The sequence below is a fragment of the Zingiber officinale genome, chromosome 3B (genome assembly GCF_018446385.1).
Source record: "Zingiber officinale cultivar Zhangliang chromosome 3B, Zo_v1.1, whole genome shotgun sequence".
Taxonomy (NCBI): Eukaryota; Viridiplantae; Streptophyta; class Magnoliopsida; order Zingiberales; family Zingiberaceae; genus Zingiber; species Zingiber officinale.
The window spans coordinates 113,531,188-113,603,276 of record NC_055991.1 but is presented as its reverse complement, the minus strand read 5'-3'; the positions used below and the strand labels follow the sequence as shown (position 1 = coordinate 113,603,276).

General features: G+C 39.7%; 1 protein-coding gene and 1 non-coding gene across 2 annotated transcripts; one reads left to right on the top strand and one right to left on the bottom strand.

Moving 5' to 3' along the window:
• Positions 1-35,101: 35,101 nt before the first annotated feature.
• On the top strand, positions 35,102-37,863 carry LOC122055128 (beta-glucosidase 26-like). The gene is made up of 11 exons (XM_042616514.1): positions 35,102-35,345; positions 35,450-35,508; positions 35,824-35,899; positions 35,992-36,063; positions 36,144-36,231; positions 36,364-36,607; positions 36,760-36,875; positions 36,957-37,174; positions 37,260-37,291; positions 37,401-37,503; positions 37,592-37,863. Exons 1-11 carry the CDS (start codon positions 35,102-35,104, stop codon positions 37,861-37,863), a joined length of 1,524 nt encoding a protein of 507 aa, XP_042472448.1.
• A 4,101-nt stretch (positions 37,864-41,964) lies between these two features.
• Positions 41,965-42,070, bottom strand: LOC121968947. The gene has a single exon (XR_006108455.1). It is a non-coding gene; the product is annotated as a small nucleolar RNA R71 (small nucleolar RNA).
• Between the last annotated feature and the right edge of the window lie 30,019 nt (positions 42,071-72,089).

Here is a 72,089-nt window from a genome sequence, read left to right as displayed (position 1 = left end):
AATAAAAGACATGTTTAATCTAGTACCAATTGTACAAGATGAGATACCACAAGGAAACTACAACACGTATCACAAATGATACACAATTACAGAAAGTGTCTTGTCATAGTGGGAGGGTTGTTAGGCAACCTAAAAAGATTCATGTTTTGGGAGAGTTTTTGGACTCGATCCCTGGAGGACATGAACCTGATCTCCGGACATATGACAAAGCACTCCAAGATAAAGATGCAATATCTTGGCAAAGAGTAATGAATAACAGAATTAGAATATATGTATTCTAATAAAATCTGGAAGCTTGTAGAACCACCAAATGGTGTAAAAGCCTTTGTGTATAAAAAGGTCTATAATAGGAAAAGAGGGATAGACAGGAAGGTAGAAACTTTCAAAGCAAGGCTAGATGAAAAAGGAAACTTTTTCACTGGTAGTCATGCTTAAGTCTATCCGGATACTTTTATCTATTTGGTAAGTGGATGACAAGACAACATTCCTTAATGGAAGTCTTGAAGAAAGCATCCATATAAAGCAACCAGAAGGGTTCATTGCAAAGGGCTAAGAGCATCATGTGTGCAAGCTCAATCAGTCTATGGACTGATGCAAAGCTTCAAGGTCTTGGAACATCCAGTTTATCAAAGTAATCCAGACCTATGGATTTATTGAGTAAACGGATAAGTCTTGTGTATACAAAAGGTGTGATGGAAACGTGGTGGTATTTCTTGTACTATACGTAGATAAAATTTTTGGTAGTTGGAAACAATATCAAAATGTTGTCAGAAGTAAGGGTATGGTTGTCCAAATAATTCGATATAAAGGACTTGGGAGAATGTATATATTTTTGAGATCAAAGTAATAAGGGATCGCAAAAAAAATATATTTTACTTATCCCAAGTTTGATACATCAGAAAAATCCTTGCTCGTTTTAAGCATGCAAAACTCCTAGAAAGGTTTCTTACTTTTTAAGTATGGAGTGTCTTTATCTAAAGAGATGTCTCCGATGACATCAAAGGAGATTGAGGACATATAGGCAGTTCTTTATGCTTCGGCAGTTAGACAACCTAATGTATGTTATGCACGAGATCAGAAATCTGTTTTGCCAAGGGCATAGTTAGCAGATATCAAAGTAATCCTAGACAAGGACATTGGACTGCAGTAAAGCATATATTAAAGTACCTTAGAGGAACTAGAAATTATATGCTGGCTTACAAGGCAGTTAATTTGGTCCCTGTGGGTTGCATGGATTTTGACTTCCAATCGGATAGGGACAATAATAAGTCAACCTCGGGGTTTTGTGTTTACTTTAGGAGGTAAAGTCATAACTATGGAAGAGTGATAAACATAGGTGTTTTTCTGGACTCCACCATAGAAGCTTAGTATATGGCAAGCCTCTGAGGTAGCCATAAAAGGTGAATAACTCAATAACCTCAAGATAGACTTAGATATGATTTCTGGTTTGTCCAAAGATTATTACAATTTATTGTAATAACATTGGTGCAGTAGCAAACTTGAAGAAACCATAAGTCTATAAGGCAAGAAAATACAATAGAGTGCAAGTACCACCCAATACGAGAAATCGTATAAACGAGGAGAAGTTGTTGCCGCCAAGATTACATCAGATGATAACCTAAGGTACTTAAGGCAAGAGCTTTTTGAAAGGCATGGGAATTAGATGTATGGCAGCAGATATGACAGCTTAGTCTTTTAGTATAAGTGGGAGATTGTTAGAGTGTATACTAAAAGCCTAGCTTTTGGTATAAACATTTATCTAGAAATAAGAATCACATTAGTCAAATGACTACATTTATGATAAATGTAGTTGTTCAATTAATTTATATTGTAGATAACATGGTGTGTGGTGTCACACACAGAGGATCATGTTATCAGTACCTTATAAATTATAAACAGTAGCTCACGACCATAATGAAAAGGAATAAACCATTGGAAGGTCGTAGTGTAATTAGGTATTAGTTTATTTTAACTATATAATTACACAAGTACACTTAGAGTGTATTGAGTAGGACCATTAGAGGTCGTTTCTTTTATACTGACTTTATAAAGAAACAAAGACCTCAGTTATTATGGAAGTGTGTGCTCTTAATCCTAATATAATAACAAGCACATAAATTTGATATTTATTTCTTTAATTTATCAATGGGTGAGATTTAGTTCGATGAATCAATAAGCCCGATAAGTTGGGAAATGATATCACTTATAGTGTGTATTGTTGATTATAGAAGGAAACAGTGTCCTAGTGATCTAGGTTGAGAATGTCCTCAAGAGGAGCTCATAAGGATTGTCATGTTAAACCCTACAGGTGGACTTAGTCCGACATGACGATGAAGTTGAGTGGTACTACTCTTGGAGCTAGATATTAATTAAGTGAGTTGTCAGTAACTTACTTAATTAGTGGACATTTGTTATCTTAAACACAGGGAGACTAACACACTCATAATAAAAAGGAGCCCAAAATGTAATTTGGGATTGGTGCGGTAGTTCAATAATAGTTCTTTAGTGGAATGAATTATTATTGATGAAATTAAGTTGTGTGTTCGGGGCGAACACGGGATGCTTAATTTCATCAGGAGACCAAAACCAATTCCTCCTCTCGGTCCCTATCGTAGCCTCTAGTATATAGAGATTTATACCCACCGCATACCCACCTTCTTACCCATCTAATGGGTCGGCCAAGCTAGCTTGGAACCCAAGCTAGGCCGGCCAAGACCCAATGGATGAGCCAAGTTGGCGGCCAAAGCATGGGTCCCAAGCTTAGGTGGCCGGCCACTAGAATATTAAAAAGGATTTTTATTAAAATTATTCCTTATGTGGATATCATGATTTTAAAAGAGAGTTTAAAAATTAAAAATTTCTTTTTATAGTTTTCTACAAAAAATTAAGAGAAGAGATTAATCTCTTTCCTTATTTGTAGTTTAAAAGGATGTTTTTAATTTTTGGTAAAAACTTTCCTCATTTGTAAATCATCTACATGTTTAAAAGAAAGTTTAAAATTTGAAATCTTTCCTTATTTGTTGATTAAAGGAGGATTTTAAATTTTAAGAAAAACTTTCCTTTTTAACCATGTTCATGATTTAAAAGAAAGTTTAAAAATTAAATATTCTCTTTTATAAGTTTCTACTAGAGATTAAGAAAAGATTTGATATCTTTCCTTATTTGTAGATTAAAAGAGATTTTAATTTTTAGAGATAATTTTTTTTTTATCCACATGTTTAAAAGAAAGATTTTAATTTATAAAATTTCCTTTTTATTAACCAATCATGAAGGGATTAAATTATTGGAGAAATTTTTATAAATTTCCAGAAACAAATTAGGAAGTTTTAATTCTTGTTTTAATTAAAACTTTCCTTGATTTGGGGCTTGAGGTGTCCGACCATTGTATTTGAAAAAGAAAATTATTTTTAATTAAATAATTTTTCCTTTTCAATGGAAAAAGAATTAAGGAAATTTTTATTAAATTTTCCTTATTTGCCAAGACCAAGGATTATAAAAGAGGGGATAGAGAAGGCTCTATAGTTAATGATCTCTATTCTTTTCCTTCACCTCCTCTTGGTTTTGGTGGCCGGCCCTATTACTCTCCTCTCCTCTTGTTGGCTGAAACTTACCTCTTGGTGGAGTTTTTGTTTGTGGCCGGATCAAGGAAGGAGAAGAAGGAGAGAAAGCAAGCCTCGTTTCTAGTATCTCTTGGAGCATGGTGGTGGTGGCCGAACCTCTTCATCCTAGAAGAAGTTTTGATGGCCAAAACTTGCAAGGAAGAAGAAGGTGCTTGGTGGTTCTCATCTCGGAAGATCGTTGCCCACACAATGTCCGAGGTTAGAAGAGGAATACGGTAGAAGATCAAGAGGTTTTTCTAAAAGGTATAACTAGTAATTTTTGTTTCCGCATCATACTAGTTATTTTTGGAACTAATACTAAATACAAGAGGCATACGATTCTAGAGTTTCGAATTTGTTTTCGATATAGTGTTCTTTTTTTTTTTCTTTCCCTTGTGATTTGATTGTTCTTTTCGGTTAACCTAAAGTTATTTTAGGAAATTAAATATTATCTTTCCATAAAAGGTTTTGTCTAGTCGGTGGTGGTTTCTCCCATATCCAAGAAGGTCGTGTGCCTCGCCACGTCAGTACTAGGAACCAATTATGGAAATTAATATTTAATGGAATTAATAACTTAAGGTGATTTGGGTCGAACGTGTTAAGTTCCGTAGGAGACCCAAGTCAAAACCTAAAAGAATGAATAGATTAAGTTTTGGATCAAACGTGTTAAGTTACGCAGGCGATCCAAAATTTAATTTAAAAGAACACATGGTAGCTAGGGAAAGGTTCAGACCTTTGTACAAAATTTTTGTACAGTGGAACCTCTAGGTTTTCCGAGTAGCAACCATCACCCAAATCATAAATGGGGGAGCGCAATGCTCTCATCTCCCGGTACACAAAGACGGGGAGGGGTCCCTAACGTGCTACACGTTGCTTCACACTACCTATGAGCGGACCAACGGAGCATCGGAAGAGCAAACTGACGTGCTACCACGCTACGTCACGCTATCCATAAGCGTCACAACGGAGCACCGAACAGTGATGAAACTGGCGATGTGCTCGACAATAATGGAGCAATCTATCACACAGCATGCAATCATGCGAATGGTGCATGACACTAAGCATGGTAATATATTGAACCAAATCTATATACATACATGATGTGCACCATAATCAATAAATCAAATCAAGAGTTCACAGATCAGATAGGATATCACACCTAGGTCCTGAACATGGTGAAACATGGTTATATCACTACCCCTAAGCATGTGTAATCAGGTAAGTAATAACATGAGATGCAAAACAAACAAACAACCAAACATGTAACAGGTATCGGGTAGTGACTAACCGAAACAATTAAGAAACATAATTGTTGCTATTTGTTAAATTCACTACTATGCATATCAAAGACATAAAGTCAAAAGTACCCGCCCCCAATGTAGATCGAGCCAATCAACCTCTAACTCGGAGTGCTCGTCCCAAATCAACGTCCTGTAATAAATCATACGGTTTAGCCAAGTTTTATTTGTAAATAAAATAGCTAAACCCAAAATCCTTATTTACCATAAACCCTAACTATTCCAAATTTCCATTTTATGTGTAACAATAGCAAGGATAAATTCATCCTATAAACAAACACAATTAATCATCAATTAAATCTGATTTATCCCTCTATTAAATCTGTTTCTTAGTAACTCTAGCACCTCAAATCAACACAACCATTTCCTCCAATCCACACTCATATTTAGAAATTATTTTCCACCACCAAACATAACACATTCATCAATTAACAAACCAACTCCAAGGTACAATTGAAATCACTTCTAAAACTTACCTAATTTGCCTTCCTCTGTTGAATCACAGCCGGAGAAGTTGCTACCAAAATGATGCCCGGAGTTAGGTGGAGCTGTGGATTCCCAAAGCAATTACCCTAATAAAATCATTACATCCACTGCTAAGCATTAGACTAAATTACTAATGTATAATCTGCTAAACCAACTTCTTACCCCCCAAATTGATACTCTTCTTCTAGCCGGAATCAAGCTTGTTTGGCCGGTACAAGCTGTCTGGAAACTTCTGGCCTACACAAAGGAAGAGAAACCTAGGGCACGCGGCTGGAGTTGCCCAAACCAGGGGTCGGCAGCGGCGCAGAGGGAAGGGAGAGCGGTAATGACGAAGAGGAGACGGGCTGGTGGCGCTGTTTCGTGCGGCAGTGAGGGACAAATCTAGGGCACAGTCTTTCCCCCTTTTGGCCGTCACCTAGGGCAGAGGTGCGGCGGCGGTGGAGAACTAGAGCACAGGGGAGGTAGCCGGCAACACGGCATAGGCGACGGTGGCGACGCTGTGCAGAGGTGCGGCAGCGGTGATGTCGGCAGTGTTGCGCAGACGCCGATCTAGGGCACGGTGAGGTGTAGCCGGCGATCAACGCCGTCACTCGGCGAGGAGGAAGAGAAGGGGTCTCGGCTTATGCACGCGGGAGGAGAAGCAAACCGCCGCGGGCGGTGGTTTGGGCAGATCAGTGTCGCAGGGGAAATAAGGAGAGGAGGCGCGGGGAGGTAAAGAAAACGACAGAAATAAAATAAATAAAAACAACAAAAAAACAAAAAGGAAAAGAAATCAAACTTTTCCTCGCTTAAATGGGTAACCAAAATTGGCTTCCCCGGAGCCCCGTTTTTATCCCCGTAAACTCGTCCATATGAACTCCGAAAAATTTCGAAAAATTTCCCAGAAATTCCAGAAAATTCCCTTATCATTATTCATCATTTTTTAGGTATTTTACATTCTCCCCCACTAATAAAAATTTGGTCCCGAAATTTCGTTATCTACCATCAGCAAACACTAACAACAGGTAAAGAGTATAAATGCTGAACGGTAAATTAAATCACCTACCTCAAGTGAAAAGATGGGGGTATCGAGCTCGGATCGTATCCTCGAGCTCGGATCGTATTCTCGAGCTCCCAAGTAGCCTCATCGTATATATGATGCTGCCATCCGACTTTAACTAGCCGGATAGTCTTGTTCCGCAACTGACGCTCTTTCCGATCCAGAATCCGAACCGGAACCTCCTCATAAATGACGTCAGGCTGAACGGAAACTGAGATATCTGTTAGTACATGTGTCGGGTCGGGTATTTATCTCCTCAGTATAGACACATGGTATACGTCATGAACTCCTGCCAGCAACGGTGGTGGTGCCAACCGGTAAGCTACCGCTCCAATCCTTTCTGAGATCTGGAAAGGTCCAATGTATCGCGGAGCTAGCTTACCTCTGAAGTCAAATCTCTTCACTCCTTTCGTGGGTGAAACTCGCAGAAATACATAGTCGCCAATAGAGAACTCTAGGGGTCTCCATCTCCGATCTCTTCTGGCGGTCCTACGCCTCTGACATCCGCCATCTGATACTACGGACAAACTCTGCCTCATGCTGAGTTCTATGAGGTCCCAACAACTGGGCCTCCTCATCCTCATTCTAGAGGGTGGGTGTCCGACAAGCCTACCATACAACGCTTCAACCGGTGCCATCTGGATAGCCGAATGAAAGCTATTGTTGTCGGCGAACCCTATCAAATGGTAAATGGTCCTCCCAACTGTCTCAAACATCCAATACACATGACCTCAGCAAGTCCTCTAGACTCTGAATAGTCCGCTCCGACTGTCCATCTGTCTGCGGATGGAAAGCTGTACTAAATCGAAGCTGAGAGCTCAAGGCCTGCTGTAGACTCTGTCAGAATCGAGACGTGAACCGAGGGTCTCTTTCCGAAATGATACTTAAAGGAACATCATGTAATCTGATGATATCCCGGCAATACAGATCTGCCAATCGATCCAGGGAATCAGTCTTTCGGATCGCTAAGAAGTGTGTGGAGTTAGTTAATCTAACAACGATTACCCAAATTGCATCATGGCCTCGTCGTGTCTTAGGCAAACCCACCATAAAGTCCATGGTGATGTGCTCCTATTTCCACTTAGGAATAGGAATCCTCTGTAGAAATCCGACAGGTCTCTGGTGCTCAGCCCTCTCCTGCTGACATACAAGACATCTAGCTACAAAATCCGTGACGTCTTCTTTCATGTCGTTCCACCAATAGGAACACCTCAACTCTTGGTGCATACGGGTACCGCCTGGGTGGACAGCAAATCATGAGCGATGAGCCTCCGGAAGTAACTCCTATAAGACCGGATGAGACTGAAGTACGCATAATCTACCTCGGAAGAGTATAACACCCTCTTCGTCTCGTGTGAACTCGGTCTGCTGCCCGGAAGCTATCTGGCTACAAATAAACTGCAAATACTGATCAGCAGCCTAGGGCTCTCGGATCCTCGTCCTAATTGACGACTGAGCAACCATGGTAACCAGAGTACCCTGCTCTGTCTGTCCTTATCCCTCAAGGCCCAAATCGGAGAAACCTTGAATCAAGTCTGTGACCACAACTCGGTGGCAAGCCAAAATCCCTCTAGACTTCCGGCTAAGTGCATCGGTAACCACATTAGCTTTTCCCGGGTGATAGCTAATGGTACAATCATAATCTTTCAGGAACTTCATCCATCTCCTCTGTCGGAGATTAAGTTCCTTCTAAGTAAACAGATATTTGAGACTCTTATGGTCAGTGAGAATCTCAAAAGCAATACCGTACAGGCGATGCCGCTAAATCTTCAAGGCAAAAATAATGGCGGCCAGCCACAAGTCATGTACTGGTTAGTTCTCCTCATGCTCCTTCAACTGCCGAGAAGCATAGGAGACTACTCTATCGTACTGCATCAGAACAGCGCTCAAACACTGAATAGATGCGTCGGTGCAGAGGACATATCTGTCATCTCCATAAGGTAAAACCAAAATCGAAGCCGACACTAATCTCCGCTTTAGCTCCTGGAAACTGATCGCGTAGTCCTCGGACCACATGAACTTCACACCTTTCCTGGTCAGGCGTGTAAGTAGCATAGCAATCCGTGAGAAACAAAAGAAGTTGCGAGCCTCTTCTATAGACTCCGTCTACTCCCAACGGTAACAACCTCGATCTCCTGTAGAACCACAGTATACTCCTACTGGTCACCATGTGTCCCAAAAATCTCATAGAAAACAATCCCAAAACGCACTACTGAACTTCGCATATAGATGTTCCCAACAAAACATCTCTAGAACTATGCAAAATGGTGTGCATGACTCACCGCGAATTCGAAATAGATCACAACATCGTCAACAAAGACAATGGAAACCAATCCAAACATTCTGGGAATACCAAAATCATCAAGTCCCTGAAAACCCCTAAGGCTCTGCAAGCCCTAATAGTAAAACCAAGACACATAATGTCTGTATCATAGGCATTCCTAACCATAAGATCCTCGACAACAAGTTAGGAATCTGATCACCAACGACATAAATCACCAAAGAATAGATCCTCCAGTGTGAGAGCAACGCTCCATCACACGAAATACCATATATATGGGAGCAACGCTCTACCACAATAAATCCTCAATATGTGTCTACAATATATATAAGGGAGCAATTCTCCACTACAAGAAATCCACAATATATGGGAGCAACGCTCCACCAAAAACAGTCCATAATATGTGGGAGCAACGCTCCACCAAAAACAGTCCATAATATGTGGGAGCTACGCTCCACCACAACCATCTAAAATATGTGGTAGAGCAAACATAAGTGCCCAAAGCACCCTACTATCTAGCCAGAGACTGCATGAGGTCGCTCTACCACAGACAATCCATAAGTGACCAAGACATCTAACTATCCAACTAGAGTCTGTACAAGATCACTTTACTACATATCACTGTGGTCAGCCAAAGGTGTAACAACCTAGTAAGTAAATCAAATCCATTGTCAACTCTCTCTCAACATCGTAGTGGGTCACTCACTAGTAGAAGAAATAGTTGACAAGGTGTATAACCAAAGACATAAAGATAAACACTCAACCTAGGTAGAATCATCATGAGACTACCAATAATGCACCTGACACACGTGCACACACAACATATGTATGATCAACATAATCCTCCAATTATTATACACCAAACACACACACAAATCAGGTATATTCAGTATGATACCTCCAACAACACATACCGAACACGTGTGCAAAATCAACATAGGTAAAATCAACAATACACCTCAAACAACACTCACATGACATATATACACCTATGCCAAGAGTATAACCAACATATACTTCCAATAGAGCATATTAAACCCAGGTGCACTCAAAATCAAACATAATCAAAAAATACCTCAGATACCACACCAAACCCATATGTACATATCACAACACCGATATAATCGACAAAATACTTCCAATTAAGGCACTCAAACACATGCGCACATACTACGACATAGATTAAATCGACAAGATACATCAATAAAAATACCTAAACTCATGTGCACATCCCACAACATAAATTAGATCGACAAGATAGTTTCAATAATACAATCAAATACATACACCGAACTATATAGCTATGATCCACAAGGAACTTACAACCCATAACAGAACATGTATACCTATACTACTTGCAAATGGAAAGTCTACCACAGGACTCCTACAACACATAACAATCATAATATACATGCAACATAGACATGCATAATCAGCATACTAGCTCAATCAAAGAGACCAACCTTATGCTACCAACACTCATAGGTTACGGGTATACCTAAACAAAATCATGCATAGGTATCAAGCAGGAATACATCAATCATAGACACCCCAAAATAAAGCAGCTTAATCATCCAGTAACAACCCTGCTCTAGTTCAAAGGAAATCACCAAATTGTCAAATAACTAAATTAGTTCATGGGTCAATTCAACACTAAATACATCAACTCAAACTAGAAAATGCCAACCCACATAATATCATATGTATTAATGTGTACGACCCAAAAGAAAAAGTCAGAATTCAAGAACATCATACACTCTCAATTTTATCCTCAAAAATATCAGCCCACATACTATCAGATGAATAAATCTCTACTCCCCATGAGAGCTAGTTAGCATTCAAAATATCAAATCATTATTTATCCACATAGTTCAATATCAGAGGAAGCAAATATCAATTTTTATCATCCTGTTAACTAACCACAACTAACCAGATTTTATTAAAATCTCATAGGCACACTCAATCGTAAACTCTTTAGCACCCGATTATAATCTGATCACCGACTATAATCATCCAACCTGTGAATATCATACATAACACTCACTATGTCACTATCAACGACAACCCAAATAATAGATCATCAAAATAGTTATCCACTAATAGATCATCAAAACAAATATCTAGTAATAGATCATCAGACAACCATATAACATTTACTCTCATAAATCATTAGAAATCAACATATCACAATATTTGATCTCACAATATCCCGCAACCTCAAACCATTCTCAACCATGATCAAACATGATAACTCCCCAATGACCAATTTTCATTGTATCGGGTACCCTAATATCCAAAAGATATGAGTATAAAAACTCTACTGGCTAAGTCAACAGGAATATGCAGGTATCATCCACTACCCAGCTAACAATAGCAGAGGCTGGTATGTGCCTCCATCTCCTACTAGTAGTAACAGAAGCTAAAACTACTGATGGTATGATATGAAAAATCACCCGAGACCTATAATCCTTGATCTCTATTAAGGTCGACCAAGATCAGTGACTAACCCATCACATGTAATATGGGCTACAACAACCAGACAGGTACTAAAGATAAAGTGCTAATACATGTCATAACTATCATAAAATAAACATCATACCTATATGCCGTCTGGAGATGTTCCGTCGCTGTCCAGTCCCCAAATTAACCTCAAAATTTCAAATGAGAAAATCACCAGAAATCCATATAAATTCGAAACGGAAGTCCGAAACATAACCATAACGGAAATCCGTACAAACCGAAATATATATCCAAAAATCTAGAACACCAAAAGCAGGTATCATAACCCACTCTGATACCAATAAATTGGTATCAGATAAATCTCAAAAATCCAACACATGGAAATCAAACAAGTATCACCAAACTTTGGCGCTCTGATACCATATCAATTGGTATCAGGTTATACCAACTATCCAAAATACGAAAACAAAGATCGTAAAACTTAAGCTCTGATACCAAATAAATTGTCACGCCCCGGAGGAGTCCCTGTCCGAAGAAATTTCGGCAGCATCTCCCCTATACAGCGGACAATCTGAAACTTTCTACATCTCATATACCTCAGCCACATGCGGCTGGAATAATAACAGAAATAAAATATAACACACAGACATTCCACGCAGTTTAATAGATAACAAACTGAAACAGAAATAGGACTCAAAAACAACCCTACTCAACTACACTCGTAAAGCTCAAATTCGACAATAAGATCAACTTACCTCTTCTGCCGTCCAGGCAAGCATGTAGTAAAACATATCCAAACACCAAAACCATCGACACATACATTCATACCAGATCCATAGTATCAAAAATCCATAGTATCAAAACCAGAATAAGTCGGACATAGTCAAAACAATAAAACTAAAAGATCATCCAGCATTTTCATGGTCTGCAGGGGACTAGCAACTGGAACTCTCTCCTAACAGCATCAACCTGAAAAATATCAACAATGGAGGCGGGGTGAGTCCAACGCTCAGCAGGTACAACTGATATACATAGTAAGGAATTAACATCTAGCACTAATCATGCGTACAGTCTCCTGATATAAGAAGGATAAAATGCAACTGAAGTAAACAGGAGAAAACCATACTAACCAGAACCTGGGTATAAGGACAAACAGTCTGAGTGGTATAGAAATCTTGTATGCATGTCAAACATAGGTATCCAAACAATATGCAGCATATAAATGCAACAAGCACAAACACAAGCAATAAATGCATGATGCATATGATGCCAATGTTATGGTCACCCCTGATGCCAGTCAGCCATCTCACACCCAATGGTGGGACCGAGTAGGTAGGGCTGTGACAACCGTGCACTCTGCATCACTACTCCTGATGAGTGACCGAGTGGACAGGATGTTGTCGGAGTACACACATACTCCTACCCCAAATCATAAATGGGGGAGCGCAATGCTCTCATCTCCCGGTACACAATGACGGGGAGGGGTCCCTAACGTGCTACACGCTGCGTCACACTACCCATGAGCGAACCAACCGAGCATCGGAAGAGCAAACTGACGTGCTACCACGCTGCGTCACGCTATCCATAAGCGTCACAACGGAGCACCGAACAGTGATGAAACCGGCGATGTGCTCGACAATAATGGAGCAATCTATCACACAGCATGTAATCATGCGAATGGTGCAGACACTAAGCATGGTAATATACTGAACCAAATCTATATACATACATGATGTGCACCATAATCAATAAATCATATCAAGAGTTCACAGATCAGATAGGATATCACACCTTGGTCTTGAACATGGTGAAACATGGTTATATCACTACCCCTAAGCATGTGTAATCAGGTAAGTAATAACAAGAGATGCAAAACAAACAAACAACCAAACATGTAACAGGTATCGGGTAGTGACTAACTGAAACAATTAAGAAACATAATTGTTGCTATTTGTTAAATTCACTACTATGCATATCAAAGACATAAAGTCAAAAGTACCCGCCTCCAATGTAGATCGAGCCAATCAACCTCTAACTCGGAGTGCTCGTCCCGAATCAACGTCCTGTAATAAATCGTACGGTTTAGCCAAGTTTTATTTGTAAATAAAATAGCTAAACCCAAAATCCTTATTTACCAGAAACCCTAACTATTCCAAATTTCCATTTTATGTGTAACTACAGCAAGGATAAATTCATCCTATAAACAAACACAATTAATCATCAATTAAATATTATTTATCCCTCTATTAAATCTGTTTCTTAGTAACTCTAGCACCTCAAATCAACACAACCATTTCCTCCAATCCACACTCATATTTAGAAATTATTTTCTACCACCAAACATAACACATTCATCAATTAACAAACCAACTCCAAGGTACAATTGAAATCACTTCTAAAACTTACCTAATTTGCCCTCCTCTGTTGAATCACAGCCGGAGAAGTTGCTACCAAAATGATGCCCGGAGTTAGATGGAGCTGTGGATTCCCAAAGAAATTACCCTAATAAAATCATTACATCCACTGCTAAGCATTAGACTAAATTACTAATGTATAATCTGCTAAACCAACTTCTTACCCCCCAAATCGATACTCTTCTTCTAGCCGGAATCAAGCTTGTTTGGCCTGTACAAGCTGTCTGGAAACTTTTGGCCGACACAAAGGAAGAGAAACCTAGGGCACGCGGCTGGAGTTGCCCAAACCAGGGGTCGGCAGCGGCGCAGCGGGAAGGGAGAGCGGTAGTGACGAAGAGGAGACCGGCTGGTGGCGCTGTTTCGTGCGGCGGTGAGGGACAAATCTAGGGCACGGTCTTTCCCCCTTTTTGCCATCACCTAGGGCAGAGGTGCGGTGGCGGTGGAGAACTAGAGCACAGGGGAGGTAGCCGGCAACACGGCATAGGCGACGGTGGCGACGCTGTGCAGAGGTGCGGCAGCGGTGATGTCGGCAGTGTTGCACAGAAGCCGATCTAGGGCACGGTGAGGTGTGGTCGGCGATCAGTGCCGTCGCTCGGCGAGGAGGAAGAGAAGGGGTCTCGGCTTATGCACGCGGGAGGAGAAGCAAACCGCCGCGGGCGGCAGTTTGGGCAGATCAGTGTCGCAGGGGAAATAAGGAGAGGAGGCGCGGGGGAGGTAAAGAAAACGGCAGAAATAAAATAAATAAAAACAACAAAAAAAATAAAAAGGAAAAGAAATCAAACTTTTCCTCGCTTAAATGGGTAACCAAAATAGGCTTCCCTGGAGCCCCGTTTTTATCCCCGTAAATTCGTCCATACGAACTCTGAAAAATTTCGGAAAATTTTCCAGAAATTCCAGAAAATTCCCTTATCATTATTCATCATTTTTTCGGTATTTTACAACATGCTTCATGGCCTGGTGATGTGGTTCTTGATGATGAGGCTGAGGACCTGCCCGGGGTCCTCTATGTGGCAAAGTAGGTAATGCTTAGCGCTTGGGCGCTGGAATAGCAGCTGGTGCGGTGACTTCCTTCTTCCTGGCGGCCTGCACCTCCTTGACATTAATGAACTATAGTCAACTAGATGGTAGAAGTTCCTTAGAGGTCTTATGTTCAAGGAGTGGAAGAAATCATTATCAGTGAGGCCTTAGGAGAAGGCGCTCACCAGAATTTCGATGGTGGCTGAAGGGGCATTCATAGCCACTTGATTGAATTTTTAGTTAGGCCCTGAGTGCCTCTTTGGGCCCTTATTTGAGTGAGAAAAGACTCAAGTGGGTCTTCTGGTAACACCGACTACTGGAAAAATGATGAAGGAAAACCTTGTAGAAATCCTTAAAATAATGAATGGATTCTTGTTGGTGCAGTTTACACTAACGGTGTAACCCAGGTCTTGATGAATGACAAGTAAGTTAAGTTAGGTTATGTCGTGATCTAACCACTTTATTAATGTGCAGGAAATCTAGCTAGGTCAATAAGCCGACAGGATAGCTGGTACGAAATCCTACTAGGTCGATGAGCCGACCAAATAGCTAGTATGAAATCTAGCTAGGTCGACAGGCTGACCGGATTGCTGGTATGAAATCAAGCTAGGTTGATGAGCCGACTGGATAGCTGGTACGAAGTCCAGATAGGTCGACAGGCTGATCAAATATCTAGCATGAAGTCCAGCTAGGTCAATGGGTCGACCGGATAGCTGGCATGAAGTTCAGATAGGTCGACGGGCTGTCCGGATGTCTAGCAAACTAGTATGTTAAGGTAAGTTACTGGAGGAGAGTGGCCAAGTGAGGATGCATCCTGGTTGAAGGGATAGTAGGCGTCGGTCCAGTTTAGGTCCATTTGGGATCCCTAAGCTGAGACCTTTACTAGTTCCTGGTCTTGAGAGGACATGAACTAATTAATACTGCTCATTATCACTGTACTAACATTTGTCTTGCAGGTTATTATTTTGTTTATTGGACTAATGTTATTTTGTAAGACAAATGAGCACATTTTCCTTCGGATGAATAATATCCGAAGGCGCCTTCAAGCTTGATAGAAGGTGCATTGGTACTATGCATAGAAGGCGCCTTCCATGGCCATAGAAGGCGCCTTCTGCAAGATAAATTTTGGTCGATGTCGTGGATAAGCATCGGGCTGTTCTTGTTCAAATCTGCCTTATTGGAGGTGCCTTCCATGCCTTTTATAAGGTTGTCTCGAGGAGGCATTCAACAACAACGCATATTCGAGCTACTACTCATTCTTTTGAGGTTCTGATTGCTCCTGGCTCCTGCTACAAGTCTACTATAAAGCTCATGCACTCGATGACTGCTCCAAGGATTTCCGATCACGGCCAGTAGACCAACATCGACACAAGTGCTCCTACTTTAATCTCTTAGTGTCGGTAATTTACTTTTGTAATTAATTACTACAAAAGGATAAGTGCAATGTATTGCACTTGTTCAACTTACTTTATGCTTGATTTCCTCTTCCGGAGGTATCGGAAGAGGCCTTTAGTGGATTACCTGTTGATAGGTATACGGGACCTGGGTCTTGGAGTAGAAGTCGCCAAATGCTTCGAACCAAGTAAACTGTTCGTGTCTTCTTGTGTTCTCTTTTTTTTTTTAGTTTATCCACTACATTCGTATACTTTGATTTCAAAATGAGAAAACGAGTTATTGAAAACCACGTGATTCACCCTCCTCTCATGTGCGATCGATTCAACAAGTGGTATTAGAGCAGGTTCTGCTCTGAATTAGTGCAACCACCAATCAAGCCGAGGGAATCATTTTTAGATTTCTTTGTGTTTCACATTCTATTTGAATTGGTAAAACTTTACCTATTTAGATAATTTCTTTTGTTCAGTTTTAATTTAAGATTGGTGCAACACCTCTCAAATTTTTCTACATTTTTAAATATATCTCAAATACAACTAATCCAAGACCAAGTCGTGGTACCTCATTTTAGTTTTTTTTTACAGATGTGAAATGGCACAACTTGAAGGGTATAGCACCGTTCATCCTCCCCTATTCAATGGTGACGACTTCTCATACTAGAAGAAGCTAATGGAGGTGTACCTAAAGACCGATTTTAACTAGTGGTTCAACATCACTAGAGGCTACAAAGCTCCCGTCGACAACGCCAGAATTCCAATGGATCTAGAACATTGGAATCCGTAAATAAAGAAAAAGCCACAGATTGATTTCAAAGCTCTCAACACAATTCAGTGCAGGCTAACAAAAGAAGAGTTGAACCACGTCGGCCCACACGAAAACGCAAAGGAACTTTGGGACAAAATCATAGAACTACACGAGGGAACCAACAATGCTAAGGTAACAAAGAGAGACTTATTTTTAAATAAATTATTTAATGTCAAAATGCAGGAAGGTGAGACTGACAGTCAGCTGCACGCGAGGATAAAAGACATCCTCAACAGACTCCACACAATCGGCCACCAATTAGAGAATCAGAATCTGATAAGGTATGCCTTAAATGCATTTCCTCGAAATGCACTGTGGGCATCCATCGTGGATGCCTATAAGATTTTGAGGAACTTATCAAAGTTAAAACTAGATGAATTATTCTGTGAACTAGAACTACACGAACAGACTAACGCCAAATCCTAAAAAGGTCTTGCTCTTATTGTAGGGTCATCAAAAGACAAGTCCAAATCCAAACCGGAACCTGAAATCAAGTTTGACCCAAACTCAGATGATGAAGAACACCTGGTGAACCTGGTAAGAAAAATGTTCACCAGGAGAAAGAAGTACTTCACCAACAAGGACTTGCAGAAGATCAACTCCACCTCCAACTCTAATAACAAGAATGTGAACTGTTTTGGATGCAACAAGAAGGGGCACTACAAGCTCGACTGCCCGAATCTGAAAAAGAAGAAGGCTCTTAAAGCAACGTGGGATAAATCGTCAGGGGAAGATTCAGACAGCGAAGAAACGAAGCACTCCAACTACCTCGCACTGATGGCGTACAGACTACAATTGGAAAGTGAATCGGAAAACGGGTCCGAACTCGAATCAAGCCATGAGTCCGCACTCATTTCCGAAGGTTCCGATGAGGTATATTATAGTTTAAATAAAAAGTTCTTTAAAATCATTGCATGCTTAAATAGGAAACTAACTACTTATGAAAATCAAATAAATGAACTAACAAAAGAAAATGATGAACTTAATGAACAATTAAAATTGAACTCAATAACTGAACAAGTTCAAACTAAAATCCCAACTCAAGTTGCAAAACTTGAGGAGGATAATTTCATATTGAAAAATGAAATAGTTAAACTAAAGGAATTACTTGAAAAATTCACAACTAGATCCAAGTACCTTGACATGATACTTGGATCACAAAGAGTTGTGTATAACAAGTCCGGACTCAGAAATAAGCTCAGCTCAACCAACAAATCCTTTATCTCTTTAGTTAACCAAAATAAAAATCAAAGTAAAGCTTGGGCTACAAAGCGTGTCTAACCACACAAGTAGGACTCAATCAATATTATATGCCTAAAGATAAAATTTATTATATAAATCAAAAGACTCTCACTTAAACACTAAAATTAAACCTTAAAAAATGAATACAAAAAAAAATAAAACCCCTAAGTTATTTAAACCTAACTTAAATAAAAATAATATAAACAAAAACTATAACCAAGTAGACTACAACTATAAAACTAATCGACATAAAACCAAAAGATTCAATAATTCAGGGGGAGGCTCTAAATTAGTTGGCACCTCCAAAATAATAACTTACCCGATAGGGCAATTAGGACTAGCTAAAATAGGGACAACAGTTTAACTTGACAAAAGTACTGGTACAGTTTTGGATGATAGTAGGTTAAGGGAAACTCTGTTTGTGCATATCTAGGAAGATATGACTTCAACCTAGTGCATTTGGCTTAATGGAACTAACTAAAGTTATCCCTTACGGATCTCAACTAGTTAGACCAAGGTTTTATACTAAGTTCAGTGAATATGACTATTTGGAAAACCTCAAAGGCATGGTTACTCTAATGATATCCAGTTGACTCATTATAGCCCAGAAGTTTATCCAAAGAATACATATTTGTTGAACCCAAAGCTAAACCTGAATCAAACACAAAGTTAAACCAAACCTTGAAATTGAACTTAACTTATCTCACAAAATTATAGGATTCCCTGATTGAAAACATAAACCGGGTGAGATGACTAAGGATTTAACAAAAATTTAAATAAGAGTAATTAAATATCAATAATTAAACTCTGAAATCAAATTTATTCAAATATACTAATTAATGTATAATTTATTTTCAAAATGATTTTAAATTATTTTCTAAATTATTTAAAAATTATATTAAAAATTTATTTTCAAAAGATAAACTCAAACTTATTTTATTCACCCTAATAGAAGTTCAAAATCAAAACTTAGTCTAATTTGGTTTTAAACTCCTACCTATTGTAGAAAACAATATGGATATTAGATAGTGGTTGCTCCAAACACATGATTGAGAATCACACTAAATTCACTCAATTAACATATAAAAGCTTTTGAGCAGTTGCCTTTGGATACAACCGCAAACTCAAGGTAATTGAAATAGGTAATATTGAACTCAGAACTAATTTTATTATTAAGAAAGTATTACTTGTTGAAAATCTCAAATACAATCTCCTTAGCTTAAGTCAATTGTGTGATTTTGGATATAAGGTTAGGTTCTTATCCTCAGAATGCTTAATTAAGCCCATAGATAATCCTACTATAAAACTAAAAGGGTTTAGAAAGGATAATATCTATGCAATTAACCTGATTCCTCACTTAAGTGTCACTTGACACAAAATAAGAATCCTGTCTATGGCATAGAAGAATGTCACACACAAACTTTAGAAATCTAAGTAAATAAATGGATTAGTTAGAGGCTTACCAAAATTACCCAACTTACACTCAACAATTTGTAATGTCTGTCAACAAGGAAAATAAACAAAGTCAACTCACAAATCAACTAATCAACTTCAAAAAAATTCTATATTAGAACAATTACACTTGGACCTATTTGACTCCCATGGAATCAAATCAATAAATGGGAGCCTTTACTGCCTAGTAATAATAGATGATTACTCTAAATTCACCTGGATAAAATTCTTAAAAAGTAAGGATGAAACATTTGAGGTATTTAGTAATTTTTGCAAACAAATTAAAAATAAAAAAGATAAAAAAATTAAAAGAATCAGAAGTGATAACAAAAGTAAATTTAAAAATCATAACTTTAATCAATTCTGCCTTGAAAATGGATATCATCACATTCTTGTCCTAGGACACCCCAACAAAATGGAAAAGTAGAAAGAAAGAATATAACTCTACTTGAAGCCTCTATGACAATGTTAAATGAATATAAATTATCAAAATATTTTTGGGCATAAGCTGTTAGCACAACATGCTATGTACAAAATAGAATCACAATATATAAAACTTATAATAAAACTTCATTTGAACTCTATTTTAATAAACAACCTAATATTAAATACTTTAAAGTATTTGGATGTCCAGCCTAAATACTAAATACAAGAGAACACTTAGGAAAATTTACCTCAAAAGTAGACAATGGAATCTTTATTGGCTACTCATTAAATAGTAGAGGTTACAGAGCATATAACAAAGTCACACTAAAATTGAAGTGTAACACCCGCCCTTCTAACCCTCACCTTATAAGGGTAGACGTTACTCTTTCATATCTAAATTTTGACATTCTTACTTATTATATACTACTTAGTCCAGATATCTACTCTAAACTTGTTCTGACTGATAGGACGTGACTTGGAGCCAAGTAGAGCTGGAAGGGAGTCTAGAGCTTCTAGTGGGTCTGGGTCGTGTGGCCCTGACCGGCCGTGTAGCCTTGCTCGAGAAGGAGCAAGACTTGGTCGTGTGGCGATGAATGGTCGTGTCACCTTGGTAGTGCACGGTCGTGTGAGAGTCACATGGTCGTGCCACCTTGGCCAAGAGGAAGAGGTGCATGGCCGTGTGAATCCACATGGTCGTGCCACCTTGGCCAAGAGGAAGAGGTGCATGGTCGTGTGAATCCACATGGTCGTGTCACCTTGGCCAAGAGGAAGAGGTGCACGGTCGTATGAATCCACACGACCGTGTCACCTTGGCCAAGAGGGAGAGATGCACGGCCGTGTGAATCCACACGACAGTGTCACCTTGGCCGAGAGAGAGGGGTCTGAGGCCGTGTGAATCCACACGGTCGTGTCACAGACCGTGTGGGGGTCACAACCTGCTCTACAAAATGGGTTGTTCTCCCCTTTGTACTTATCTTTGTCACTCTAATTACTGCCAAACTGATAAATTCATCCTAAGCAACTAGTGATAGTATTTCATGTAGAGCGGAGAGAATAAAATACTTTAGCATCAAGTTCTAACATATTCCAAACAATAACAAGTTCCCAGATCTCCTTCCACTATTCCGTCACACACACACAAAACATCGCTACTGCTGCCTCCACCTACTCAAGCTATCATTTACCTAGTATAAGGAAATGCAAATCTATAAGCGAATGCTTAGTAAGCACCATCTACTCACAAAACAAGCATAAAAAGAAGGAACATGCTTTCAAAACCGCTTGGGGAAAACACAAAACTCGAACTTGACAGTAATTCACGCTAAAACACATAATTCGGAAATCTATACATGACATGCATTTTTAAATAGGTTTATCATACAAAACATCAACTTAAAATCATGCTAACAATGTAAACATGCAATGGAAACATAAATCTTGCCATACTATAGAGTTCATCCATGCTACACTTCATAACTCAAGTTCTCAAATTTTAGAAGGCTTCTACTAAGATAAACAACAAAGTTTGAAAACTTTATATTACATAACTAGTGAAAATAATAATAAACTTGCTTAGGCCCGACATTGTACCACTTTGCACGCATCCTTAATAAGATCCGAGGTAGCTAATCCCGGACCTATTAAGGTACTACTAGGCGATCTAGGCGCCTAGGGGCGATCTAGGAGCCCACCCATGGACCTTATGTCCAGTACATGCCACTTTAAAGTAAAATACTTTCTTTTACATATTGGTTTCTTATACTTGCACTTGCTTGTCATTTAAAAAAACACCTTATGTGCACTTAATCCCCCACACTTATAGGGAAGCACTTTAGGGCACTTTGAATATGCTTCTTAGCCCCAAAACTATATGGGAGGCAATTCAAGATACTCTAAACATGCTCTTAATCCCAAAATTTCAGAAGGCAACTTACATATCATAACATGTATCTTCTTTAACATGCATAAAACATAACACAACATGTATCTTCTTTAACATGCATAAAACATATCATAACATGTATCATCGAAACAAATTATACTGCAGGTGAGTAGTACTTACATCCTTTCGCTAGATCTTACTATTATAGGGTGTAGGGAAGTCAATCCTCTGTTGTACGCCTTAATCTCTGAGTCACCCTACACGTGCGTACTAATCCTTGTGAAAACTCTCCTCCTAGATTCTCCTCTTGAAGAACTTAGAAACTTGGAACCCTAGGGTTCTTGGCCGAAAACTAACAAGAGAGAAGAGGAATTTCGGCTAGGGAGGAGAAGAGGAAATGACAAATTAGGTTTTTGATCTCTTCCTTTCCCTTTTATACTAAGTGGAAGTTGAAGCATCTCTTCATACATAATCTACATATAATGAATAGTTTCATATTTCCAATGTGATGCATTACCACCACCTAATGGCTACTTAAATCACTCTTAAATCAAGGGTGTAGGGTTCAAATCCCAACTCGGGTTATTTATATTTATATTTATATTTCTTTTCTTTTCTTTTCTTTTCTTCTATTTCTTTTTGCTCTTTTGGAAGGGAGGAAATTTGCAGGAGTTACAATTCCCCATACCTTATAAAAAGTTTATCCTCGAACTTAGAACAATTATGGATACTTCTGTCTCATATCATCCTCACGTTCTCATGTTGTCTCTTCATTTTGTTGACTTTGCCACAATATTTTTACTAATGGTATCTCTTTGTTCCTTAGCTTCTTAACTTCTTGATCTATTATCTGAATAGGTCGACTTTCATAACTGAGATTCTCTTGAACTTGTATCATATGTGACTCAATCACTTGGTTTACATCGGGAGCATGCTTCTTCAACATTGAGACATGGAATACATTATGGATGGCTGACATCTCTTAAGGTAGTTCCAGCTCATAAGCTATCTTGCCAACCCTTCCAGTGATCAGGTATGGCCCCACATAACATGGACGCAACTTTCCTTTCTTTCCAAACTGCATCACTCCTTTCATACGAGCTACTTTGAGGAACACTGAATCCACAACCTCAAATTCCAGCGATCTACGACGCACATCCGCATAGCTCTTCTGCCGGCTCTGAGCAGTTTCTATTCTCTAGAGAATGTCCTGAATGGCTTTGGTGGTGTCCTCGATAAGATCTGTCTGGAGTCTCATTTCTTTCTTTTCACCCCCTTCATACCAACAGATAGGAGACCTACATCTCCTTCCATATAGAGCCTCGTAGGGTGTCATTCCGATAGTAGCTTGGTAGTTATTGTTGTATGCGAATTCTTCTAAGCATAGGTATCAGCACCAGCTCCCTTTGAAGTCTAAGGCATAAGCCCATAGCATATCCTCCAGAACTTGATTTACTCGTTCTGCTTGCCCGTCAATTTAAGGATGAAATGTTGTGCTAAATCACAGCTTAGTACCAAGGGCTCTTTGAACACACTCCCAGAAGTGTGAAGTAAAGCGACCATCTCTATCTGAAATTATGGTTTTGGGAACTCCATGCAATCTGATAACCTCTTTAACATACATTTGCGCTAGCTGTTTGATAAAGTAAGATATTCTAATAGCTAGAAAATGAGAAGACTTGGTCAATCTGTCCACTATTACCCAGATAGCATCGTAACCATTCATGGTTCTGGGTAATCCTACTATGAAGTCCATAGATATATCCTCCCACTTCCACTCTGGAATCTGAATAGGCTGCAGAACTTCGCCCGGTCTTTGATGTTCTGCTTTAACCCGTTGACATGTCAGATAGGTTCTGACATATCTTGTTATTTCTCTTTTCATTTCAGACCACCAGAATCATTCCTTTACATCTTGGTACATCTTGGTGGAACCAGGATGCATAGCGTATGGTGTTCCATGGGTTTCATCTAAAATTTTCTGTCGTAGTTTTGCTTGATTAGGGACACAGAGGCGATCACCATAATATAGTATCCCACGGTATGATACTCAGAACTCTCCATTTTCTCCTTCTTGTATTCCCTGCTTGATCTTCTGAATATTAGGATCTTCATCTTGCCCTTTCTGTATATCTTCAAGCAGGGTTGACACTAATGTCAAGGTAGAGAGCTGCCCAGTAACAATTTCAAGCCCAAAATTTACTATTTCTTTCTGTAGGGGATGGGACATAGTAGATAAGGACAATAAAGCTGCGCAAGATTTCCTACTTAGTGCATCTGCCACTTTGTTTGCCTTCCCTGGATGGTAGAGGATTTCACAATCATAGTCTTTGACCAGTTCAAGCCATCTCCGTTGTCTCATGTTCAAGTCTTTCTGAGTGAAGAAATACCTAAGACTCTGGTGATCTGTGTAAATCTTGCACTGAGCTCCGTATAAGTAATGCCTCCAAATTTTGAGAGCAAAGACTACCACTGCTAACTCAAGGTCATGAGTAGGATAGTTCTTCTCATAATCCTTGAGTTGTCTCAAGGCATAGGCAATGACTTTGCCATTCTGCATCAGTATAACCCTGAGTCCTAATTTAGAAGCATCACTGTAAATATCGAAGCTTTCGCTATTCTCTGGAAGAGTCAGGATTGGAGCACTGGTCAGTCTCCTTTTCAGTTTAGTGAAACTCTTCTCACAATCCTCTATCCACTCAAATTTTCTGTTCTTTCTGGTAAGTACTGTCAATGGAGAGGCGATACTTGAGAAGTTCTCTACAAATTTCCCATAGTAGCCTGCTAACCCAAGGAAACTCCTGATTTCACTAGCATTCTTAGATCTATTCTAGTTACTCACAGCTACTATTTTCGTCGGGTTCACCATAACCCCATCCTTGGAAATAATGTGACCTAGGAAGGACACTTGATCGAGCCAGAACTCGCACTTGAAGAACTTTGTGTACAACTGGCTCTGTTGAAGAATCTGTAATATTGTCCTCAGATATTCAACATGTTCTTCCTGAGTTCTGAGTATATAAGGATATCGTCTATGAAGACGATTACAAACTTATCCAAATATGCTTTGAATATTCTGTTCATCAGATCCATAAATGTAGCAGGAGCATTCATCACCCCAAAAGGCATGACTACAGACTCGTAATGCCCATACCTCGTTCGAAATGTCGTCTTCGGTACATCATCCGCTTTCACTTTCACTTGATGATATCCGGACCGCAAGTCTATCTTGGAAAAGACTATGGCTCCCTTTAATTGATCAAATAGATCATCAATTCTCGGCAGGGGATACCTATTCTTGATTGTTACTTTGTTTGGTGCTCGGTAGTCCACACATATTCACATGGACCCGCCCTTCTTCTTTATGAACAACACCGGAGCTCCCCATGGTGAGTGACTAGGGCAAATAAAACCCTTGTTGAGTAGCTCCTGTAGCTATCCCTGAAGTTCTTTCAATTCTACTGGAGTCATGCGGTAGGGTGCCTTTTAGATTGGATGGGTACCAGGGATGAGTTCAATCTCAAATTCAATTTCCCTATCCGAGGCTAAGCCAGACAACTCATCCGGAAACACTTCTGGGTAGTCACATACGACTCTAACTTCGTCTAACTTTTGGTCTCTTTCTTGTTGGGTATTAACCACATGAGCTAGAAACCCAGCACATCCATCGGCTAACATTTTATAAGCTTTTATAGCTGATAAAAATCTCTAGGTTCTTTTCTTTGATTCTTCGATGAACTCAAACTTAGGTTTTGCCTCGAGTTAGAATAGGACTCTTCACTTACGGCACTCGATGGAAGCACCATACTTGCTCAGAAAGTCCATCCCAAAAATAACATCATAATCAGACATGTTCAGCATTATCAGATCACTATACAGTTCTCTGTCTGAAATTTTGACTAGCACAGCATGTAGCCAATGCGTAGATGTCATTATCTCTCCCGAGGGTAGTGTCATCACGAATTATTCACGTAGGACCTCCGGGGGTATACCTATTCTTTCAGCAAATGCTATGGAGACAAACGAATGGGTTGCCCCAGTATCAAATAGCACAGTTGCATATTGACTAAAAATGTGTATCTGACCGGCCTGTGACAATAGTGGAGGCGTTTGCTACCTCCTCTCTGGTAAGGGAGAAAACTCAAGCATTTTTAGAACTTGGTGGGGCCTCCAGTCTGCCTTGGCTACTATGAGGACCCTCCAACGCGGCCTGCACCTGGTGTAGCTATGCCTGCTTGCCTCCACACTGAACAGGTTGTGCTAGAGGTAGGTTGATCTTGGTTGGGCAATACTTGGTCATATGACCCTCTTGACGACACACATAACAAGCACTAGTGCCCTTGTGACAGATTCCAGGATACATCTTTCCACACGTGGGACACGTAGCATACTTAAGCTGCTTACTTACGGATCCTCCCTTTTTATTACTCCACTGCTTTCTCTTGGAGCTCCCTGGTAAGTTTTCCAAATGTATGTCACGAATACGCTTCCAAATTAATGTTATGATCGAAAACCCATAACTACACAAGGAAATGTTTTAGTTTAAGGCCCGAGTCAAATTTCAAGGATTATGCTAGATACATGCTTGTCTTGGATTGAGAACACTCTTTTTTGGGTTTTCAAGTTATAACATGGGGGTTTAGTATTGAAATGAAATATAAACCAGAAATAATTTGCAACACTTCAACTACCTACTGCAGTGATAAATCCTACTTAACACAAATTGAACTCCACACAAGACACTTGCATTGAATAAAGCTAAACCCATTTGCAATAATCAAAACTTACCAACTCTGAATTAATCTTGAACAAACTTGAGTATTAAACTCAAACTATCAGAAATTAGTATGAAATTAAATCCACTTGGCTAAACTAGGTTACCTAATGAAAAAGACTTGACAAAACTTAACACGACATTCAACTAATCACTCTAAAACTTGACTATCCTATCAATCTACTAACTTACCAACTAATGAAAACTCAAAACTGAAATAGCTGAACACGAACTCAGAAAATAGATTGCTAAACAAAATGCTGCAGAAACCTTGAAACTGAACAGAGCACTAAACAGAAAGAAATCAAAAGTATAGCAAACAAAATTGTGCAGAAGAATGAAATGCCAATAGATCTGCTCTATGAACTAATAAATTCAAAATCAAAACTGCAAAAACAAGTAAATCTATTCTAAAAATTAAACTACAAAAAGCTAAACATCCCTACAATCCAGCTCTTAATCAGTTCATCTTCTCTTTGCTGTCGCACAAAGAATCCGTAGAGAACGCTCCAACAGAATCGGAATGATGCCCATGAGCTTCAAGATGAACTTAGATTCACCTGAATTAGCTCACAAATCTTCACCGAGTTCCAAATTTGAAGTTGTTCACTATCTCACACAGGATTCACTAGCGCTGGAATCGCGAGCTGGATGAAAAGCCACGAAGAATGGAGTGCTGTCGGAAATGGATCAGAAGCACCGAAAAACGCTGCCGATGGTTCTGAAGCGGAATGGAAACTCAACCCGGAGGAACGCCGCTGAACTGAGGAGAAAGCCGCGATCCACGGCTACAGTGTTCCATCCGCCAAATTCACTTGCTGAAGACTAACAGTGATCGAAAACTGATCGCCTAAGCTGAAAACCTCACCACCGATGAGGACAAGCTACTCGCAGATCTGGATGCAGGGAGGAGCTGTGGTCGCGCGTTGAGGAAACGCCACGATGAACAGTAGCACAAGCTCACTATTCACTGTGCCAAATTCCAGCTTTTATACCTAGGGTTAGGTTCAGCTAGGGTCTAATTTGAGTCCAAGCTCAATTGAGGTCAGTTAGGGTTTTGGACTTTATTTGGTTGAGTGAACCACACCCCCACTTGAATATTGAATCCATTAGTACCCTACAAGAACAAATTCACATAATGATGAATAAATCATGTATTAGAAAGAAAAACGTCATAAAGCTCATAAAAACCTTGTTTGGGGAATATGATTAAAATTTGAAATTAAAGTGTGCAAATATATAAAGATCACCACAAATTGACCCAAAAGTAATGTATCAATTCATAGCTTATCAAATCCCCCACACTTATTCTTGCACGCCTCGTGCAAGTGAGCTAACTAAAGTAACAACTAAGATGGTACCTCCTTCTAACTATCCTAGATCATGTTCAAAAGATAGTAAAAGGAAGTTACCTGAAATTATTAAGTTTCATAAACTCAAGCATTCCTGCACTCTATTCTTACCTTGGTTCAACACTTAATAATTTCATCCGTCATGAAAGAAATGAGAATGATAACATTTCTAATTCTCACAATGTCTTTGGAGGATGTCCCGCGTTGCCAGTTTGGCTTCTGAATTACCTTTGTGGAGCTCCAGAAAATTTTCCCTAAAATCTTTAGTGGAGCAGTAGCTTCCAATATGGCTAACCTCCTGGGGCAGAAGAACGCTAAGAAGATGGAACTCTGCTCTTCCATTGGCCACGAAGTCGGCTTGCTCTTTTTTCGTCCATGTGTACTCTTCTTTCTCGGCTTCGTGCTAATCTATAGGTGCTACAAAATCATATTTTAAAAATAAAAGAATTTTGAAGTCAGTCTTAAAGAATACCTCCATGCGCTTCTTCCATGTTGCGAAGTCTCCCTCAAATTTGGCGGGTAGATACTGGATCCGACCATATCTTTTGCTTCGGATGATGGCTAGTCCTTCTGAAGTGAGCTTGCCTGTGATACCACTTGATAAGACTCATGTGGCTGGCAAGAGGAGGTGAATTTACCTTCAAAAAGAAAATTGAACCTTTCTTAATCTTTTGAAATAATAACACACTTGTATAAAAAAAATTGACAAACTAATAAAAGGAAAGAGACTACCAATTTTATTTGGTTACAACGGGGAAAGTTGTTAATCTAAGACTTTGAAGCACTAATCAAATTCTCCTTTCATTATAGGCGGAGAAGCCTCTTACAAGCATTGGAAGTACACAAAGTAGCAGAACACTTAAAGAAACTCGTGTACAAGTGATTGTGAACTACTGGGATCAGGGTTGTATTTATAGCCTTGATCAAGGCGCCTGGAAGAGTTCCAAGCACCTGGACATGGATAAAATTTTATCCAATTTGCATTGGATTGCGACATGTTGAGTTTTGATAAACTTTTAGTTCTGGAAGTCCGGAAGGGCTCCAGGCACCCGGACCGTTGCGATTATAGCACCCACTGGGAGAGGCGTCTCGGGGGCGCCCAGACTAGGTCTGGGCACCCAGACCAGGTCTGAGTGCCCGGACCAAGTCTGAGCGCCCGGACCATCCGGGCACCTAGACTTGGTGCAGGCTCTCGAACCGAAGTCAACTTCTCAGTTAACTTTTGGTCTGGGCTCTTGCTCCCGTTCTGCTAGTTTAGGTGATTTTGGCCATCTGAAATAGGGCCTTCTCGAGCAGTCTTCCGCTCCGATTTCTCGTCTCTCAAAAATGTCGTGCGCCTCCTTCTCGTCCACCAGCGTACTTTTTAACAGCACCTCGTCCCTCGGGCGCATCGAGCTCGTCGACTCTCTCCCGTGCCATCCTTCTCATAACTACGTCTTTCGCTTGACTTCCTATGCTCCTAAGTTCTTACATACTCAGACACAAGACATCAAAACACAACAGGATGTAACTCTAATTCGATTGATCATATCAAAACTACCTCGAGGTACTGACAGTAAAGACTTGCCCAAGTGGACAGTAATTGGGACAATGATCGAAAGGCCGACCGGGTTCATCCTAGACTAGTTTTAACGCCGAACGAAGTTAATATTAGACAAATTTAATCCCAACTGATCTCAAATATTATCACCCTTAACTGAATAAGCATTATCTGTAATAGGCCGTCTGACTTTAGAGTTCGTGTGAACTTGACCCCGAATGATCTCTAAAAATATGTTGCACCTTCCCAAGTAGAGCTCACCTCATTATATCCTATCTAGGCTTTGTCTCAGATAGATGTGCATGGTCCTTAATTTATTACCTCTAGACTTTGACCTGGATGGGTGTATGCTATCCTTAATTATATACACTCAAAGAAAAGGCAACAGTTATTAAACAACCAAACATTTGAGTCAAGACATAAGATAAATGCAATAGAAACTTCACTATGTATATGGAAAATACAAACATTATGTTTAGGTTCATTAACAAAGGATAAAAGAATATTAGGCAAAATTACAACAAATTGGGAAATAGTCCGGGCGGGCGATTCTAAAGTAGTTTCTTGTAGTTAAGAAAATGAATGGGGGGTTTGGAAGCCAGATAGCCTCCCTCCCTTAGCTGTTCCATAGCATCATCCGCCTCAAGATTAAGAGCTTTATTGATGGAGTTGGCGATGAGTGCGTTGAATTCGCGTGATTGAAGGAGGGCCTTTTTCTTTATTTCAAATCTCTCATCCTCCCCCAGCTAGTAAGCCTCCAACTCTGCTCAGAAGACTGTCAATTCATATTCCTTGGTAGACAATGTGGTCTAGGCTATTGATGGGTCCGAGCATAGGGAATCTCGCTCAATGTTTCGAGCTGCCAATGTAGATTATTTGGTGGATAGCTCAGTGTCATATGTCATTTTCAACTCCTTTAGCTGAGTATAAGGGCATTCAACCTCTGTAGATTTCCCATCTAGATCCACTTGCACCTTCACCTAGAGAGTTGTGTCTGATCAGAGTTGGGCTTCAAAAGTTTCAAGGGTGGTCTTTAATTTGGAAACTTTCTCAAGCTCAGCTTTCACCAACTTCTTAGCTTTGTGGAGGTAGGACTCTAACCCGCTCAACCAATCGCAGGAGGGTATGTTGCCAGCCTAAAAAATGCGCTGCCTTAGGGATTCATTTTCCTAAGCTAGGATGGACAATTGTTGTGCAAGGCTCATCCCGATCACCCAATTCTAGAGGACAAATAGTGTTAGTAACATCCGGTATGAGAAACAAGAAATAAAATTATATTACCTTGGTCAATTCATACGAGTATTGGTTAGCCAACTCTTATCGGATTAAGCTTGTTGAGTTGGTTTCCTGCATCCTCCTAGGCATCTTTTAAATGATCCCTCATTAGTACCTGGCTAGTAGGTGGAGGGGCAATCGGTGAAGAAGCTATGGCCTAGGCGGACGGTAAATCGAACTTGGCCAAAAATTGGTAAGGCCTCCTCGGCGTGACAGAAGTAGAAATCGGAAAGGTTCTCCCATGAGGAGCCACATGGAGGGCAGGAGTTGGAGAGCCACCCAGTGGATAAGTGGCATCCTATGATGGAGCAGGTGCGAGCGTTGGATTGGCAGAAGGAAGGGTGGACAAGGTCTGCTCTGGGCAGGAGATAAACAGGCGAGAGATGATGATGATAATTATAATAATAATAAATTGTTATTATTATTATTATTATTATTATTATTAAGATACAGGGTGATGGTAAGATGACTCTGTGCAATAAGAGTTTAAATTTTGTATAAGATATAATGTCCATGGTTTGAACTATTTGTGATGCTAGGTCTTTCGTCAGGACCATCTGTACTTTCTAAATTTATCTTGATGACTAGTAAAAATTTTTTATAGGGTCAAATCAGTCACCAATAAAATTAATCAGTTGGAAAAGTTAGATATTTATATTAAAAAACAAAAGCATATTCTATTTTTTAACCCTCTCTCTCCCCCATCGATTTACTTTATCAACAATAAGCCAGAACTATTATCACGATGGGTTTTATTTTTTTTGGAAGATGTGTCCCTTTGGAACGGGCAGTTGGCTAGTCCATGGAGTGATACTATCATGAGGTTTAGGGGGTCAATTTCTGGCTAGTAGTCATGTTCCTGCCCTCTCCTATGCACTAGTCACTGCTTGATCTAGTAGCCACCTATGATTTATCTCCTTTCATATAATCCATAGATGGAATATAAGAGGCATCTAAAGTAGTAAATAAATTTTAACCAATACAGCCAAACATCACAAAAAGACGAAAAGATGTTCAGTCTTTTTATAAGCTTCGTTCAGTCGACGGAAAATATGTTTGGTCGACTAATCCTTTTGGTCGACCAATCTCCCTATCAATCGACTGATCCACCAGCTTCTCTTCTTCATCGAGATCTGATCATTGCCTCATTATTAGTATTTATTGTTTGGTCAATCAATCCATGGGTTTAGTCGACTGATCATCCCAATTTCCATCTTTGTAGAGATTTGATCTTTTTCATCATTAATACTTTAAATTGTTTGATCGACTAATCCTTGGGTTTAATCAGTCGATCAGCCTGAATTTCAAGTTTGTCGAGACTCGATCTTCCAGGTTGTTTACCGAAATAGGTTCAGTCGATCGATCCTTGTGTTCATTTGATCGATCCGCCTTGAATACAAAATGTGATTTGCTTGATCTAAACTCTATGTCATGTTAGCTTGGTTCGGTCGATTGAATCTCTTGTTCGGTTAACCAATCCTTCAGAATCTGCAAAACAAAGTCAGATGCACAGTATATAAAAGATATCCCTACAACACAAAGTTAGCACAGAGATATGATGAATGAGTAATAATAATAGACAGTAAAATTTGTATTGATCTCAACTTGGAAACATCTTGATTCTTTCAGTTGGATTAGTGACCTAAGGTTTGTCCTTTCCCCGGGCATGACCTCCCTAGTGCTCCTCTCTAGTTTCTTACCTCAATCTACCTACCAAACATTGGGTCCTTCAGACATACTTAGACTTCGGTTTAGCATAAGATTGATTCACTTGGGCTTCCTCTTGATATTATGTCCTCCAGTCCTATCGGCTCCAACTACCAGGTGTCAGGTCCTCCACGCACTTAGACTTCTTGCCTGACTTCCACGATCTGCTAAGACTTTCCTGCCTAGTCGCAACTAGGGCTTTCTCGATTGAGTGATTTAGGAACCTTCTTAACCAGAATGCTTCTTTCACTACCATTAAACAAGACTCATACTCAGCTTCCATTGTTGGCATCACTACACAAGCTTGTTTCTTACTATTCCATTTGATGATGCCATCATTTAGCAAGAAGATATAGTCATATGTGGATTTTCTATCATCAAGGTCCACTGCTCAATCTACATCTATGTAACCTTTCAAACTCATATTAGATCCTTGAAAACATAAATAATAATTTGTTATCCCTTTGAAATATATGAATATCCTCTTCACCACTTTTCAGTGTCTCCATCCTAAGTTTGATTGGAAACGGCTAATTAAGCCAATAACATAGCTGATATTAGGATGTGTACACAACATAATGTATATCAAACTAACAGTGACACTGACATATGATTTTTTTCTACATCTTGACTATTTTCTCAAGAGTCTTAGGACATATATTTTTTTCTCAGAACATTACCTTTTATTATAAGAATTTGTTCAATGTTACAATTTGACATATTAAAGTGTTGTAGAATCTTAGTGATACAAGTCTCTTGAGATAAATCCAAAAGTCTTTTTGATTGACCTCTATTATACAACTTCTTTCATATCTATTATATCAAATTGTGATGAAAGTCATGATTTGACTTCAATCACAAATTTTATGTTACTTCTAACTATTAGTATATCATCAATATATAATGATAAAATGATAAACTTTTCTTTTTTTTCTTTCTTATGTAAACACAATGATCCTCATTGAACATTTCGAAAACATAAAAATAAAATGACTTCATTAAATCTTATATTCCATTGTCTTGACACTTGCTTTAGACCATATATAGACTTTCTAAGTTTACATATTTATTCTCATGGCATGTTTCATTTGTTGTTTGGATACAATACCATAGTGGTTGGTGAAAGGGGTAAAATCGAAAACAAGCGTATTGTTTGAGAAATTTAAAAGTTAGATGTACCTTTTGATAATTTCACAACCATAAGTATGCTTTTTGTTCGATTACCATAAGTCTATTCTTTGAATATGGTACCAAAGTGATTGATGAGAGAGTTAAAATAAAAAAAAATACATCTTTTAAGAAATCTGAAAGTTAGAAGTGTTTTTTTAGAACACCACAACTTTAAGTGTGTTTTTTTGGTCATTTGCCCTCCTAATCTCTGCTTCCATGAACATAATATTCTCATCTTCAATAAACATAACAACGTCAACAAAATATTGGTGCAACAACCTCGATTAGAGTAGTTACTTTCATATTATTTAGTTTGAGCTTGTATAAACAATGTAGTTCCATGAATTGACACGATGAAATTTTTTATGATTTTGAAGGTTTTTGATATAATATATATTCATAGAAATAAAAGAATATCCTTAATTAATTATTTATAATATTATTTTTTAAAACAAAAATTATCAAAATAGTACCCATGCTCATCCTAGTTCAGATCCTCTCCCCATTTCTCTCTGTCCCCGTGTCCCACTGTCGATCGGACGGATCAGATTAAATCTGAAGGATGATTTACATCTTTAAAATATGTACAGTATCCTCGTGATATGTAAATCATCTTTAAAATTTAATCTAATCCGTTCGAATACAGGGACAGAGAGAAATGGGGACAGAGGATCTGAACTAATGCTCATCCTGATACTTAAAATATATCTGCGTTTCCATTTAAAGCAAATTCGAACAAAATTACATCACTTTAGAATAATTTTTGCTTGAATTATACCATTTTAGAATACTTTTAATTAAAATTGCATCATCTTGAACAAAACTGCTTTAAGATAAAGATATATTATTTTAAAGGTAGCTATTCTAAAATCGAGTATGTTGAGATATTTTTTATATCAAATTATGTTTAGAATATTATTTTAATAATTTTTAAAAAACGATGCCTTTTGATGATATAGATAATTAAAAACATTTTTTAAAATAATTTTACTATATATATATATATATATTTAATATATTAGGTAAAATAACCTATTATTTAGATCAAATTATTATTATTATTATTATTATTATTATTATTATTATTATTATTATTATTTTCTATCCTGAGACACAATGCGATTGTAAGAGGACTCGGTGCAATAAGGGTTTCAATAATGCTAGAAAATAGTATTTTTCTTTTTTTTTTAAATGTGATATATGCTAGAAAATAGAGAGTAATATTTTTTGATTTTAAAATTCCAAATAAATGATATAAAAGTTAGTCTCAAGAAAATTAAAGAGATATTTTAAATTGAAAATCAATTCATTGAATTCTTGAATTTTTATCATTAGCTTGAAATTTTTATCCTTAAGAATTGGTCCAAACTTTCTTTTATACTCATCCATTTAACTCTTACCATGTTTATCTAGTAATTGTACCCCTATATATAGGTATCACTTGCTTTTTATTTTCTTCACTAATCATAGTGCATCTCCATCTCTTCCACAATGAACCTTAAAGGGTCCTCCTCCACATTTTTCTTTTTATTTATTTTACTTCTCGTAGCCGAATGTATATATGGTTATAAAACAAACAATGCGAAACTAGTTTCAAAAGTGCACAAGCTAAGTCGTGATGCCTTCCCTCATGACTTTGTATTTGGCACCGCTGCATCTGCTTATCAAGTTGAGGGAGAGGCACTCAAGGGTGGTCGAGGACCTAGCATTTGGGATGCATTTGTAAAAATTCCAGGTAACGTACTAAACATTTAAATTTTATAGTTTTACATATGTCTTTCTCGAATTAAAGTTATATAATGGAGTAAATTTGAATTTGCTTTATTTATTGTGGTGTAGGTCTCATTCCAAATAACGCAACGGGTGATGTAACAGATGATGAGTATCATCATTATAAGGTCAAATGTATATTTTCTTTTGTTATCATTGACTATTTAATAATTTTAAATTTAATAACAAAAAGCAAAAAAACTATAATTTTTATGAAGAATCAAATATTAAATTTTATTTTCAAATCATTACTCCATTGGTTCAAGATTCTATTTTTAATAATTTAAAAAGATCTTATCTAATGTAACTTTATGTTGATAATTAAGTTCAAACAAACAAATTTTTGATATTCTCATTGTTGATATTTGGAGACAATTAAAATGAAATTAAATTGGATTTAATCTTTTTCTTAAATATATTAAAATTTGAGTTTCGTCTTGTAGGAAGATATTGACATTATGAAGGAGCACAATTTTGATGCTTATAGATTCTCGATCTCTTGGAGTAGAATTTTCCCAAGTAATTGAAGCTATGAATCTTTTTCATAATATTATATACACCATCTTACCATTTCTAAATACTAATAATTTGTTATTTCTTTTGTCTTGTAGATGGAACTGGAGCCATTAATTGGGAAGGTGTTGACTATTATGATAGGCTAATTGACAATTTAATACTCAAAGGTAATTTATTTCTATCTGACTGTTAAACAAATAAGTTTGGCATGTTTTCATATATTTTAACCTTTCTATCTTCACATTAGGTATTATTCCATATGTCAATCTCTATCACTACGATCTTCCATTAGCACTCCAAAATGAATATTTGGGTTGGTTGAGTCCGAAGATAGTGTAAGTAGTAAAATATAATAATTACTTATATTGTTGAAATTAATTATGCTTACGGAAAATTTAAGAATTTCTAATCTAACTTATTAAAAGATGTTATAAATATTTGATTTAATTTATAATCAATTTGTTTAGGGATGCATTTGCGGATTATGCTGACTTTTGCTTTAAGAGATATGGTGATAGAGTGAAAAATTGGTTCACATTCAATGAGCCAAGAGTGGTGGCAGCTTTAGGTTTTGATACTGGTGCTCAAGCCCCTGGAAGAGCTACTGGTAGTCAATTTGGAGGAAACTCATCTACGGAGCCTTACATTGTGGCTCATAATCTCATCTTATCTCATGCTGCAGCAGTTAATAGATATCGTGAGAAGTACCAAGTAATATGTCTTTAACAAAGTTTATGTATTAATAGTAAATTTATTCTTAGCTAATTCTTAAAATATCTTGCTATCAAATATAACAAACTCATTTTAAAATTGTAAGTCTGTAAATATACATAATACTAATACCATTTTCTTTTTTTATTCAGAAAGAGCAACAAGGAAAAATTGGAATTCTTCTAGATTTTGTTTGGTACGAACCTCACACTTACTCTGACAAAGATAAAGCTGCTGCTCAGAGAGCTAAAGATTTTCATGTGGGATGGTAAGTAAGTACATTCTTGGTTTCAATATCTAACTATGATTAACCTTTTCAATGTAACCTAATTTTGTTTACTTTTCTTAGGTTCATTCACCCTCTGACATATGGATACTATCCTCAATCCATTCAAGACATTGTTAAAGAAAGATTGCCAAAATTTACTAATGATGAAGTGGAGCTAGTTAGAGGTTCATACGACTATTTGGGAATTAATCAATACACAACTTATTATGTTAAGGATAATAGTACAACGAATCCTAAACCTATTAGTTATCAAGATGATTGGCTCGTTGAATTTAAATGTAAGATATATACAATATTTATTTTTGATAATGTTAAATTTAATAAAATGATATGCTAATAATATTGTTCTATTAATAAATTCAGATGATCGAAATGGGGTACCAATTGGACCAAGGGTAAGAAATAACCTTCTTATAACTTTTTCGATTATATTATAGATTTTTGTTTTTTAAAACTAAATGTAAGCCTATAAGTAATCGAATACAATTGTTTATATATCATTAGGCTCATTCCGATTGGCTCTACATAGTTCCGTGGGGATTGTATAAGGCAGTGACATATGTTAAGAAAAACTATGGCAATCCAATTATTTTTCTATCTGAAAATGGTAAATATTTATCACTTGTTTAATGCATCTTTTATTTAAGAATTTAGATTTATTCTCTAACCACGTAATTAATTGATTAAAATTATAGGCATGGATCAACCGGGCAATGTCACACTTCCAAAAGGCTTACAAGATACTCAAAGGAGACATTTTTATTATAACTACATTACTGAACTAAAGAGAGCTATAGATGATGGTGCTTCAGTGATTGGGTACTTTGCATGGTCTCTTCTTGATAACTTTGAATGGAGACTAGGATACACATCAAGGTTTGGTATTGTCTATGTTGACTTTAAGAATAAAAAGCGCTATCCGAAGGAATCGGCTCGTTGGTTCAAGAAGATTCTCCAAAGGAGTTAATAATTTTGTTCTTTTATAAATTGTTTATAGCCTTAGGTTATTTTTTTTTTATCTTTTCTACTTTTATCATGAAATAATCACTCTTTGTTCTTTAAGGTACTATAAATAAATAAAATTACATTTCAATATGAATGTGTTTCATCTTGGCACTTGTAAAGAGATGTTAAACTCCCTTCATCTATTTGTGTCTCATTCATTTTGCATTTTCAATGGACGATAAGCTTAATTAGGCCCATAAGTCAATCTAGTTTCTATCAAAATTGAATTGTATGGATGATCAATTATATAAGTTTGTGATTAATGTTAAAGCTAAAATGAGCATGAAAAAAATTATATATATATATATATATATATATATATATATATATATATATATATATATATATATATATATATATATATATATATATATAAGGAAGAAGATGTTAATAAGGATAATTTTAACAAGTATAATATTTTTTAATGATAATTTTAAAAGAAGAGTTCAATAGTCAGCCACTAGAAATGGTTTTAGAATCTTAATCTTATCCATACAATCTATTTTGGTAAAACTAAATTAATAATAAAAATTGATGCAAAAAATAGATAGGGACTATAAAATGCATTTATCAAAAACCAATAGAAATGTGTTACTCATAAGATATAAATTCACGTTTTTCTTTATTGTCAAATTTTTTGCCGCTAGGCTTAACAATGAGCAAAACATTTCTTAGTTGCATTTGATTGGAATTGAGCAAATAGACTAAATATATTTAACTTTACCTTTCTTGACTCCAAAGTAACTTTCACTAACTAACACTATTACTATATGAAACATCGAAATTAATTAGTTAGATACATTGACTTTGACTTTTCATTTTTTATATTCTTTAATTCATTTTGAATTATTTATTTATATATAGGGCCTAACTAGATTATGGTTCATTCAGGAGAAAGCTGACCGACCCTTGATCCGGTCAAACATAAGGGATTTAGTGCATCACTATTGAACTGAGAAGATATCATGCCCGATTATTCAACAGCCAACTAGGTTTAGAGATGGCCGACCATATAGATCGGTCGGAATGTCCGCCCCACCTCACAACTGACTAGCCATATGCGTGGTTAGTCAAAATAAGGGTCAATTCCCTGATGTTCATAAATCTCTCTATGCATTGTCGGTCAGATAAAAGGTCGATCGGGCTTAAGACACTTAGCTTCATATTGACTCCCAAACAGAGTTCCAACATGCACAGTTCATCATATGACTCCTTGAATGGACTTCTAGCACAGCCAATATATCATATTATTTTTCAAATGGGTCACTAATATTATGTAGAATTTAACTTAGCAGCTTAATGTAAGGACAGACACAAAGATGGCTAACCTTATGAGCCAACCAAGATATATTCAACCAACAACATATGCAGAGAATCCTAACAACCTGTCAGAATAATAGCTATGTGTTAGAGAATATTCTTCTGGAACTTTCTTCAATGATTATTGTGTCTCCCACCAGCCGACCACATATAACAACATATTTCTTCAACGACTTCGACAATAGTGTAAGCTATAAATGACAAAATAGGTATACATATGGGTGAATTGAAGATTTCTCGGACAATTATTGCATATTGCCTAGGTTGTACTCTTTCCATTACCCAACAACTTATGACATCCTTAGCCACCTCATGATTGTAGAGGTTATTATAGGTGATGTGCGTAGATTTTATACACTTGTTTATCATATTTTGACGCACATTCTTCTATTTTATACATGCTTTAGCTATGCACTTTCATGCTCCTTACTTTACTTTTGGCATAAATACTTTTCTTTGTTCGGAGATCTGCTCTTGTCTGTTTTATACTTTTAGGAGTCGAATTTGAAGAAGAATTAATATTCATAGCCAATTCTACGATCAAACAGAGGAAAATGACTTTGACAATGTGTGTCACACGACCTTGCAAAGGGGAATGGCCTTGGCCGTGTGGTGATGATAGGGTCGTGTAGCATCAATAACATGGGAGAGTGCCTTGGCCGTGTGAAGCTTACACGGTTGTGCCACCTTTTCAAGCCAGCCAGTACACGATCGTGTGTGCCACACGACCGTGCAGTCTTTCCAGAGCTAAAAAATGGCATGATCGTGTGTGTCACATGGCCATTCAACACTTCCAGAGACAGAAATTGGCTAGGCCGTGTGGATTTGCACGACCGTGTAAGCAGGCAGAAGCAAAACATGGCATGGCCATGTGAGGGTCACATGACCGTGTGACCTTGACCGAGAGGAGGAGCGCCCTGGCCATGTGAATCTCACACGGTCGTGTCCTGGGTTATGTGACGCCTAAATTCCCTCTTCTCTATAAAGGGTTTCCCCCTCTTTGAAAAGGAGGGTCTCTTCCTTTGGGAAGTTGAGTTCTTGGGCTCGATTTCCACCTATTAGGAGGCGTTTTCCATCCAAGATTTGACTCTGAGGGCAGTGGAATGGTTCCAGAGATCACTCGTCCTATTGAGATAAGTGTTCCTTTCTATTTTCTTGATTTGGATTGGAATGTCTTCAATCCTCTCGTCTTCAGTTCTTTTCCTATTTTCTATGGAGTAGATTCCTTTGTTTTAGGATGGAGGGAGTATTGGTGAAGTAAATTGATGTAAGATTCATGGATTTGTCATCTTCTTGATTCAAGGATGTTGTTTTGTTTTGTATCAATCAATCTTGTATAGATTATTGTGTTTTATGCCCTAATACCATTCTTGATTGGCTGTTTATATTTCTTGTGGAATCTTTTAGAAGAATTCTCTAGATTGTATTACCGTGGGACATCGTGACAGGGCTATCCCATTAAACGGACATATAGGGGATTACTTTGAGGGGATGAAGCAGGGATCTACAAAGAAGTAGGATGGATTGATATGCTGAATTCTATATCTTATTGTGGATTGATTAGTGATGATATTTCTATGTTGTATGACCGTGGGGCATCATGACAAGGTTGCCCCATTAAACGGGATTCATAGGAATCATAACTATTTGATTGCTTAAAGTTTAGATATGAGTCCTTGACTAATGTTTTCTACAGGAAATAACCAGTGACTTCTTGCAAACACATTTCAATTGAGGATAGGATTTGTAGATCGCTTTACATTAATGAGTATCACTAAGAAACCAAATCTCCTAGAACTTTCACAAAACTAAGTTTCTACATTTAACTTTGACTTCTAATCTTTAGTTGTTTCTTAAGACATATAATCTCTTCATGATTATTTAGCTAATTCACTTTTGAGACATCTTTAGTACTTATAACCAATCCCTGTAGATTCGATATTCTTTTATTACTGAGGATGTAAACGTACACTTGCGGTGATGTAACAATTTTTGGTGCCGTTGTCGAGGACTGCGTCTATAATATTAGAGATTATCATTTGAGTTAGACTAAACTTTTCTTTTCTTTTCTTACATCTAACTTGTAACTAGTTTCTAATTATGTTTTGCATTCTTTCATTACATTCTTTCATTGCATCTATTTTTTTTATCATTCCATTCATTCATTGCATTCATTGATCTTTAATTCTTTTTGTATACTAAATTCTTTCTATTCTTTTCTTTTCTTTGAATCAAATTCTTTAATCTTTTTCTTGTATGCGAAGATCTAACTTTGCAGGAGATGTACTTCCTCTTGATCCCGAGATTAATAGAACATTCCATAGAAGGAGAATCTTGCAAAGACATCAAGAAGAACAAGAACAATCAAATATGGTGAATAGACCACTTAAGGATTATGCAACACCTTATGCTAGAGGGTTTCGCTCAAGCATTACTAGACCCTCTATTGAAGCAAATAACTTTGAGATGAAGCCTGCAATAATCAATATGGTACAGCAAAATCAGTTTAGAGGTGGACCGCATGAAGATCCTAATCAGCATTTGGAAGTCTTCTATGAAATTTGCGGTACCATGAAAATGAACGGTGTTCCTTCAGAAGCAGTTAGATTATTACTGTTTGGGTTTTCTTTAAGAGATTGAGCTAAATAATGGTTGAATTCCTTACCTCCAAATAGCATTACCACTTGGGAACAATGTGAGCAACAATTCTTAGATAAGTTCTATCCTCCTAGCAAGACAGCTCATATGAGAAATCTTATTACAAGCTTCAGATAATCTGATTCAGAATCTTTATTTAAAGCATGGGATAGATACAATAATATGCTCAGACAATGCCCACACCATGGGTTAGAGAAATGGTTAGTGTTGCACACATTTTATAACAGCATAAACTATCATACTAAAGTGTCCTTAGATTCAGCTGCTGGAGGGGCACTTATGCATAAGAGTCTAGATGAGGCCGAAGAAATTATTGAAAGTGTAGCACAGAACCATCATCAATGGCCAACAGAGAGAAGTGAAGGCTATTCTTATTCAAACTCAACAAAAGCATCAGAAAAATTTGATGTAGATGTAGTTACTCTAATGACTGCAAAGCTGGATGCTCTTACTAAAAAGCTAAAAAATATGGGAATAAATTCTAACATAGTAAATGCCATAGTATGTGCTTGTGAAACATGTGGAAGTTCTGATCATTCTCAAGACTCATGTACTTTGGGAGCTATATCTGCATAAATAAATCAATTAGAGAAATGTGACGCTGTCATGGGTTTTAATCAAAGTCAGAACAATCCATATTCCAACACATATAACCCTGGGTTGAAGAATCATTCAAATTTTTCCTACAAAAATAATCAAGAACAAGGACCATCCATGGGAGGCAAACAAAATTTCCAGGCGGAGCAACAAAATTTTCAGCAATAACAACAATCTTCTCAAAACTATCAGTTTTCTAAAATAGAGAAGATGCTTGAGGAAATGATCTCCAATCAAAATGAAATGAAGCAAGATCTTTTGAAGCTAACTCAGAGAATGGATAATTCTGAAAAGCATCAAAAGATTCAAGATAGCCAAATTGCCCAGCCAGCCTCATCATCTTTAAGAGCACCCGGACAATTTCCTGAAAAATCTGATGTCAATCCAATAGAGCATTGTAATCGAATCAAGCTTAGGAGTGGGCGGACCTTGGGTAATCCTCAAGTGACTGCTCCAAAAGGGATGAAAATTGAAGAAGAGCTCTCTCCTCCTGCATCTGAACCATTTCAAATTTAAGAAGAGGAGGGGAGTACCAATAAGGTTGAAGAGACTCATCCACTAAACCCACAGAATCAAGTAGTCCATTTTCCTCAGAGATTAGTGATGCTGAAAAAAGATGAAGAATTTGACAGATTTTTAGAAAAAGTTAAAGAAATTTGTGTTGAAGTTCCTTTAATTGATGTGATTCTACAAATGCCAAAGTTTGTCAAATTTTTGAAGGACATCATGTCAAATAAGAGAAGAAAGGGAGACATTGAGACAATTGCACTTACTGAGGAATGCAGTGCTTTATTTGAGAAGAATATTTCCCCAAAGCTTAAAGATCCAGGAAGCTTTTACATACCTTGCAATATAGGATCTGAATTCGTAGAAAAAGCTTTTTGTGATTTGGAGGAAAGTGTTAGCCTCATTCCATACTCAATCTGTAATAAATTAGGTCTCAAAAACTTGAAACTTACTACCATGACACTATAATTAGCTGATCACTCTTGCAGATATCCTATGGGTATTATCAAAGACGTACCGGTAGAGGTTGGTGAGATTATAATTTCCACAGATTTTGTAGTACTGTACATGGTAGAGGACCCGAAGATTCCGATCATATTGGGAAGACCTTTCCTCGCAACAGCTGGAGCAATAATTGATGTTAAAATCATAAACTTTCATTGGTAATCGGTAAGGAAAGGTTGGAGTATGATTTGTCTAACTCTTCTAACCATGTCTCTTCTTTTCTATTAAGTGTTTGCAGCGGGGCGGATGCTTATCAGCTTGAGGATTGGAATTTCCATCCTCATGGGAGGCCATCGGATGAGGAACATGATCCGGCATGCAATATTGAGAGAAGGCCTCCCAATAAAAATGAAAAATACATCTGCCCTCCTAGGGCAAGAAAAAGATAAAAGGATCAAGGAGATCAGTCGAGCTAAAGACCTTAAACAAGCACTTTTTGGGAGGCAACCCAAGGGTTCCTTTAGTATTTTTCAGTTTTAGTTTTCATTTCATTAGTAGTACTTTTAAATTTGTGTTACATTTGTTTTCAGGTTGTAATTTTGCTTCCATGAGCTGGGCATGACTACTTCATGGTCATGGAAGCGTTGGAGAAGTTGGGAAGGAGAAAGATCATCTAATACAGGGCAAAATAGAGCTCGGTCGTGTGTTATACACGGTCGTGTATGACTTGCAGAGAAGGAGGATGTATGGGTCGTGTTAATAAGACACGATCATGTAAGGGCTCCCGAGAGGAAAAATTGCTTGGCCGTGTGCCACACACGGCCGTGTGATGATTCCAAAAGAAGAGACTGTTGGTGCAACCTTAGGTCAAGGTTGACCTGGTTGACCCGACTCGAGTTGACCTTACTCGAGTTGTATTTTGATGTTTGACGAAAATAGAAGAGTTGTATTTTGATGGGAGATTGTTAGTGCAACCTTAGGTCAAGGTTGACCTGGTTGACCTGACTCGAGTTGACCTGACTCAAGTTGTATCTTGATGTTTGACGAGAACAGAAACTTGGGAGGTTGTGGGTGCAACCCTTGGTCAAGGTTGACCTGGTTGACCCGAGGTGAGTTGACCTGACTCGGAAAAATCCAAGCAGGGAGCTTGGTACGGGAAAAGTCCAAGCAGGGAGCTTGGCATGGGAAAAGTCCAAGCAGGGAGTTTGGCATGGTGAAAAGTCCAAGCAGGGAGCTTGGCACGGGAAAAGTCCAAGTATGGAGACTTGGCACGGAGAAGTCCAAGTATGGAAGCTTGGCACATGGGAAGTCGGAGAGGGCTCGGGAGCTCGTTCTCTGGACCAGATGGAAGTCGGAGAGGGATCGGTAGCTCGTTCTCTGAACTATGGTCAGAGAGGGCTCGGTAGCTCGTTCTCTGGACCGGATGTGGAAAGTCCTGGTGAGTGAAGCCAGGCAGACGGATAAGCCCTGGTGAGTGAAGCCAGGCAGTGGGAAAGTCCTGGTGAGTGAAGCCAGGCAGTGGGAAAGTCCTGGTGAGTGAAGCCAGACAGTTGTGAAAACCCTAGTGAGTGAAGCTAGGTGAAAGTCCTGGTGAGTGAAACCAGGCAGTGGGAAAGTCCTGGTGAGTGAAGCCAGGTAGTTGGAAAGTCCTGGTAAGTGAAGCCGGGCAGATTGGAAATCCTGGTGAGTGAAGCCAGGTGAAAACCCTAGTGAGTGAAGCTAGGTGAAAGTCCTGGTGAGTGAAGCCGGGCAAGGGAAAATCCAGATGGATCAAGGGTGATCGGACATCTGGTGTTGAGAAGGTCAAGTAGGTCAAGGGAGTGACCGGATACTTGACACGAAGAGAAAAGTCCAAGTGGGTCAAAGGGATTGACCGGACACGTGGTGGGGAGTCTTAGCAGGTCAAGGGAGTGACCGGATGCTAAGCATGATGTACCAATAGGTCAAGGTTGACCGGATATTGGTTTGGACTTGGTTTGGCCAAAAACCAAGACCTGGATCGGTCTGGTGACCGATCCAGTGATACTGTGGTTTCCTGATCGGTCTGGAGACCGATCAGAAAGCGATCAGTGCCTCTGTGAGCTTACTGATCGGTCTGGGGACAGATCAGCAGGAAGCCTGATAGGTCCCCGGGACCGATCAGGATACAAACAGAGAGTTGGGCAACTCTCTGTGAAAGCTTTCTGATCGGTCTGGGGACCGATCAGCATAGAGCCTGATCGGTCCCCATGACTGATCAGCAGAACCCTGGACCGATCAGGGTGGAGCCTGATCGGTCCAATCCTAGCCGTTGTGACTCAACGGCTAGGCTATTTCGGGCTTCTGTGTTCTGGCCTTTTTGCCTTGCAGGTTCGTAGGTTGGCTTAGGATATCAGAGGTTATAAAAGGATCGAGAGGCACTACAGAACACTATTACTTACTCTTATTCTGGTCCGAAGCTTCTGCTTCTTCTTCTTCACTGCTGTGATTTGAGCTTTGCTGAGCTCGCTTCTGCTTGAAGCTTCGTGTGAGCTTCATCGGCTGGTTCCTGCTGTTGTAGGCGTCTCGTGAAGTTGCTGCTTCATCCAGTCGACAAGAAGGCAAGCTAGGGTTATTACTTTTGTATTGTACTTAGTTTCTTGCTGTATTCTTGTACTCCTGTTTATCTTGCTGTTGCAAGACATTGTGGCGAGGTTTCTCCACCCAGAAGGAGTGACTATTAGCCGGGTTTCCGGGGTCTCATCCACCGACGGATTGGTAGGCTTCGTCCACCTTACGGACATGCCGAGGAGTAGGAGTTTCATCTCCGAACCTCGTTACATCACCGCGTTGAGGTTTGCTCTTCCTTATTTTCGTTTCTATTGGTTTATTTTCCGCTGCGCAAACCTGATTTGTAGAAAGAAACGAACGATTTGGGGTCGGCTATTCACACCCCCCCTCTCTAGCCACGACCATCGATCCTAACAAGTGGTATCAGAGCGAGGTCGCTCTTCGTCGGATCAACACCCGGGAGAGCACAAGCTAGAGATGGATCAACTCGGAGAAGATATCACCATTCCACCTTTCTATGACCGCGACGACTTCGCGTATTGGAAGGTAAGAATGAGGTATTTCCTTATGACTAACCTTGAAAATTGGAGTTTGTTCAATTAGGTTTCAAGCCTCCAATGGATAAGGAAGGAAAACCACTCGAGAAGAAGAAGTGGACAAGGGAACAAATCCACCATTCCACAATCAACGATGAGGTAATGAAAGTATTTGAATTCTCATTACCTAATGACATTCTATGTAAGATAGGTGGATACAACAATGCCAAGGAGTTGTGGAACAACTTGGCTAAGTTCCATGAGGGGAACTCCACTTCAAGCCATGAAGAGGAGTCAAGTGAGCCAAGGAGTTCACATCATGGAGGGATGGATTTAGAAGTTGAGGGCTACTCAACATCTAAAGAAGAAGAGGAGGAGAGTTCTTCTTCAAGTTCGGAGCAAGAAGAAGAAGCTTCTACCTCCGGAAGGGATGAAGGAGAGAGCGTTCATCCATCCTCAACTCTAGGTAACTCAAGCCATTTAGTTTCTAGCAAATTACACATAATGTGCTTTGAGTGTAGGGAGTATGGACATTACAAGAGTAAGTGTCCAAGGAGGATTAGGAAGACTCCACCGACACCAAAATTCAAGGAAGCCGGAGTCCCGATACGCAAGAGCAAGGAGCACGTGGTGTGCTTCCAATGCAAGCGAAGGGGACATTATAGGAGCCAATGTCCGAGGGGGAGGCAACCTCACAAGGACAAGAGATCGAGCACATGTATAGGGGGAGCTAGGGCAAACCCTAAGGTATTCTCTAAGGCACATTCTTGCAATTCTAGTAGGATGCATGCTAGTAGCCTTATTGCTATTGTCAAGAATGATAAGCATGATAATTATAGAAATCGATACACATGCTTAGGTGCTAAACATGTTAGCTTGAATAAGGACAACTCTAGAAATGTCAACCCTAGGATTAACTCATCTAAGGTTAAGGGAAACCTAGATAGGAATCCCAAAACTACTAGACATATGCCTAGGAGTACCTCAAAGAACAATGACAAATTAAAACTTGAGGTATTAGAAAAGGAGAATCAAGTCTTGAGGTCAAGACTTGACACTTTAGAAAAGACCCTTAAAAATTTAGAGAAGTCAACTCTAGGGTCTAAGGGTCAAAAACTCAAGTCCAAGGACATGAAAGGTTTGGGTCACAAACCTAAGTCCCAAGTGGTCAAGCCCACTTATCACAATGTTCCATTCGATTATGGAACAATATCTAGGGCTAGGAAGACCATCACCAAGGTCACAAGGGGAGTCACCCCTAGAGTTGATCTTGATGAGTCCCAAATCGCCAAGGCTTCAAAGCCTAGGAGGGTCATTAGAAGGGTTGCTAGGGAAGTCATCCCTAGTGAATACTTAGTGAACCCAATGAGCTCCAATAGGTATTGGGTTCCTAGGAGCGTGATTCCATCACACTAGATGGTTTAGGGTGTGCCAACCTTACTTGAATAGGTAGTTAACCTAATCATGGAAAAAGGTGGCACTTTAGGAATTTTCAAGATGCAATCAAGCCTTGAAAATGAAATTGAAAATTATTCCTAAGGTGATTAGGATGTGTCAATCACATTTGAGGAGTTCTCTTAGGTCAATTTAATTGGCACATAGTGATCTAAACATCCTTGGTATGTGATTTTAGGTCTATTACACTTAGGAATATAGAATTTATGGCAAAATGATAAAAATTATCAAAAATGGCAACTAAGGCTAGAATTAGATATTTTCTATACCTTGACATGTTATTTGCCATATATTGTTTGCCATATGCCATGTCATGACATCATATTTAATTTATGATCATTTGAAATGTCATGATAATGCTTAGGTTAGTTAAATGTCATGATTTATTTAAGTTTCATACTTTATGCCATGACATCATGATATTGGCACATGTTTCCATTTATGATACAATTATATGCCATGTCATCATCTTGTGCATTAATGATCAATGAAATTGATTTAAGGACTAAAACACAATTTGATATGGAGATCAAATTGTTATTTAGAAAAATGCATGAGAACTTAGATTAAGCTAACCTAAACCCATATCTCACATCAAAATTGACTTGGATGTGTTTGATACACCTTAGATGTGTGTGAGATATTAGGATGATGAGTTAGGAACAAGGTGCATAGTTCTTGTACCTAGATGAGCCTAATTCAAAATTGGGGATCATAGGGAAAGCTTATGTACAAGTCATGTACATTTAGCCCAAAGATTATGGTCCTAAATTAAATGGTTTAAAATCATTTCAAAATTGATTTGAAAAACCTTGGTGAAGCTTTTCTAGTGATAGCATTCATCATTGAACAAGGTGATACAAAGATGAGTTAACTTTGAGCTATTTCAAAGACTTGTGAACTTTGTATCAAGATTGAAAAATGGAAGCTATTTTCATAGAAAACTATTTTTTCATGATAGTATATGTTATGAGGAATGTATCCTCAAAATTTTACAATTTTTTAAATTTTCTGTGATTTTCTAGAGGTTTCTGAATTTCGGGAGAAGAAAAATTCAGAAATCAGAAATCAGAGGTCGTGGACCAATCAGGAGGTTCCCTGATCGGTCCAGGTCTGTATGGATCGGTCACTGTGACCGATCCAGGAGAATTGATCGGTCCGGTGACCGATCGTCAAGGCTGATCGATCTGTTGACCGATCAGAGCTGTGGAAGTGGTGTTTTAGAGTTCTAAAGGTTTGAAACGCTCCAAGACATTGTTGGTGCAATGGTCAAGGGGGAGTTGATCTTTAGGGGGAGTTTTACCTATTAGTCAAGGGGAGTTGACTTTTAGGGGGAGTTTTTACTCCTAAAGACTTGAGTGATATGGGATTATCACTAAGTTAATTGTTGACCTTAGTATCAAGGGGGAAATTAAGGGTTTCAATGAAAGGTATGGGACCTTCATTAGAAAGAAACTTTTGACCTTGATTCACTCTTTTTGATGTGTGTCAAAAAGGGGGAGAGTGTAGGTTTGGGGAGAATGTTCAAGGAAGAACATTAGAAAACCTAAATTAGGTTATGATTTTGTCAAACATCAAAAAGGGGGAGATTGTTGGTGCAACCTTAGGTCAAGGTTGACCTGGTTGACCCGACTCGAGTTGACCTGACTCGAGTTGTATTTTGATGTTTGACGAAAACAGAAGAGTTGTATTTTGATGGGAGATTGTTGGTGCAACCTTAGGTCAAGGTTGACCTGGTTGACCTGACTCGAGTTGACCTAACTCAAGTTGTATCTTGATGTTTGACGAGAACATAAACTTGGGAGGTTGTGGGTGCAACCCTTGGTCAAGGTTGACCTGGTTGACCCGAGGTGAGTTGACCTGACTCAGAAAAGTCCAAGCAGGGTGCTTGGCACGGGAAAAGTCCAAGCAGGGAGCTTGGCATGGGAAAAGTCCAAGCAGGGAGTTTGGCATGGTGAAAAGTCCAAGCAGGGAGCTTGGCACGGGAAAAGTCCAAGTATGGAGACTTGGCACGGAGAAGTCCAAGTATGGATGCTTGGCACATGGGAAGTCGGAGAGGGCTCGGTAGCTCGTTCTCCGGACTGTGGTCAGAGAGGGCTCAGGAGCTCGTTCTCTGGACCGGATGGAAGTCGGAGAGGGCTCGGTAGCTCGTTCTCTGAACTATGGTCAGAGAGGGCTCGGTAGCTCGTTCTCTGGACCGGATGTGGAAAGTCCTGGTGAGTGAAGCCAGGCAGACGGATAAGCCCTGGTGAGTGAAGCCAGGCAGTGGGAAAGTCCTGGTGAGTGAAGCCAGGCAGTGGGAAAGTCCTGGTGAGTGAAGCCAGGCAGTTGTGAAAACCCTAGTGAGTGAAGCTAGGTGAAAGTCCTGGTGAGTGAAGCTTGGCAGTGGGAAAGTCCTGGTGAGTGAAGCCAGGCAGTTGGAAAGTCCTGGTAAGTGAAGCCGGGCATATTGGAAATCCTGGTGAGTGAAGCCAGGTGAAAACCCTAGTGAGTGAAGGTAGGTGAAAGTCCTGGTGAGTGAAGCTGGACAAGGGAAAATCCAGATGGATCAAGGGTGATCGGACATCTGGTGTTGAGAAGGTCAAGTAGGTCAAGGGAGTGACCGGATACTTGACACGAAGAGAAAAGTCCAAGTGGGTCAAAGGGATTGACCGGACACTTGGTGGGGAGTCTTAGCAGGTCAAGGGAGTGACCGGATGCTAAGCATGATGTACCAATAGGTCAAGGTTGACCGGATATTGGTTTGGGCAAAAACCAAGACCTGGATCAGTCTGGTGACCGATCCAGTGATACTGTGGTTTCCTGATCTGTCTGGTGACCGATCAGAAAGCGATCAGTGCCTCTGTGAGCTTACTGATCGGTCTGGGGACAGATCAGCAGGAAGCATGATCGGTCCCCGGGACCAATCAGGATACGAACAGAGAGTTGGGCAACTCTCTGTGAAAGCTTTCTGATCGGTCTGGGGACCGATCAGCATAGAGCCTGATCGGTCCCCATGACCGATCAGCAGAACCCTGGACCGATTAGGGTGGAGCCTGATCGGTCCAGTCCTAGCCGTTGTGACTCAACGGCTAGGCTATTTCGGGCTTCTGTGTTCTGGCCTTTTTGCCTTGCAGGTTCGTAGGTTGGCTCAGGATATCAGAGGTTATAAAAGGATCGAGAGGCACTACAGAACACTATTACTTACTCTTATTCTGGTCCGAAGCTTCTGCTTCTTCTTCTTCACTGCTGTGATTTGAGCTTTGCTGAGCTCGCTTCTGCTTGAAGCTTCGTGTGAGCTTCATCGGCTGGTTCCTGCTGTTGTAGGCGTCTCGTGAAGTTGCTGCTTCATCCAGTCGACAAGAAGGCAAGCTAGGGTTATTACTTTTGTATTGTACTTAGTTTCTTGCTGTATTCTTGTACTCCTGTTTATCTTGTTGTTGCAAGACATTGTGGCGAGGTTTCTCCACCCAGAAGGAGTGACTATTAGCCGGGTTTCCGAGGTGTGATCCACCAACGGATTGGTAGGCTTCGTCCACCTTACGGACACGCCGAGGAGTAGGAGTTTCATCTCCAAACCTCATTACATCACCGCGTTGAGGTTTGCTCTTCCTTATTTTCATTTCTATTGGTTTATTTTCCGCTGCGCTAACCTGATTTGTAGAAAGAAACGAACGATTTGGGGTCGGCTATTCACACCCCCCCCCTCTCTAGCCGCGACCACCGATCCTAACAGAGACGTGCTCAACTGTGTCCCACACACGGTCGTGTAAAAATCCAGAAGAGAAATCTGCATTGCCCGTGCTATCTAGCACGACCATGCAAAGTCACTCAAGAAGGAGAAGTATGAGGTCGTGTCGCACACACGGCCGTGTGAACTAGACCGTGAAGAAGATGGTTGTGGCCGTGCAAATTGGCACGACCGTGTGGACTAACCCGAGAAGGAGAAGGTTAGAGTCGTGTAGATCTACACGGCCCGTGAGGAGTGATCTGCCTTAGCCGTGTCTTGAAGACACGGCCATACCTAGGCCGTGTTGGCCACACACCCCCATTTCCCTCAAGTTACTCCTCTCTCCCAAACTCTTCTCTTCTTCAACTTCTCCTCTAACCCTCTCAGATCTAGATCTTAAACTCATTTCTCTCCACAAACTTCTCAAGATCTAGATCTTAACACCGCTTCTCTCCTCCCCTACCTTCAACATCTACAACTCCTAGTCCCAAAGATCTTGTCTTTCAAGATCTATTCTCACAAGAACTTCTCCAACAAAACAGCACCTTTCCTTACTCAAGCTTGACAACATGTCCAATATTTTGAAGAAACTTCGCAAAGGAAGTGATGGATCAAGCGGAGGAAGGGAGCCAACCAAAGAAAAAGGAAAGCAACCGACAAAGGGCAAGGGAAAGAGGATAGCACGTGACGAAGGTAATGACAATGAATTCAATATTATTTTTAGAAATGAAGATCATAAGTCTAAATTTAAAATTCTTGTCAATAGAAAGATTGTGTGTACATGTTATATGGACCCAGCTATTTTAGACATGTTAGGAATTAAGGATGATATAGATTGGATAATTGGGTCTCTTGATTGGAATGATATCATGTACACATATCTACCTACATATCCTTGAATTATACTGGAATTTTTGAGTTCACTAGATGTTCACTTTGCTAATGAAGATGATTTTTTGGCAAGATTACTTTTAGACTAATAAATCAAGAGTTTCAGTGGATATTTAGTGATTTCAATAATAATTTTAGATTGTCTACCAATAACTCTCTCAGGTTTGACTCAAGATTTAATTGGAATCATTTTTGGAATTTGGTTACTAGATTAGATCAACCCTATGAGCCCTCTAGAGATAAGGCTTCTCATATGCAAAACCTCATTTTTAGATATTTAAATCGTGTCATGAGTAAAACTATTTTTGGTAGAGGGGAAAGTGATGGGGTTATAAAGAAAGTAGAACTTTATGCTCTGTGGCCTATGTTACATAAGGTTGACTTTGATTCCAGTTTCTATTTTTGCAAACCTTGGTGAGAGCCGGAAAGACATCCTCAAAATCGATTGTTTTTGGTGGTTTGATTACTAAATAGTTATAAGTTTGAATCTTGATCTAGATGGGTTGGAGGTCATTCATGGCAATGACATGATTGGTATTGATGCATGTCTTGCTATGAAAATGATTTGTCGGGATGAGAATGGTTTTGCTTTTCCTAGGAAGAATGATTTTCCATTACCTCTTCCTTATCCCGAGCACACCTCTATCCGCAACTAGACCTGACCACAGTTCGGAACCGACGGTTCGACGGTTCGGAACCGCCGGTTCGACGGTTCCAGGCAGGTCGACCCTTAACCTTAACCGCCCAAGACGGTTACGGTTCACGGTTCAGAACCGCCGGTTCACGGTTCGGTTCACGGTTCGTCACGGTTCGCCACGGTTCAAGATTAATATGTTAAAAAAAATTATAAATTAAAAATTAAACAAAACATTAAAAATTAGAAATTAAAATTTATTGAAAAAAGGGCTTGCACTTATTTAAGTTGCCTACGTATCCCTTTAGGGGAATCAAAGCCCACGTAGTTCTTTTACATTTTTATCCTTTTACATTTTCATTCACTTCCATTTCCTGTTGCTGTCGTATTTGTTCCTTCAGTATCAAAATCTTCAACTTCGTCATCTGAAAGTTGCATTCCTTGGATTCTTTTCTCCGCTCTGGTCCAATCGTCCAGTAATGCTTGGGCTTCCAATGAGTCGGAAGACAAAGTTGATCGTCGTTCATCTAATATGTTGCCGCCGGCACTGAACATCTGCTCCACAGCAACAGTTGACACTGGACAAGCTAAAATTTCTTTTGCGATCACGGAGAGAACGGGAAAGCTTTGAGCCTTCTGTGACCACCACTTTAAGATATCGAAGTTTTCACTATCTGCTTCATTAAAATCAAAAGAAGTCGTAAAATAATTCTCAAGTTCCTGTGTGGAACTTGAGGATCCTCGTGGACGTTTTGTCCGTTCTTTTAATAAGAGTTGTGCTTTTGTAAGTTTTAAATTACTAGTGTTTTGTGCAAAAAATGAACATAATAATTCTTTATATTGAAATGAATCTTGTAATAATTGGTATGTTGAATTCCAACGTGTTGGTACATCATGTGGAAATTTTTTAGGTCTCATTCCATTAATTTTACAAAACCTACCCCATTGTTTCATTATAGATGGATGAGACCATAAATAAGAAATTGCAATTCTAATTGGTTTAATATAACTTTCTAAAATTTTTAAACCATCTTGAACACATAAATTTAAAACATGGCATACACAACGAATATGAAAAAATAAACCTCCAATAATAGGTTGGCAAACAAATTTTAGATCATCTATACAAGTGGTATTAGAACTAGCATTATCTAATGATATTGAAAATATTTTATGAGTTAAACCATATTCTTCTAAAATTAAACATAATAATTGTGCGATATTATGAGCATTATGTGATTCATCAAAAACTCTATAAGCTAATAATCTTTTTTGGAGATTCCAAGAGTTATCGATCCAATGGCAAGTCACACCCATATACGAATGTGTTTGCCAATGATCACTCCAAATATCGGAACATAAAGAAACTTTATTATCTAATTTACTAAATTCATCAATTAAATTCTTTTTTCCTTGTTTTACTAATTTTTTAATTGTACGAGTAAGTGTAATCCTAGGAACACGTTTAGCACATGGATTAAGAGATTCTTTACAAAAATCTTCAAATGTGCATTTAGATCCAAAACTAAAAGAAAGATGTTCTACGGAAACAAATTTAGCTAATGATTCTCTTAATTTATTATCCGAATATAAAAATAAACCGGAATCGGTACTACCGCTAGTTGAACAAAATCTTGATAATTGTGTTTGAGAACGGTCGAGTCCATATTCCGTCGGGTGCTTCGTTTCTACATGTCGTTTCAACGACCCATAGCCGCCGCCGGCTTGGAATTTGTAGGAAGCATTGCAGTGCTTACATTTTGCACGCATTTCTCCCGACGGAAGAGTGACCTTCTCAAAATGTTTAGTAAAAATAGAAGATTTTAGAGGAGGAAGTTCCCGAACCTTAGAAGTAATTGCATCAATACTTCCTTGTGTGTCGGGTGTCGGATTCGGAAGATGCTCGATCTCATCATCGGTGGATTGAATGTTGGGGACCTCCTCCCTTCCGAGCTCGAGATGATGCACCTCCGCGGCCTCCTTCCATTGTAATTGAAAATTGAAAACAAAAGCGTGTAGAGATTAGAGAATACGAAAATGAGATTAAGAGTAGAGAAGATGTGTGTGAAAAATGATGAAATAAGCTATCTATTTATAGATTTTTGATAGTAACGGACATTAAATCATAGCCATTGATCAAAAAACGGTCAAATGATCCTAACCGTTGAAAAAAAATACCTAAAAAACCCTCTCAACGGCTACGAACCGCCGGTTAACCGGCGGTTCCAACGGCTATGAACCGGCGGTTCAAGCCGTTTAAAAAAAAAAAATTTGCGGCTGAACCGCCGGTTCAACCCGCCGGTTAACCGGCGGTTCGCCGGTTTTACATCCAATGAACCGGAACCGGCTCCGGTTCGACCCGGCGAACCGGGTCAACGGGCAACTGGCCCGTTGACCCGGTTACGGGCCCGGGCCGAGTCCGGGCCAGACTCGGGCCGGGTCCGGGCCAGACTCGGGCCGGGTCCGGGCCAGACTCGGCCCGGGGTCGGGTCTATCCGCAACCCTGCTAATTGGGTAATCATTGATAGAGATCTTGAGAATGTTCTTTCTATATCCGGAGACACAGAGCCCCGCCTTGATCCCTCGTCATCTGGACATCCGCAACCTTCCAAACATCCGGAACCTGCTAGACACTCTTTTGCCTATGGTACGAGTAGTTCCAGATTTGATTTTTCTGATTTTCGTACATCTCTAGACTTGCTTCATGAGAAGTAGGATGCCTAACGAGTAATGTTGGAGGGTCACTTTTCTTTATCAGATGACCAGTTTAGAGAAGTACAGAATCATTTTCAGTTCACGAGAAATTTTCAAGGTCAAGTGGCTGAATTTGTTCAGGACTATGATATTGATCAAGCTAGAATGAGAGAATTTATGCAGGGCATTAGTATTACTAGTCAACAAGTAGATGCCCTCTATGAGTATCATAGGATCCTGAGTGAAACTCCAGGTTTTCCTAACTTTCCTATTGGACATCCACGTAGACCTCCTTTCCCTTGTCCACCTCCACCACCATTTTGATTTCATCGGGACGATGAAAAGTTTAAGTCTGGGGGTGATCTACAGTCTAAAAAGTTTTCTGCATTCTTTGTTTTTGTTTTTGTTTTTGTTTTTGTTTTCCATTTGTTTTGCTTTGTTTGGATTGTTTTTGATAGTCATTTGACTGTCTTTTGAGAAGTTTTGTGGCATCCCTATTGAAGAAACATCAATCCTCACTTTTATGCTTACTTGGCCAAAAGCAAAATTGTTAGCACGTTCTTTATCTTAATCCATGATATTGTAAATGATGCTAGAATGTTTAGTGTATCTCTTTTCTCTATCTTGAGTAGCATGATGTGAGCTAAGTATCATATAGAAATAAGTTTTAGTTTTGACATAACCTTAAGGATCTTACTTTCACTTCACTTTACTTGAGCTTGAATAGTTGATATCATTGAAATAGTCATGATTTATCCTATTTGTTTAGTACTTGGTTTCCATGGTGATTTCTCAAACTTCATTTTGGTTACTGGATGAGGCTCGAATCTTGAAAGTTCATTTGGAAAAATCAAAATATCCCAACTTTTGTGCCTATAACTTATGTGTTTAAGTGTTGCACAATGCAATCACTTAGTGTAAAAAAGGTGCATGATGATGAAAAAAAATGGGAAAAAAAGTGTTGATAAAAAAAATGGATATAAAAACATTTGTCGTGAGTGAAAACTAGCAAGTCACCCCTTTAAGACCGAGTTAGGTTACTGGGGAAATGACTTCTATGGTTCTCCTGATATCAAGCATGCCTTTAAGACCCTGGGTTGATTGAGAAATATGAACCAAGTGTGTGGCAGGTAAGTGTCTATCACTGGAAACATTAGGAACTCAATTGGATGATGACTTGACTAGGACAAAGATTGAAACTTGAAGGGTTTTGAGTTACTTATTTGCACCGTGCACAAGATACTTATGCTTAAGCCATATTTGATTTATTTCTATGATCATACTTATTAATGAAACCTTTTGATAGAGTTAGGAAAGTACACTAAGGATTATGATGCATTATTGAATACATGAATCTTGATTGCGGCATTTTTCTTGAGGACAAGCAAAAGTTTAAGTCTGGGGGTGTGATGTGCGTAGATTTTATACACTTGTTTAGCATGTTTTGACGTACATTCTTATATTTTATACATGCTTTAGCTATGCACTTTCATGCTACTTACTTTACTTTTGGCATAAATACTTCTCTTTGTTCGGAGATATGCTCTTGTGTGTTTTATGCTTTCAAGAGTCGAATTTGGAGAAGAATTGATGTTCGTAGCCAATTCTACGATCAAACGGAGGAAAACGACTTTGGCAATGTGTGCCACATGGCCTTGCAAAGGGGAATGGCCCTGGCCGTGTGGTGATGACAGGGTCGTGTAGCATCAACAGCAAGGGAGAGTACCTTGGTCGTGTGAAGCTTACACAGTCGTGCCACCTTTTCAAGCTAGCCAGTACACAGCCATGTGTGCCACACGGCCATGCAGCCTTTCTAGAACCAAAAAATGGCATGACCGTGTGTGCCACACGGCCATGCAACACTTCTAGAGACAGAAATTAGCTAGGCTATGTGGATTTGTATGGTCGTGTAAGCAGGCAGAAGCAGAACATGGCATGGCCATGTGAGGGTCACACGACCGTGTGACCTTGGCCGAGAGGAGGAGCGCTCTGGCCGTGTGAATCTCACACGGTCATGTCCTGGGTCGTGTGGTGCCTAAATTCCCTCTTTTATATAAAGGATTTCCCCCTCTTTGAAAAGGAGGGGCTCTCCCTATAGGGAGATGAGTTCTTAGGCGCCATTTCCACCTATTAGGAGGCGTTTTCCATCCAAGATTCGACTCCAAGGGCGGTGGATTGGTTCCAGAGATCACTCGTCCTATTGAGATAAGCGTTCCTTTTTATTTTCTTGATTTTGATTGGAATGTCTTCAATCCTCTCACCTTCAGTTCTTTTCCTATTTTCTATGGAGTAGATTCCTTTGTTCTATAATGGAGTGAGTATTGGTGAAGTAAATTGATGTAAGATTCATGGATTTGCCATCTTCTTGATTCAAGGATGTTGTTATGTTTTGTATCAATCAATCTTGTATGGATTGTTGTGTTTTGTGCCCTAATACCATTCTTGATTGGTTGTTTGTATTTCTAGTGGAATCTTTTAGAATAATTCTTTAGATTGTATTACCGTGGGATGTTGTGACAAGGTTGCCCCATTAAACGGACATATAGGGGATTACTTTGAGGGGATGAAGCAGGGATCTACAAAGAAGTAGGATAGATTGATATGCGGAATTCTATATCTTATTGTGGATTGATTAGTGATGATATTTCTATGTTGTATGACCGCGAGACGTCGTGACAAGGCTGCCCCATTAAACGGGCTTCATAGGGATCATAACTATTTGATTGCGTAAGGTTTAGATATGAGTCCTTGACTGATATTTTCTGCAAGAAATAACCAGTGACTTCTTGCAAACACATTTCAATTGAGGATAGGATTTTTAGATCGCTTTACATTAATGAGTATCACTAAGAAACCAAATCTCCTAGAACCTTAACAAAACTAAGTTTCTGCATTTAACTTTGACTTCTAATCTTTAGTTGTTTCTTAAGACATATAATCTCTTCATGATTATTTAGCTAATTCGCTTTTGAGACATCTTTAGTGTTGGACCCCGTCATAGTTTTGATGTGATCAACCAAGTTAGTTAGGTCCTGCTGTGTTTGATCCCTGTGTCTGAGTGTGCAGGAGCTTAGGAGCACAGGAAGTCGAGCGGAAGACGCAGCTAGCGAGAAGGACGGCACGGGAAGAGAGCCGACGGGCTCGGTGCGTCCGAAGGACGAGAGAGCTGCGGAAGAGTACTCCGGTGGGCGTGAAGAGCGTGCGCGGCGTTCGAGGGACGTTAAGCCGGGATGGAAGGCTGCTCGAGGAGAAGGCCGGGAATTGGGTTCGGGTGAGCCCTATTCCGGTTGGCCGCAATCACCCAAAAGAACGGAGCTTCGGAAGCCAAAGCGAAGAAGAAAAGGAGTCAAAAGAGGCTGGAAATTACTGTAGCAGAAGTTACTGTAGCTTGAAGGCGCCTTAAACAAGCTTGAAGGCGCCTTAAACAAGCTTGAAGGCGCCTTCAAGACTGTTCAAGGCGCCTTGAACAGGCTGTTTTGACCGTTTACGCTGCGGATAAAGTTTTATCCGCTGACCGAGCTGGAGGCGCCTTAAACCTTGTTGGAGGCACCTTGGACCCTCGGGATAGACTTTCCAGGAGCTAGAAAAAGGCCCCTGGAGCTAGGAATTCAACAACAACTCAAGCAATCAATCTGTAAGCAATTCCTAAGCAACTAGTGAGCTTCAAAAGTGTAAAAGGCTTCTCCGCCTTCAGAGAAGGAGATTTTTCTTACTGCGCTCTTTTCTACTGTCCTGGATTAACAACCTCCTTGGTTGTAACCAGGTTAAATCCCTGAGTCGTTTCTGTTTCTATTTCTTTTTCTGTTTCATTAATTTAGTTGCTGTTATTTTTATTGCTGATTTAATTCTGAGTTGAAATCTGAGGAGGGTAGTTTTTGTTTTCTTATTTTCAACAATTCACCCCCCTCTTGCCGGTCTCCACTGCACCAACAAGTGGTATCAGAGCCTGATCGCCTCATAAGGACTAACCGCCAACTGAAGCACTACGATCAAGACGATGGCCGGAGCGAACATCCATCCCCCGAAGTTCGACGGAGACTTCGCCACATGGAAGCGCAAAATGGAGGTATTTTTTAAAACAGATTTTGATATTCTTATTTCAATGAAATATGGTTTTGCAGCGCCGAAAGATAAAGAAGAAAACACATGGAGAAAGAAGTAGCAAGCCAATTTCGTCGCCAACGGAAAGGCTGAGTTCCATCTACTCAGTGTACTGCCACCTCAGGAGGTAAATCGGATCGGAAGCTACGACTCCGCGAAAGATCTCTGGGAAAAATTCCTGGAGCTTCACGAAGGTACTTCCGAAGCGAAGCTAGCGAAGCGCGACATCCTCCGGAACCAGTTAACGAACCTCCGGATGAACCAAGGCGAGAAGGTAGCGCAACTCCAAGCGAGAATCAAAGAGCTGATAACGCAACTAACGAACCTTGGAGAAGAGGTAACCAACCGGGATTCCATCCTATACGCGCTCAATGCCTTCCCAAGAACTCCAGAGTGGGCCTCCTTAGTAGATGCATACTACATCTCTAAGGACCTCGAGGTAAGTACGTTAGAACAGTTATTTTCGACTTTTGAACTTCACGAATCTCGAGTTTCAGAGCCAAATGGAGTAGAGAAGACCGGTCAGAACATAGCTCTAAAGGCAAAAGTAAACGGTTCTGACTCCGAAGCCTCAGTCGATGAATCCGAAGCGGCACTACTGGTAAGACGCTTCAATAAGTTTTTCAGCACTAATAAATTTAAATCGCAGAGGCATCATCGAAAGAAGAGGACAGTTCGTTGCTACAACCGCAATGAAGAAGGGCACATCAAGGAGGACTGCCCAAAATTTAAAAGAAAGGAGAAAGAAAAGGAAAAGCCAAAATACAAGAAACCAGAACTCTCCAAGCACAAGAATCTGAAGGCTACTTGGTCAGATTCGTCAACCTCTGAGTCGGACATCGAAGAATTCTCGGGGTTAGCACTATTGGCGAACCATCAACCAGAAGAAGATTCAACCTCAGAGATGAGCATCGATGAAGGGGGAGGAACATCAGAAAAAGAAAGCAGCAGTGAAGGGGGAGCGTCACCAGATCAGGTAAGTAAGGTACGCAATCTAACCCCCTCTCAGTCTTTTTGATTTATTAAATCGCTTTCTAAAGACTTATTCGAAGTAGAAAAAGAAAATAAAGAATTAAAAATGAAATTAGCAAAAGCATGTCCACTTGAAATGTATGATAATGTAAAATCAGAAAATGATAAATTAAAATTAGAAATTGAAAAACTGAAATCTGCTGCATGCTTAAATCAATTTCCAAATTCAAAATTAAGAATTTATGGAAAATTAAATTGGTATATAAGGAAGCATCAAGGTCAACTTAGGAAAATACCAAGAAACTATGTACCCCCTAGATTTTTGAATAATCCTGTAGGAAGGAACCTCTATTGGGTTCCAAAATCTGTACTTAATTAATCTTTCAAAAATTAAAAGCTTACAGTGAGAGAATTAAATATTGAAATTCTTTATGGAAGCTTTGTCTAAGGAAGTGGTTGTTGCTCCAATAACCAAGAAGGCCTAGTGCCTCGCCACGACCGGGAAGCTAAAATATTGAAAGAAAATGTTTAATTAACTTTCTGAAAAAGCATTAAACTAGAATTAAATAATGCTTTAAAAGTTTTTCAATCTTTTCAGAATTCTAAAAAGTCAGATTGTGAAAATTCAAAAATTAAAATTTGACTTAGAAATTTTTTTTTATTGACGTAGAAAAAAAAAATTCTAAAAATTCAAAAATTTGACTTAGAATTTTTCTTTGTTTGGAAAAATTCGTTTTGACTTAGAATTTTTTTTAAAAAAAATCATATTAACTTAAAAAAAAAATTTCTAAAAATTCAAAAATTTGAGTTAGAATTTTTCTTTGTTTGGAAAAATTCGTTTTGACTTAGAATTTTTAAAAATAAAAAAATCATATTGACTTAGAAAATTTTTTTTCTGAAAATTCAAAAATTTGACTTAGAATTTTTTTTGTTTTTTGTTTGGGATTTTTTTCTATTAACCCCATTTTTGCTGTGATCAAAGGGGGAGAGAAAAGTACAAGTTTAGGGGGAGTTAGAAAATTTTAAAATTTCTGTTATTATTTAAAATTTCTGTTATTATTTTTATAAAAAGTGTTACAATTTTACTAATTGCAAAAATTATGCTTAACTTGTTAGTTTAGTAATTTTTTCTTTAAAATTACTCTTTATGTCTATTTTAAACCCTAACTTGAACTTAGGTTGATGCACATCAAAAAGGGGGAGATTGTTGGACCCCGTGATAGTTTTGATGTGATCAACCAAGTTAGTTAGGTCCTGCTGTGTTTGATCCCTGTGTCTGAGTGTGCAGGAGCTTAGGAGCACAGGAAGTCGAGCGGAAGATGCAGCTAGCGAGAAGGACGGCACGGGAAGAGAGCCGACGGGCTCGGTGCGTCCGAAGGACGAGAGAGCTGCGGAAGAGTACTCAGGTGGGCGTGAAGAGCGTGCGCAGCGTTCGAGGGACGTTAAGCCGGGACGGAAGGCTGCTCGAGGAGAAGGTCGGGAATTGGGTTCGGGTGAGCCCTATTCCGGTTGGCCGCAATCACCCAAAAGAACGGAGCTTCGGAAGCCAAAGCGAAGAAGAAAAGGAGTCAAAAGAGGCTGAAAATTACTGTAGCAGAAAGTTACTGTAGCTTGAAGGCGCCTTAAACAAGCTTGAAGGCGCCTTCAAGCCTGTTCAAGGCGCCTTGAACAGGCTGTTTTGACCGTTTACGCTGCGGATAAAGTTTTATCCGCTGACCGAGCTGGAGGCGCCTTAAACCTTGTTGGAGGCGCCTTGGACCCTCGGGATAGACTTTCCAGGAGCTATAAAAAGGCCCCTGGAGCTAGGAATTCAACAACAACTCAAGCAATCAATCTGTAAGCAATTCCTAAGCAACTAGTGAGCTTCAAAAGTGTAAAAGGCTTCTCCGCCTTCAGAGAAGGAGATTTTTCTTACTGCACTCTTTTCTACTGTCCTGGATTAACAACCTCCTTGGTTGTAACCAGGTTAAATCCCTTAGTCATTTCTATTTCTATTTCTTTTTATGTTTCATTAATTTAGTTGCTGTTATTTTTATTGCTGATTTAATTCTGAGTTGAAATCCGAGGAGGGTAGTTTTTGTTTTCTTGTTTTCAGCAATTCACCCCCCTCTTGCCGGTCTCCACTGCACCAACATTTAGTGGTTATAACCAATCCCTGTGGATTCGATATTATTTTATTACTGACGACGTAACCGTACACTTGCGGTGACGTAACAATAGGTGGTATATAAAGTGAAGGTCCTTTTCGTTGGCAAGGTACATTCTCAGAACATCAACAAATTACTCTCGTGCATATTCTTACTGTTCTTTGTTCATCTAGCTGGAATTGTACTGACTTAAGTGTCAGAGGGCCTTCGCCAGGGACTCCCCCCCCCCCCTGATTTTTGGATACTGACATTTTGTTGGCTCGTTTCTATGGGCGTATGATAGCAAAGAAGCCGCTCTATGTAGGGAAAAGTCCTCTGTCTTACAAGATATTGCTACCAGGCCAACAATTGATTCCGTGCCTTCTATTTTACCTCCCACCGTTCCTACTAATGTACCAAGACCACCACTTACTTCTAGCATTGGTGCCTCTTGCTCTCGTCCCAGTTTATTGCCTTCTTCTTCCCTTCTAGGGTCCTTGCCCTCTTCTTCTACAGGACCTTCAGCTCCCATCCCTCCTCGAGTGCTTTTCTAGTTGGCCCAAGGTCTTCCTTCTTTGCTGAGTGTGATCCTATTCCTTCTTCTATTGGCATCCTTCAGCTAAAGGACTCCATGGCTAACTCTTGGGTATAAGGTCATAACTCTATGAGAGTTAAAAACGTGTTTGATCAAGCCGATGCTTACAATCAACAAGCCTCCACTATAAGTATTGTTGGTGCGGGAAGCATCCGACGATCAAACCTGAGTTTTGATAATGGCAAAGGATTCAAAGTTAAGGTGTGTTATGATCTAACAAGTCTGTTAAGTGTTTCAGGAAAAGAGCTAACTGTGGTTAGGCAAGGTAAAAACCCTAGGGGGTTGTAACCCTAGGTCATAGGGGGTGGTAACCCTATGCGGAAAGTCTTGGTGGGTCGAGTGCTTCAGGCAAAAGTCCTAGGGGGGTAACCCTAGGTGGAAAGTGTTGGTGCAGCGGATGCCGGCAAGAGGGGAGTGAATTGCTCCTGAAATAATAAATATACCCTCCTCGTACTTTCAACTCAATAAGTGAAATAGTTAAATAAAACAGTAAAAGAAAGACACAGGAGAATTAACCTGGTTACAACCAAGGAGGTTATTAATCCAGGGCAGTAGAAAAAAAAACGCAGTAGAAAAAATCTCCTTTGCTGAAGGCGGAGAAGCCTTTTACACTTTCAAAAGCTCAGAACTATTGCTAAGAAACACTACAGATTGAATGCTTGAGTTGATATTGAATTCCTAGCTCCAGGGGCCTTTATATAGGTCCTGGAAATTCTATCCCGAGGCTCCAAGGCGCCCATAGGCCAAGGCGCCTCCAGAGTCGTGGATAAAACTTTATCCATGAAGTCAAACTGGTGAACCTTGACCTAAGGGATGTGCGCCAACGGTCAGCTTGACCTGGTTGAAGGTGCCTTCAAGCTAGGCGCCTCGATCGGGTTGGGCGCCTCCAGCTCGACTCGCTCCTTTGACTTCGTTTCCAGCTTGTTGCGACTTCCGATACTCCGATCTTTTGGGTGATTGTGGCCAACCGAAATAGGGCTCACCCGAACCCAATTTCCGGCCTTCCTCGAGCAGCCTTCCGTCCTGGCTTAACGTCCCTCGAACGTCGCGTACGCTCTTCACGCCCACCGGAGTACTCTTCCACAGCTCTCTCGTCCTTCGGACGCACCGAGCCCGTCGGCTCCCTTCCCGTGTCGTCCTTCTCGCTAGCTGCGTCTTCCTCTCGACTTTCTGTGTTCCTAAGCTCCTGCACACTCAGACATAGGGATCAAATACAATGCAGGACCTAACCAACTTGGTTGATCACATCAAAACTACCACGGGGTCCAACAATCTCCCTCTTTTTGATGTGCATCAACCCAAGTTCAAGTTAGGGACAACATAGACATAAATAGTAATTTTAAAGGTAAATTACTAGACTAACAGGTTAAGTACAATTTTGCAATAAATAAAATTGCAACACCTTTTTTTAAAAAAAAAAAGAAATTCAATAAGTAAACATTTAAAATTTTATCTCCCCCTTGTTTAACTTCTCCTTGAACTTGTACCTTTGTCTCCCCCTTTGATCACAGCAAAATTGGGGTTTAAAAAAATAACTTAAATTAAGTGAAATGTATAGAATTTTCTAAGTCAATATGAATTTTTCAAAAAAAAAATTCTAAGTCAAATTTTTGGATTTTCAGAAAAAAAATTTCTACGTCAATAAATAAAAAAATTTCTAAAAATTTTTGAATTTTCACAATCTGACTTTTTAGAATTTTAAAAAGATTTAAAAACTTTTAAAGCATTATTTAATTCTAGTTTAATGCTTTTTCAGAAAGTTAATTAAACATTTTCTTTCAATATTTTAGCTTCCAGGTCGTGGCGAGACACTAGGCCTTCTTGGTTATTGGAGCAACAACCACTTCCTTAGACAAAGCTTCCATAAAGAATTTCAATGTTTAATTTTCTCACTGTAAGCTTTTAATTTTTGAAAGATTAATTAAGTATAGATTTTGGAACCCAATAGAGGTTCCTTCCTATAAGATTATTCAAAAATCTAGAGGGTACATAGATTCTTGGTATTTTCCTAATTTGACCTTGATGGTTCCTTATATACCAATTTAATTTACCATAAATTCTTAATTTTGAATTTGGAAATTGATTTAAGCATGCAGCAGATTTCAATTTTTCAATTTCTAATTTTAGTTTATCATTTTCTGATTTTACACTATCATACATTTCAAGTGGACATGCTTTTGCTAATTTCATTTTTAATTCTTTATTTTCTTTTTCTACTTCGAATAAGTCTTTAGAAAGTGATTTAATAAATCGAAAAGACTGAGAAGGGGTTAGATTGCGTACCTTACTTACCTGATCTGGTGACGCTCCCCCTTCACTGCTGCTTTATTCTTCTGATTTTCCTCCCCCTTCATCGATGCTCATCTCTGAGCTAGACGTTTCTTCTAGCTGATGGTTGGCCATCAGTTCTATTCCGGAGAATTGTTCGACTTCTGATTCGGAGGACAACGAATCTGACCAAGTAGCCTTCAGATTCTTGTGCTTGGAGGATTCTGGTTTCTTGTACTTTGGCTTTTCCTTTTCTTTCTCCTTTCTTTTCAATTTTGGGCAGTCCTCCTTGATGTGCCCTTCTTCATTGCAGTTGTAGCAACGAACCGTCCTCTTCTTTCGATGATGCCTCTGCGATTTAAATTTATTAGTACTGAAAAACTTATTGAAGCGTCTTACCAGTAGTGCCGCTTCGGATTCATCGACTGAGGCTTCGGAGTCAGAACCGTTTACTTTTGCCTTTAGAGCTATGTTCTGACCGGTCTTCTCTACTCCATTTGGCTCTGAAACTCGAGATTCGTGAAGTTCAAAAGTCGAAAATAACTGTTCTAACGTACTTACCTCGAGGTCCTTAGAGATGTAGTATGCATCTACTAAGGAGGTCCACTCTGGAGTTCTCGGGAAGGCATTGAGCGCATATCGGATGGAATCCCGGTTGGTCACCTCTTCTCCAAGGTTCGTTAGTTGCGTTATCAGCTCCTTGATTCTCGCTTGGAGTTGCGCTACCTTCTCGCCTTGGTTCATCCGGAGGTTCGTTAACTGGTTCCGGAGGATGTCACGCTTCGCTTCGGAAGTACCTTCGTGTAGCTCCAGGAATTTTTCCCAGAGATCTTTCGCTGAGTCGTAGCTTCCGATCCGATTTACTTCTTGTGGTGGTAGCACACTGAGCAGGTGGAACTCTGCCTTTCCGTTGGCGACGAAATCGGCTTGCTCCTTCTTGCTCCATGTGTTTTCTTCTCTGTCTTTCGGCGCTGCAAAACCATATTTCATCGTAATTAGAATATCAAAATCTGTTTTAAAAAATACCTCCATTTTGCGCTTCCATGTGGTGAAGTCTCCGTCGAACTTCGGGGGATGGATGTTCGCTCCGGCCATCGTCTTGATTGTAGTGCTTCAGTTGGCAGTTAGTCCTTCTGAGGTGATCAGGCTCTGATACCACTTGTTGGTGCAGCGGAGGCCGGCAAGAAGGGGGGTGAATTGCTCCTGAAATAATAAATATACCCTCCTCGTACTTTCAACTCAATTAGTGCAATAGTTAAATAAAATAGTAAAAGAAAGACACAGGAGAATTAACCTGGTTACAACCAAGGAGGTTGTTAATCCAAGGCAGTAGAAAAAAAGCGCAGTAGAAAAAATCTCCTTTGCTGAAGGCGGAGAAGCCTTTTACACTTTCAAAAGCTCAGAACTATTGCTAGGAAACACTACAGATTGAATGCTTGAGTTGATATTGAATTCCTAGCTCCAAGGGCCTTTATATAGGTCCTGGAAATTCTATCCCGAGGCTCCAAGGCACCTCCAACGAGGGTCCAAGGCGCCTCCATGGGAGTCAGCGGATAAAACTTTATCCGCGCGTAGAACGGTCACTTTGACTGGTTGAAGGCGCCTCCAATCAGGCTGAAGGCGCCTCCAGCCTGGCTGAAGGTGCCTTCAACCTGGTTGAAGGCTCCTTCAAGCTGGAGGCGCCTCCAGTCAGGTTGGAGGCGCCTCCAAGCTGGCAGCTCAGCTCCTTTGACTTTGTTTCCAGCTTGTTGCGACTTCCGATGCTCCGATCTTTTGGGTGATTGTGGCCAACCGAAATAGGGCTCACCCGAACCCAATTTCCGGCCTTCCTCGAGCAGCCTTCCGTCCCGGCTTAACATCCCTCGAACGTCGCGCACGCTCTTCACGCCCACCGAAGTACTCTTCCGCAGCTCTCTCGTCCTTCGGACGCACCGAGCCCATCGGCTCCCTTCCCGTGTCGTCCTTCTCGCTAGCTGCGTCTTCCGCTCGACTTCCTGTATTCCTAAGCTCCTGCACACTCAGACACAGGGATCAAATATAACACAGGACCTAACCAACTTGGTTGATCACATCAAAACTACCACGGGGTCCAACAAGTCCTAGTGTCGCGAACCAGGTGAAAGATTGGACCAGCCGGGAAGCGGAAGTCCAGCAGAAAGTCCGGAAGCATCAAGCACCGAGCAAAAGTCCAGTCGATCTAGAGGATCGCACTGGCAACAGGTAAATCTCCTAAGTGGAGTAGGTGAGGACGCGTTCCCCTTTGAGGGAACAGTAGGCGTCGGGTCGACCTAGGGTTTCCGGTTGGAAATCCGAAGTTAGACCCGGACAGTCGGGAGACTGTCATAATATTCTGTTATCATATTTACTGTTGTTTTGTGCTAACTTTGTTTTGCAGGGTATGTGTTTGGGACTAACACTTTTGCAGGACCAAAGGAGCACAAGTTAACCTCGGATGAACAGTGTCCGAGGCGCCTCCATAGAGCTTGGAGGCGCCTCGGGTGCGAGCTAGGAAAAGCCAACGCAGCAAACTGGAGGTGCCTTGAATGAAGCTCAAGGCGCCTTGGACCGAAGGTCGAAGGCGCCTTGAAGAGGCTGAAGGCGCCTTGAACCAGATAGAGTTCGACCAGGTCTGTGTTGATCCACGCGTGCGACTCGGCGGGCTGGAGGCGCCTTGAGAGGGTTTGAAGGCGCCTTGAACACAGTATAAATGAGGGTTTCGACCAGCAGCTTAGAACAACTCACGCCAAGCAATCCTTCTACGACTAGCTGCAAACGACACGATCCCGAAGTGCTGCAACGACCCCCCGACGACCCGGAGGTCCGAATCTTCAGTTATTCTTATTGTCGTCGGTATAATTTAATTATTTCTTATTGATTATTGTACTTCACTTGTAATTCTTATCGTGCTTATAGTTGTTGTCCACGGAAAGCGATCAAGGATCGCGGGCCTTCGAGTAGGAGTCGATCTAGACTCCGAACGAAGTAAATTCCCCTGTGTCTCTGTGTTTGCTTCTTTATTCCGCTGCGTGTTTTAACTCCGATAGTTTTACGAATCGAACGAAATAGCCACGAGCGCTATTCACCCCCCCCCCCCTCTAGCGCTTCTCGATCCAACAAGTATTCCCGATATATTTTTCTAGTTTATGTCCACGGATTTTAATTATGTTATTATATTCATCCATTTTTTCCACCTCAAGCTTCTAATGGGCAACTTGGCTGCTGACCTAGAGAGGGAGAATAAGGAGTTGAAGAATCAATTAAGGGTCCTAAAGGTAGCCTCCCTTACTCCAGGCAATGAGGTCACCCAACTCCAAGAGAAGGTAAGTTCTCAAACCAATCTGATGACCCTTTTGGAGAAGGATTTGCAGCAGCATTGTCAAATATTAGGGGTTAAAGAAGAAAAGAAAAAGACTTTGGAGTTGCAAATACAGAGCCTATCCTCTCAGTTGAGTGTTGAAATATCCCAGAAAAATAAGGCTATTTCAAATGCTGTTCTCAGATCTTCTATCCCAAAACAATTTCAAACTTCCATCTCTAGATCTCCAGATTCAACTCAAGAGTTGGTCTCTCAGAATTTTGAGCTATTATAGTTACAAGAGAGATTGAAAGCTCAAGATTCAGAAATAGACTTCCTCACTAAGGAGTCAGAGCGTCTCAAAACTGAAAAGACCAGTTTCCAAGAGAAAGCGGAATGCCTTGAGTTAGAATTACAGACATATAAGGCAGGTGAAGAGGAAAGATGGGGAAAATCATCGTCGCAAGTACCTGACTTCTCCTGAGTTCACGAATGAATTCGTCAGTCGCATGGTGGGGACCTTAACTCAGTTGATGGGGTTCTGACACAATTGCGAGAAGGATGGTTCTTACCTCAAGAATCTCCTCCCCGATTCATAGACCGTCGACGTCTTAACAAGGAGCTACTTAAGGACCTTGTCAGTAGTTTTAAGTAGAACTTTGGTGGACAGGTAAAACTATTTGTGTTGAATTCTTTTGAGACCATATTCATGAAGCTTACCTACTACTCCAAGTGTACTTGTAAATGAATTTTCAGGATCAATATATGTCAATTAAAGCATGAAAAGGAAAATTTGTGAAGTAGTGGGGCGCATGTAGTATGGTTATAAATTATGAATGACTAATCGAGAATTAAGATATACCAGCTTGTCTTTGAAACTATCCTCGTTTTACTCCAAAACTTGAGGTTGTTTTAATTGTAAATGTACTATCGAGTGAATGTAAGAGAGCCATCGCCTTGACATTTTTCAATTAGGAATATACTCTTGAATGAATTTGCATTAATATATGAAGGCTAGAAAATTGATATATTTTGATCGGGCATATACTCCTGAATGAACTCGAAATGATATGAGGAGGTCAAAGTATTGATATATCTCGGTCGGACACATAATCCCGAGTGCGTGTGTATTAATATGAGAAGGCCAAAGTATTATCACATTTTGGTCGGGAATGTACTTTCGAGCGAATATAAGAAGATACTTGAAATCCAGCAGTTTGACATATTCTGGTCGGGACTATGCCCCTGAGCGAATCTGAAATGATATGAGGAGGCCAAAGTATTGATATAACTTGATCGGGTATGTACTCCCGAGCGAATATAAGATAATATTTGAAATTCAGAAGATTGATATATTCTGGCCATGACTGTGCTCCCGAGCGAATCTGAATTAATATGAAAAGGTGAAAGTATTGATATATCTCGGTCGGGCATGTACTCCCGAGCGAATATAAGATAATATTTGAAATTCAACAGATTGATATATTCCGGTTGAGATTGTGCTCCCGAGTAAATCTGAATTAATATGAAAAGGTGAAAGTATTGATATATCTCGATCGGACACGTACTCCCGAGCGAATATAAGATAATATTTGAAATTCAACAGATTGATATATTCTAGTTGAGATTGTGCTCCCGAGCAAATCTGAATTAATATGAAAAGGCGAAAGTATTGATATATCTCGATCGGACACGTACTCCCGAGCGAATATAAGATAATATTTGAAATTCAACAGATTGATATATTCTAGTCGAGATTGTGCTCCCGAGCAAATCAGAATTAATATGAAAAGGCCGGAATATAACCACATTTCGGCCGGGAATGTCCTCCTGAGCGAGTTAGCCTGTGGTATTGAAGAAGTTTAGATCTGATATGTTTCAGTTTTAGGCTTAGGTTTTCTTGATTGATTGGTGTCGAGCGGAGGAGGTGTGCTCGAACTTTGAGGGTGTAAAGTCTTTAGTTCCCCTCAAGGAAGCTAGACCGGTCACTCCTTAAGGTCCCCGATCGACTGTTGCCGAGCAGAGGAAGCACACTCAAATAGCCTTGAGCGGAGGAGGCACGCTTGACTATCAATGGTTTAAAGTCTCCGATTCTCCTCAAGGAAGCCAAACCGGTCACTTCTTAAGGTCCTCGATCAACTGTTCCCGAGCGAAAAAAGCATGCTCGAATAGCCTTGAGCGGAGGAGGCACGCTTGACTATCAATGGTTTAAAGTCTCCGGTTCCCCTCAAGGAAGCCAGACTAGTCACTCCTTAAGGTCCCCGATTGACTGTTGCCAAGCGGAGGAAGCATGCTCGAATAGTCTTGAGCGGAGGAGGCACGCTTGATTATCAATGGTTTAAAGTCTTCAGTTCCACTCAAGGAAGCCAGACTGATCACTTCTTAAGGTCCCCGATCGACTGTTGCCGAGCGGAGGAAGCACGCTCGAATAGGCTTGAGCGGAGGAGGCACGCTTGACTATCAATGGTTTAAAATCTCCGATTTCCCTCAAGGAAGCCAGACCAGTCACTCCTTAAGGTCCCGATCGACTGTTGCCGAGCGAAGGAAGCATGCTCAAATAGCCTTGAGCGGAGGAGGCACGCTTGACTATCAATGGTTTAAAGTCTCTGGTTCCCCTCAAGGAAGCTAGACCAGTCACTCCTTAAGGTCCCCAATCGACTGTTGTTGAGCGGAGGAAGCTCGCTCGAATAGCCTTGAGCAGAGTAGGCACACTTGACTATCAATAGTTTAAAGTCTCTGGTTCCCCTCAAGAAAGCCAGACCTGTCACTCCTTAAGGTCCCCGATCGACTATAGCTGAGTGGAGGAAGCACGCTCGAAAGAAGAATTGTTCGATTCATTCTAGCAAATGTATGTATT

What these genes read in the sequence shown, in the direction of transcription:
- LOC122055128 (XM_042616514.1), top strand. Translation starts at nt 35,102, where the DNA reads ATGAACCTTAAAGGGTCCTCCTCCACATTTTTCTTTTTATTTATTTTA. An exon ending in TTGGAGTAGAATTTTCCCAA is followed by an intron (nt 35,900 to 35,991) that starts GTAATTGAAGCT and finishes TTTGTCTTGTAG; the next exon opens with ATGGAACTGGAGCCATTAAT. An exon ending in GATATCGTGAGAAGTACCAA is followed by an intron (nt 36,608 to 36,759) that starts GTAATATGTCTT and finishes TTTTTTATTCAG; the next exon opens with AAAGAGCAACAAGGAAAAAT.